General features: G+C 41.0%; 3 protein-coding genes across 3 annotated transcripts in view; 1 reads left to right on the forward strand and 2 right to left on the reverse strand.

The window, feature by feature from the left end:
* Nucleotides 1–2006, reverse strand: part of LOC132770622 (phospholipid scramblase 1-like) — a 23251-nt gene extending 21245 nt beyond the window's left edge. Inside the window, exon 1 of the mRNA XM_060767764.2 lies at nucleotides 1841–2006. The gene's annotated coding sequence lies outside the window, so the exon portion shown is untranslated. The remainder of the gene's footprint in view (nucleotides 1–1840) is intronic.
* A 13283-nt stretch (nucleotides 2007–15289) lies between these two features.
* LOC132770620 (phospholipid scramblase 2-like) lies at nucleotides 15290–44890 on the reverse strand. The gene is made up of 9 exons (XM_060767763.2): nucleotides 44704–44890; nucleotides 33807–33839; nucleotides 30928–31119; nucleotides 26011–26150; nucleotides 24941–24983; nucleotides 22908–23128; nucleotides 20680–20841; nucleotides 17537–17698; nucleotides 15290–15686 (listed from the first exon to the last, which is right to left on the reverse strand). The coding sequence occupies exons 2-9, from the start codon at nucleotides 33811–33813 to the stop codon at nucleotides 15630–15632; spliced, it is 984 nt and encodes a 327-aa protein (XP_060623746.2). The 5' UTR covers nucleotides 33814–33839; nucleotides 44704–44890; the 3' UTR covers nucleotides 15290–15629.
* LOC132769853 (large ribosomal subunit protein uL22-like) lies at nucleotides 38508–39113 on the forward strand. Its single transcript, XM_060766780.2, has one exon. The coding sequence runs from the start codon at nucleotides 38617–38619 to the stop codon at nucleotides 39067–39069; it is 453 nt and encodes a 150-aa protein (XP_060622763.2). The 5' UTR covers nucleotides 38508–38616; the 3' UTR covers nucleotides 39070–39113.
* Nucleotides 44891–72089: the final 27199 nt, after the last annotated feature.

The raw sequence follows: 72089 nt of genomic DNA on the forward strand, positions 1-72089 counted from the left end.
AGTTATGAAGCAGCAACAAAAATAATGTTATGGTTGCGGGGTCACCACAACATGATGAACTGTATTACAGGGTTGCGGTATCAGGAAGCCCTGAGTCACCTCAAGGCTAAGAGGGGCAGTAAATAAATATAGCAAATAAGGTTGAGAACCGCTGGTTTAGGGCTTTACTGTATAGGCTAAAGCCAGCACTTTGACTGTGCTTGGTAGCAGATTGGTAGAATGCCTTCTGGCGCCAGTTCAACTGCTCCATATTATGGAGTACCATAACATTTTCACTACCTTGGCAGCCACCTCTCCACAAGAGTCAAAATTGACACTGAAATACAACATCACCTGAGCTCCAGAAGTGCAGCATTTTTCTAAATGAAGCAAAGAGTGTTTGAGCACTGGGACATCCACAGGGATACCAAGGTGCTTGTTTATAAAGCCATTGTCCTCCAAACCCTGCTATACATCTATGAAACGTGAACTGTCTACACACATCAAACACAACTCCTGGAACAATTCTATCAGTGCTGCCTTTAAAAAATCCTGCAACTCTCTTGGGAAGACAGGCAGAAAATGTGCTGGAAGAAGCAAAGACCACCAGCACTGAAGCAATGCTCTTCTGCCATCAACTTCGTTGGACAGGCCACACTATCTGAATGCCTGATCACTGTCTCCCATAGCAGTTACTCTACTCTGAACTCAAGAACAGGAAACAGGATGTTGGTGGATAGGGAAAGAGATTTAAAGATGGGTTTAAAGCCAACCTCAAAAACGGTGGCATTGACACCAAGATGTGGGAAACCCTGCCTCTTGAGCACTCTAACTGGAGGTCAGCTGTGACCAGCAGTGCTGCAGAACTCGAAGAGGCACAAATGGAGGGCAAAAGGATGAAACGTGCCAAGAGAAAGGCACATCAAGCCAATATTGACCAGGAGCGCCTTCCATCTGGAAACTGATGTCCTCACTGTGGGAGAACATGCAGATCAAGAATAGTGCTCCACAGCGACCTACGGACCCGCTGCCAGAACACCATATCTGGAAGACAATCATCCTTGAGCTATGAGGGATTGCCTAAGTAAGTAAAGTACTATGGAATCATAGGTCATGTAGTTTTACAAGGCCTTTCCTCTACTCTGACATAGGGAGCGCCTGCATCAACAAACTACAGTTACCAGGACCCTGCTGCATCAAGCCAAGGCATGGACAGTGGTGTCAAATTGCATACATTCTCCAGGGTCTCTCCTTCCCACCAGGCGGGGTCTACAACCCTTTTAATCCAGGAAAGAAACACAAGTGGAGGTGGAGGGGCAGGGGAGTGATGTTAACCCTATATTGGCAGCTTTTCTTCCTTGTCCTGTCTGGAGCGACTTGAGAAACTGTAAGTCGCTTCTGGTCTGAGAGAACTGGCCGTCTACAAGGAGGTTACCCAGGAGATGCTCGGATGTTTTGATGTTTTTACCATCCTTGTAGGAGGCTTCTCTCATCTCCCCGCATGAGGAGCTGGAGCTGATAGAGGGAGCTCATCCGCGCTCTCCCCGAATTCGAACCTGCGACCTGTTGGTCTTCAGTCCTGCTGGCACAGGAGTCTAACCCACTGCGCCACCGGGGGCTCCACGGTGGCAGTAATGCCCCGATTGAGTAGCTTCCCTCGGGGAAACTAGCTAGAAAGAAATTTAGGAACAAACCCACTGGAGAGGTTTCCTGAGGAGTCATAGTAGGATCCGAGAGTGGGAGAAGGCCCAAAGGGGCAGCCAGCCAGCCCAGCCCCTGGCCAGGAAAGAACACACCGCCATCCCAATGTTGCTTTAAAACCTCCAGAGGAGGGCCCGCCCCCCTGCCAAACAACTCTCACCGTCAAGAAGCTCTTCCTAATGTCCAATTCTCCCAGTTGTAGTTTGCCCGTTCCCTCCCCGGAGTCGGAAAGAAGCACCTTCGCAGCCCCCAAGGCTCGCCTTGCATGCTCAGCCTCCCTTCGGGCGGGGGATAAGGAGCCTCCCTGGCGAAGGGCGGGGAATGCAGAGCCTCCCAGGCGAAGGGCGGCGGGCGAGGGCAAGAGGCGGGGTGCGAAGGCAGCACGAAAGAGGCCTGGAGGGAGAGAGAGAAGCCGGAGGCGCCCCTCCACGACCTGGGAGCCTCGCACAAGGCTTTCCCCGGATCCCTTCCCCGCTTTCCTTCATGCTTTCCCTTTTCCCAAACAACCACGGAAAAAACCCACAACGTGAAACAGAAACAGAGGGCTGGAGATTTCCAAGCTTTGGAAACACCACCGTCGCAGTTGAAGTCTCGCCTCGGAGTTTTTGTTCGATGGAACCCAGCGGTTGTTTTGCAAGGCTGCATCGCAGAATGAACGCAGACAGTGCTGTAGTTTTGCAAGCCCTTTGGCCTTCTCTGCCCAAGGGGGCATTACTGGTGTGCCATTAAAGCACAACACCCACCATTCTGGTGGCGCCAAACTGCAGTGTTCTGTAGCGTCGAATTTCGCACAGGGGTGAAATCCCACCCAGAAAATAACTTTGGAGGAAACAGGCTGGGTTCCCAAGTTATAATGAAGAAGAAAGGGGTCACCAAAGACACATATTTCTGATGGCCTTAGGAATACCTTAGACTGTAGTTTGGGTTCACAGTGCTCTCTGGATGTAGGTGAACTACAACTCTCCTAAATCATAGTCAATTCCCCCAAATCCCTCCCGTATTAGCCCCCCCCCCCGAAATTCTCATGGTGGTCTGCGAAAAGGCCTTACTGGTGCATTATTTAAAGTTATGTTTATTCATATCATGATCTGATCACCCTACTCAATATATCCCATATGCATGGGGGTATTGGGGTAATGATACAAAAGGTTTGCTAGGCTAGACCCTCTTTCACTCAGACTCAGCCCCCCCCCCAAAAAAAACTCAGCCCCCCCCGAACCCCCCCCTGAAAATTTTTTAGCCCCCCCCCCCCCCCCGAAACGAAATCCTGGCTACGGGCCTGCTCATGGGGTCTCTGTGTGGGAAGTTTGACCCGATTCAGCATGTAGCCGGGGGGGGGGGGGGCTTGAGGGACTTCACCCCCCCCCCCCCGAAATTCTCATGGTGGTTCGCGAAAAAGCCTTACTGGTGCATTATTTAAACTGTTATGTTTATTCATATCATGATCTGATCACCATACCCAATATATCCCATATGCATGGGGGTATTGGGGTAATGATACAAAAGGTTTGCTAGGGTAGACCCTCTTTCACTCAGACTCAGCCCCCCCTGAAACTCAGCCCCCCCCGATACCCCCCCTGAATTTTTTTAGCCCCCCCCCCCCCCCGAAATGAAATCCTGGCTACGGGCCTGACCCAATTCTACCTTTGGTGGGGTATAGAATGCTCTTTGATTGTAGGTGAACTATAAATCCCAGCAACTACGACTCCCAAATGTCAAGGTCTATTTTTCCCAAACTCCACCAGTGTCTACATTTGGACATATTGAGTATTTGTGTCTAGTTTGGTCCAGATCTATCATTGTTTGACTCCACAGTGCTCTCTGGATATAGGTGAACCACAACTCCCAAACTCAAGGTCAATGCTCACCAAACCCTTCCAGTATTTTCTGTTGGTCATGGGAGTTCTGTGTGTCAAGTTTGGTTCAATTCCATCATTGGTGGAGTTCAGAATGCTCTTTGATTGTAGGTGAACTAGAAGTCCCAGCAACAACAACTCCCAAATGATAAAATCAATCCCTCCCAAGCCCACCAGTATTCAAATTTGGGCGTATTGAAGATTTGTGCTAAATTTGGCCCAGTGAATGAAACTACATCCTGCATATCAGATATTTACATTACGATTCATAACAATAGCAAAATTATAGTTATGAAGTAGCAATGAAAATAATTTTATGTTTGGGGGTCACCACAACATAAGGGGTCGTGGCATTAGGAAGGTTGAGAACCACTGCAATATGTGAATAGAGTTCCTGTCTAGAGACTTCCAATGGGACACAATTGTTTCCTGTAGCAACTTTGAAATTTGTCAACTTTAGTTTCTGTAGACTGGTGGTTCCCAACCTTATTATTATTATTATTATTGTTTGGCCAGGGACCACTTGACCAGGGAACACTCTCCAACATTAGTACCAAAAGGGTTGGGCTACTTTAGATTCAATATGGTTATTTGGAGTGTTGATTCAGAAAATTGCATTGGATAGACCACATCAGAACACATGCCATCCAGTAGTCGCCATCTGCTCAGCCACAGAAAACCATACTTAATAATACAGAGCTGATGTGGTAGTAGCAATCTTTCGTGGGTAGTCAGCCTCCCCCCTCCTGACATTCCCGTTGTCTTGGCAGACCATATTTTTGTTCTTGCTGACCACTGGTGGTACATGGACCACAGGTTGGGAACCACTCCTGTAGATTGAAGTCTACTTCATCAGATGCATAGTATGATGCATTTGATGAAGTAGACCTAAGACATTGAAAGCTTTTACTACCAACATCTTTCAGTGAGACTTTTCCATACAGATCCAGACTACACTGCTACTTTGTTTTAGTACTCATGTATCTTTAGACTATATTTTTCTTTGTATTTTGTTGTTGCTTCACTGTGTTTCTGATCGATACATTATTATTGGTAATATTGACTCCTTGAGTAACATTTGTTGTTGAGACAAGATAAGACAGGCTTGCTTTTGCACACGTGCATTTCTAGTGATGTCGGATCTTGACATTTGGGTAACAGCAACATGTTGTATGCAAAGCTGCCTTTGAAAGTATTTGGAAATTTCCATTCCTCCAAAGAGATGCAATCAGATTGTTCACTGAGGCTGATACAACTCCTTTGTTACAGCAGCTCCACTTTTAGTCATCTATTTCCAGGCACATTTCAAAGTTCTGGTAACCAATAAGTTCTTGGGCCCAATTCAAAATGCAGGTTGGCCCTAAACGGTTCGGGTCCTGTTTATCGTTGAAAGTGTATCTCCCTCTATGAACCAGCATGAGCGCTAAGATCTGCTTGGGAGGCCCTTCTCTCACTCCCACCTCCTTTGCAAGCATGGTTGGTGGGGATGAGTGAGAGGGCCTTCTCGGTGGTGGCTCCCTAGCTCTGGAACTCTCTCACCAGGAAGATTAGATTAGCCCCACTTTGTCCACCTTTCAGAAAAACCTGAAGACTTGGATGTCCCAACGTGCCTTCGAATAATGGTTCAGCTACTGATCAAGTCTGCCCAGCCCTCATCTTTTGATAGCATCTGCAGCACTTTATTCCCAGCCCTTGACCTTACAGTTTACATTGCATTAGCCCTGTCCTACCATATTAGTCTCATATCTGCACATGCCTACTTTTCTCATCTATTAGTTGTTTGTTGTTTGGTTGTGTTTTATGATGTCTTAGATGTTATTGATTTTATTGTTTTAATACAGTTGATTGTGATATGTTTTAATTGTATTATTTTGTAACCTTGTTTATGGAACCCCCAGTGGCGCAGTGGGTTAAACCACTGAGCTGCTAAATTTGTTGACCGAAAGGTCGCAGGTTTGAATCCGGGAAGTGATGTGAGCTTCCGCTGTCAGCCCCAGCTTCTACCAACCTTGCAGTTTGAAAACATGCAAATAGGTATTGCTCCGGGAGGAAGATAATGGCACCCATGTAGTCGTGCTGGCCACATGACCTTGGAGGTGTCTACGGACAATGCCGGCTCTGCGGCTTACAAATGGAGATGAGCACCAACCCCCAGAGTTGGACATGACTGGACTTAATGTCAGGGAAAAACCTTTACCTTTACATTTGCCTTGTTTATATTGGGCTTGGTCCTCATGTGAGTCGCTCCAAGTCTCTTTGGGGAGATGGAGGCAGGATATATGAATAAAGTTATTATATTATTATTATAATCACTTACAAAACCTGCTGTGTGTTAGACAGACCCAGGTTGTCTGAAGAACCATTTCATTGTTGGCCTCCTGTCCACACACTAAATAGAGTTCACCCTGTTTAGTTTTCAAAACCAGAATGGATCTGGTGCCTTAAGGCCACCACAAGATATACAAACCCTAATTTCTAACTCCAAGCAAAAGGACCTTCTTTGTTACTTAAAAGTAAAGTACAGAAAGCAACAGTCAAAATGAAAACTGATACAGTAGAGTTTCACTTATCCAACCTAAATGGGCTAGCTGAACATTGGATAAGTGGAAATGTTGGATAATAAAGAGGGATTAAGGAAAAGCCTATTAAATTCAAATTACATTATGATTTTACAAATTATGCACCAAAACATCATGTTTTTCAACAAATTGACAAAAAAAAGCAGTTCAATACATGGTAATGTTATGTAGTAATTACTGTATAAATTTAGCACCAAAACATCACAATGTATTGAAACTGGTGTGGATTTGGTCGGGAGCCAGACTGTGTTGGATAATACAGAATATTCTTTCCAAGGTGAAGAGGAAGCACAGGGTGCTCACCAAAGCTTCCTCTTCATCTTGGAAAGAAGTAATGAGCGGAGTGCCACAGGGTTCCGTCCTGGGCCCGGTCCTGTTCAACATCTTTATCAATGACGTAGATGAAGGGCTAGAAGGCAGGATCATCAAGTTTGCAGATGACACGATGACACGAAATTGGGCGGGGGGGGGGGGGGATAGCCAATACTCCAGAGGACAGGAGCAGGATTTAAAACGATCTTGACAGATTAAACAGATGGGCCAAAACTAACAAAATGAAATTCAACAATGACAAATGCAAGATACTCCACTTAGGCAGAAAAAACGAAATTCAAAGATACAGAATGGGGCACGCCTGGCTCAAAAGCCAACAATGTGAAGTGGCAGCAAAAAAAAGGCAATGGGATTTTGGCCCGCATCAATAGGAGCATAGTGTCTAGATCTAGGGAAGTCATGCTACCCCTCTATTCCGCTTTGGTTAGACCACACCTGGAATATTGTGTCCAATTCTAGGCACCACAATTCAAGAGAGATATTGACAAGCTGGAATGTGTCCAGAGGAGGGCGACTGAAATGATCAAAGGTCTGGAGAACAAGCCCTACGAGGAGCGGCTTAAGGAGCTGAGCATGTTTAGCCTGAAGAAGAGAAGGCTGAGAGGAGATATGATAGCCATGTATAAATATGTGAGAGGAAGCCACAGGGAGGAGGGAGCAATCTAGTTTTCTGCTTCCCTGGAGACTAGAACGAGGAACAATGGCTTCAAACTACAAGAAAGGAGATTCCATCTGAACATGAGGAAGAAAGAACTTCCTGACTGTGAGAGCCGTTCAGCAGTGGAACTCTCTGCCCTGGGGTGTGGTGGAAGCTCCATCTTTGGAGGCTGGATGGCCATCTGTCAGGGATGATTTGAATGCAATATTCCTGCTTCTTGGCAGGGGGTTGGACTGGATGGCCCATGAGGTCTCTTCCAACTCTATGATTCTATAATTCTACATTGAATGAACAAAGGTTGGATAAGTGAGACTCTACTGTATGTGAATTTTAACATTGCAGACAAAACTAGGAGGAATTCCACATACAATGTACTGAAGCATCTACATGAGATCCTGTCTGACATGACCGCACATAATTGCTTCATGTGGCCCCCCGCCTGTGGAACTCACTTCGCACCGAATTAAGATCGGCTTCGTCTCTCCTGTCATTTAGGAAAAAATTGAAGTCATGGTTCTGGGACCAGGCTTTTGAACAACAGGCATAGATAGCACTTTGGATATGGAATTGACTGGAATGGTGATAACAGCTGTTAATACTGTTTTTACTGTTTTAATGAATGTTTTACTTATTGTTTTAATTGTTATTATATTGCTCTGTTATATGCAGTGGCATTGAATTGCCGCCAAATGTAAGCTGTCCCAACTCCCCCTTCAGGGGTTGAGAAGGAATGGGATAGAAATAATGGAAATAAATAAATAAATATTGTAATGTTTTACTCATATTTTAGTTTATTATGTCCTACTGGATTTTTAAATTATCATTTTCATCTCATTGCTTAATTCTTTGTTGCAAGTTTACTGTTGTTTCTGTACATTATCTTGTATTATTTTGATGTGTTTTTATTCATTTGAGTCATTGAATATTTGCCATCTGTTTTGTGTCTGTAAACCACCCTGAGTCACTTCAGGGAGAGAGGACAGTCTAGAAATAAAGGTAATTATGATGATGATTATAAATATGGATAGCATCATGGGCTAATGGTTCTTCAGTAGGATCTCAGGGTCTGAATGAGAACAGAAGTACATAATGGTCATTGGGACATTAATCCTTTCCCTTACAACCCATAACAACAGGATGACATATTTACAGTGTATCTTCTACCAGCCCTGATTTTGTAAAACAAGTTAAGATATATTGGAAAGTAAATGTAAACCAGACAAGTTCTGTCTCCCATGGTTGACGCCATTAGCAGGCAATTAATCTGAGATGGCAAAAGTATTTTTCTGGCTGTCTGCCTATATCTTCACTGCATTTTGTTTGGCACTGCATTTTCCCAGTCCACATTGGTCCTGCAGTGGCCACACATTTCTCGCTGCCAGATTTGTCTTTCTGCTTGGGATGTGTGTGTGCTTTTCCAATCCTTCACATTATTTTTGGCCACAAGGCTGTAGGCTCTCAACCATTTGGGGAAGGGACATTCCTGTGAGTAAATGTATTTTCATAAATGCACCTTCTTCAAAAATCATCCCAGGAAAGAACCTCCCACCAACCACCAACTAACTCTTCTCAACTACCCAGCAAAGCAGTGCTGCCTGGAGGACCAGCTACATACCTAAAGGTTGAATTTTTCTATAAAACTATGGGATAAAAGTCAAGTTACAAAAACAAATTCAAATCCAGAGAAATACATCTATATAAATAAAAATGTAATGTTTGTTTGTGGGATTAACATAACTCAAATTATAGGATGAAATAACACTACAGGATGTAATTTAGCCAGAAGACACCTAACGGACCAAGAAGTGACCTTCACTCATAAAAACACTGAAAAACACAGTAGAAGGGGCTTAAAAAACCCCAAAACCTAAATGATGATATAGTGCATATGTGGAAACAACTCCTCTGACCCTGCCCCCTCCTGCACAAGGGAAAAATACCAGCTTTGAGAGGAAAGGAAGAGATAGAGAAGAAAGGAGAGAAAGATGAAGGGAAAGAAAAGTGGGGAAGGAAGGAAAAAGGGAGGGAAAGAAGGAAGGAGAAAAGGAAAGGAAAAAGAGGGAAGGAATGGAAGCGGGTGGGAAGGAAGGAAGGAAGGAAGGAGGGAGGGAGGGAGGGAAGGAAGGAAGGAAGGAAGGAAGGAAGGAAGGAAGGAAAGAAAGAGAAAGAATGAAGGAAGGAAGGAAGGAAAGAGATATAGGAAAGGATGAAGAGAAGGAGGGAGGGAAAGAGGGAAGGAAGGAGAGAAGAAATGAAGGAAAGAAAGAGGTAGAGAAGGAAGGAAGAAGAGAAAGGGGAAGGGACAGAAAAAGAGAGGGATAAGGAAGGAAAGAGGTAAGGAAGGAAAGAACCAGACTGAGGCCACAGCAAAGCATGACTAGAGACAGCTAGCTGCAAATAAATTATCCTTGATGTCATGTGGTGGGATCATACAATTTATTTTTAGTCTGTGTAGACTAGAACAGCTTCCCAAAATGTGTCATAAAACATTAGTGTGTCAACTGCAGTGTAGGTGTGTCATACAAATGTAATAAGAAAGAAGAATAATCTTGGAAATGTAGGTTATTATCATGCACATTGGAGCCCCCGGTGGCGCAGTGGGTTAAAGCCCTGTGCTGGCAGGACTGAAGACCGACAGGTCGCAGGTTCGAATCCCGGAAGAGGTGGATGAGCTCCCTCTATCGGCTCCAGCTCCTCATGCGGGGACAAGAGAGAAGCCTCCCAAAAAGATGACAAAAACATCAGAAATCATCCGGGCGTCCCCTGGGCAACGTCCTTGCAGACGACCAATTCTCTCACAACAGGAGCGGTTGCTCCTGACATGACAAAATAAAAAATAATCATACACATTATACATTTTTTAAAAGATAAGTGAATGGTTTCTATGAGATATGGTATGTCCCATACCATTCATTATTAGAATTTATGTATGCTTCTGTGTCTCTTATAAGGGGTTGGTTTAACCTCCAATTTGCTGGTAAAATTGAATTACCATGTTGCAAAATAATGCCTATTTAAAAAGTGTGTTGCCAAAATGTTTGAAAAGCCTGAATTATCCCTTCCCTAGAAGCCAAAATGACTAAGCTGGCACGCTAAAATTAACAATAATGCTTCATAAAATGCTGTATGAAGGCACAACAACTTTTACCAATCTGTTCAGGAAAGTAATTCCTTTCTTCTGTACTTTGCACAATTTTTAACTACAATTGCTGAAAAGACACACAAAAAGTCTGCCACAGACATTTTTTATCAACAAGATTCAAAAGAGTTACACATTTTTTTGTGTGTGCTTAAAACTTTCCCAAACAGAAATACACCCACAGCCACATATTCTAAGCAAACAGGAAACAGGTTTTGAAACAAGATATGTCAGGAGCATGCCAATATTGTTCAGAGACAAAGGATAAATTCTATGTTGTGTGTCCAATCCCTTGGCCCTGTCTGAATTGTACAGTGGCCAATGGTATCTGGTTGGTACAGGCTTATTTATTTAGCATGTCAGGAACGAACCAAAACAGTTGTATTGCATTAAAAACAAACAAACAAACAAAACACAAAGTTTGCAGATTTCGTATTCTATTAAATGTCCTTTGACCAGTAGCTGGCCACTTGGAGTGCCTCTGGTGTTGCTGCAAGAAGGTCCTCCATTGTGCATGTGACAGGGCTCAGACTGCATTGCAGTAAGTGGTCAGTGGTTTGCTCTTTTCCACACTCGAATGTCATGGACTCTGCTTTGTAGCCCCATTTCTTAAGATTGGCTCTGGATCTCATCATACCAGAGTGCAGTCTGTTCAGTGCCTTCCTAGTTGCCTAGTCTTCTCTGTGCCCAGGAAGAAGTTTCTCACCTGGTATCAGCCACTGACTGAGGTTCCAAGTTTTTGCCCACCACTGTGCGTCTGTAGATCTTAGGAAGCTGTTTCTTGATTTAAGTCATTGGCATGCTGGCTGATTGCTGAACAGAGGATGGGCCAGAAATGTCAGTACCTTGGTCCTTTCATTGCTAGCTGCTACTTCCCTGCAGATATCAGGTAGTGTTCCTGTGATAATGCGGCATGTCTCATTAAGAGCCACATCCACTGTTTTAACGTGGTGAGATTATTCCATACTGGGCATGTGTATTCAGGAGCGAAGTAGCAAAGCACAAGGGCAGATGTCTTCACTATATCTAGTTGTGATCACCAGGCTGTGCCAGTCAACTTTCGTATGATATTGTTTCTAGCACCCACTTTTTGCTTGATAGTCAATGATACACCAATCTCCAAATGAAATGTTCCTTCAGTTAAATCTGTTTTATTGTGTCTAATGGGCCTATTATTCCTCTATTCCCCATTTTTTGACAAATAAAAAATCTCTGGGCTGAAGGAACTGGTTCTATTGAGGCAGCACCCTTTAAAGATTTATTAAAAGACTAATACAGAGACTCTACCATATAACCTGATTTTACCTCTACGGTTAGTACCCAGTCAACTTGTTCTCACTGAATAAGATAATCATGGTTATTATCAGATTAGGGAACCAAAGGCTCTGTACTTTAGACAAAATCGATATCAATAAACAAGCATATGACATAGATAAAAGACAATAAACATGATCTGCCCAATGACCCCCAACTAAGGTCAGAATAGTACCTGAATATTGGAACCTCACCTGCTATCTTAATGTAATTACAGTAAAAACTATATAGAAGGTATGACTCCTTAGAAATATGAAGAATGAATTACTTAACCCGGACATGTCAGAACTGCTGACCAGCATAAAGTCATAGGGGATATTGGAATATGACCCAAAACACACCACCCATGTTGACTTCAGAAGTTCTAAATGATTATCAAGATGATTAAGATTTTTTTTTGTATTAATAATTGATCTTTGTCAACAAGTTATGTAAGCAATTGTATATAAATATGTGCTCTGTTTAAATCATGGTGTATGGAAACCCCTTGATTCAGCTCCTGGGTTGAGGTTTCTCACCCTTTCCCATTGGAACAGTAAAGTTTGAACTTGGAACTCTGCTCTAGCCTAGTGTCATTCTTCCGTTCCATTTGTGTCCCAACGGACAGGCTGCTGTCTGCTGCAACACTATGGTCCTGATCGGAAGCATATAGAGAGTGATGCATCTGAATAAACAAGTCTGGGAGCTTGTGTAGAAAATCTGCTTTGTTTATAGAAAAGAAGCATTAGAAAGGTTTCATTCCCAATGGTGGGTAAACTGAAAGAGGTCTTCCCAACTCACAATGGCAGCCACCATGAGCAATAGAGATGACTGTCATCCATGGTTGTTTCTGTTGTGTTGTGGAGTGGATGGGTGCATAAGTCCGCTATTAAAACAGGGATAATGATGTTGTTTCTGATGTGGCTCATTGGTCAAAATGGGTTTAGTGTTGGGGCTGCATCCTGAAATGTTCCCTTTTCTTCTTGGAAGCAGGTGGCAGTGCTTTTTTCCCCTTACCCCCAGTTTTCATAAAAATCTCATATACAGCTTCCCCAAACAATTTAGATCATTTTTTAAAAAATAGGTACTTAAATTAATACAGGACACACCAGTGACAATGGCCTGAGATGAAAACTGCAGAGTCAGTATTGGTATCCTCCATAAAATATGCTTTAACCAATTTACTAATGCCCTGTGAAATACGAACCTCCTTAGAAGAAATTTGCAGAATTTCTTGGCCCACTTAGCTGTCCTGGCAAAAAGTGATATCATAGAAGGTGTTCCAAGATGCATTCTACACTGGAAAGACTCTTTTTAACCTTCACATTTTTGGAGGGAGGGTCATAACTATCTCTGGGGAGTAACACAGTTGACATGAGAGCTGCAACAAAGGTATCAATAAGAGGGACTTTTCATTTTTCTATAACCTCAAGAGGAAAGGAACAGTCCTGAGGTACATGAGTGAATCCATTCTCCCACCATGGTACCTGCATAACTTCAAGAAAGGGGGATAAGACACACCTTGTTTATTTTTGGGTTGTGATTTCTGGAAATTTATCCAACACCTTCATCAGAGAGTGAGACCCACTCTCCAGGGGCCTATTCAAGTGTTTTCCACCTTCCTTAAGAACACAGCAAACTCTTCAGGAGAAAATAACTTGACTGGAGAATTAAGAGAAGGCTCCAGAGGGAACTGAGAGGAGCCTGCCCTCACCTCCCAGAGAAGCGGGAAGTGGGGGGCTGTGGATACCAGAATACTTTGCAATTTCTGTTATAGCAAAACATTACTGAGGTTTTTTCCTAGGCTTTGGGGGACAGGGCAGAGAAGGGGATGCAACCCTCTCAATTGCACAACTGAACCGATGGGTATCAGGTGATGCTGAAGACAAAGAGGAATGTATTATTTGTATTAATTGCAGCTCAGAAACTACAATTGGTACAAATATTGGCTGCCAGATTACTAACTGGAGCTGGCTATATGGAGAACACAATATCCCTATTAAAGCAGCTGCACTGGCTGCCGATAAGATGCTGGTCTCAATTTAAAGTGCAGGTTATTACCTATAAAACCCTAAATGGTTTGGGGCCCTGTCTACCTTTGTGACTGCATCCCTCTATGTACAATTTAATGCTCAAGCATTAAAATATGCCAGGGAGGCACTCTTCTCAGTCCCACCACTGTCAAAAGTGTGGTTGGTGGGGACGAGGAAGAGGGCCTTGTCGATGGTGGCTCCCCGGCTTCGGAACGCGTTCTTCAGGGAGACTAGGCAGGCCCCCACACTGTCTTCCTTCTGTAGGTATCTGAAGACTTGGATGTTTAAACAAGCCTTTGATAACGTCTAGCCCAATGGTTCGCAATCAACGATACAGCACTGCACTTTTATCCCATGCCCTATTCCTTAGCTACAATTTGCACTATCCCATTCACTTGTCTTATTTACAATTTGGCCATGTCAATTTGTCATCATAAGTCATTGGGCATTGTTATGAGTTTTAAACTGTTGATTTTATATGCTATCATTTTTACTTTATTGTATTGTACTGTGTTTATTTTTTGCTTTGTCTTGGCACATTGTGCCATACGTAAGCCACCCCGAATCCCTTCAGGGAGATAGAGGTGGGGTACAAAAATAAAGTTGTTATTGTTATTATTATTATTATTATTATTATTATTATTATTATTGACTACTTATGGCATGAACACACTTTATTATATTATATTATATTTATTTACCACTCTTCTCCCATAGGTGACATTCAGTAGTCTCCTTTAGTGTCCTCTTTGGAGCTTGCCACAGGTATGCATGCTTGGTCTAGTATTTAGCTGAGGAACTGCTCAAACCAATTCCTACTCACCTTTGCCCCCCTGGCTTGTCACAGCCTGTTGGACATAAATATAAACCCACCAGCAGCAGTCTGGATGGAGAACTTGCCCCCCAACAAAAATGAATTAGAAGTAATCAACATCAATTATCCATGTAACCAAAGCTCTGTGAAGTAAAACATTGACATGCAGCTCTGCTGCCTGAACTAGCACAGTGCCTGGTCTTCTTTTAACTATGATTTGCTATTTTACTGTGCTGTGTTTTTATATTTACATATTGCACTGAATATTTGCCTTTGTATTTGGAAGCTGCCCTGAGTCCCTCTGGGGAGAGATGGTTTAGAAATAAAATTTTATTATTACTATATTATTCTTGCAAGGGTAGATCAACCTTCCTTTAGAATAAAACATGTCAAAGATGCTATGCTCATCCACGGAGCACTCCTTGTCCAAAGAGACCTCGGTGATTAGAATGTTATCTGTTTCCCAACTCAGGGTAGAATTCCTGTCCAGAAAGAAGGGAACTAGCACAAAGTCCTAGAATTTTTTTTTATTCTCAAATGAATAAAATCACTCAATATGTGAAAGAGGATGGAAATAGTGTGGAGGAGCTACCTCTCTCATTTAAGTTGAAGGAAAAATAACTGAAAGCCTTCCCACCAGAGTTTGTGGGAAGAGCAAGACTTCAAGATGTCTTTCCCATACTGACAAAAATGCCAATGCCATATAATTATAAACAACAACTGCTATACATGTCTTCATAGAATTGTCACTGCAATTTCCCTCAGTTTAATATTTTTACTTGTGTGTGTGTGTGCATGCATGCATGAGGTAGAGAAAGAGATAAAGAGCCTTATAGATGTATGCACACCATATGCACTGTAGAGTAAGGTGCTATTTGATTCCAATAAACTGCTGGAGGCAATATCATAAAAGTTTACTTTATGTTATATGTACATATAAAACACAGACATAGCCTTTGGTTTTAAAGTCACAAGGCACAATATTTTTCAATATGTGGAATGGCTCCATGACGCTGCATATGGAAGAGGAAGGATCCATCTTATTATGAATACACTGGACATATAAAAATAGTTATATAAACAAGTATAGAGCAGCTTTCATAAATAAATGCTACAGGTGCAAAAGATGTAGCCACATTACCAATTTTTAAAATGAAAAAAAAAACTATCAGAATCTTCATTTACGATAAGCAAGGACAGAATTAACACAGTGTTTTCCTCTGAAGCAGTGTACAGGCCACATGTTACCAGACACCAGCTCTCTGGTTACGATCTTGTCCATGTTCAAAAAACATGAAGTCCTACAAAAGAAGAAACAACAACAAATAGTAACTGATGAAAATAAAAGTAAAATATAAGTTTTTTCTATTTTAATTTTGATGGCTTTAACACAGGGACATGGCTCTAAAAAGTAAATAAATAAATAAATTGGGACTCACAAATGCAACTTACTGCCATTACAGCAGAAAAACTTGAAAACATGTTTGAAGTAGGGAGTGTTCCTATTTTTGTTGCAAATCTCAAAGTAAAATTCTGACAAATATGGTCAAGAGCCAGCTGTACTGATACAATAGTAATTAAATCCAAATTCATATGCCTATCAACCTACTTTCAACATATCCAAATTTTGCACAAGAATTTAGAGTATTTCTGTACTCTGGAAAAAATATGGATTTGGCACAAATTTGTAGAAATGAAATATTATATAGTTAATCTCTCCTTCATAGTATCCCCCTTTTGGCTTTTTAAAATTTTGGCTGTTTTAGATCTTTGTAAGGAGTTTGGCTGGGAGATTGTTCCACTCACAAATAAGAAAACAGTTTTGACAGAAAACAAGCATTTCTACAGGAAAAAAAAACTCACACAGCTAATGAGTTAATAGTATTGTCCAAGCGCAACCTAGGAAATGGTCAACTCTGTCATCTGAAGAATTGCATTAACCCTATAAACTCATGTGTAAGTCTTGAAATTGTAGTAGAAAAAATCAACCCAAAAACCTAAGTCAACTTATTCACAGGTCAATGTGAATACTGTGCCTTAACTCTTATATATAAAAAGAAGAAACCCCCTTCATTGGATGATGGAAGACCTAAAAGGGAGAACCTAAAAGAAGCATCAACCCCCTCTACTCCCTCTGCTGTGGCACCACTTCTGACCTTTTTGAATGCTTATGGGGAAATAGTGGAAGACCAGGTATGGCTTGCACTGGTGCTTTCCCTCTCTCTATGGAATGACCTTCTACTTATTCATGGGTCATATCAAAATCAACAATTTTGGCCCCCAAATCTGCTCCTTGACTTATATATGAGGATGACTTATGCCTGAGTATATACACCAATTCCTCATATTTTCGCTATCCATTTATATGATTGGACAGTCAGAAATTGGATGGTTCCCTTCCATATCTGGCTGTTGGGTTGCTTAATTGTAAATATTATCTAGAGCAATGGTACCCAACCTTTTTTTGACCAGGGACCACTTTACCAAGGACCATTTTGACCAGGGACCACTCTCCAACATTAGCACCGAAAGGGCTACAAATCAGTTTTTGGTCAACTTTAGATTTGCTTTGGTTATTTGGGCACTGATTCAGAAAATTGCACTGGATAGACCACATCGGCTCTGGTTTCTGATAAAGAACATATGCCATCCAGTAGTTGCCATCTGCTCACCCACAGAAAACCATATTTAATAATCTAGAGCTGATGTGGTCTATCCAAGGGGCTGGTCATCAACCGGAAAAAAAATGGCAAGTGGTGCAAAAGAAGTGGAAATAAATAAAGAAACAAATAAATAAAAAGGAGGCTCATGAACCAGATTTTCGTCCTCGTGGCCCACTAGTGGTCCCTCATCCACAGGTTAAGAACCACTGACAGCTACAGCAATGCAACTAATGACTAATGTCAATATTAAGTTGCTTACTGTAATTTTAGCAAGTGTCAACAAACCCCATCTCTTTTAATTAATCACTTATGATATCTACATGGCATTCTCTCCAGATATAAGGAACCAGATAGACTCAAAGGGCTGAAAGTGTTGCTCTGTATAACGTTATGGGCCTGATCTATGCCTCAAATTATATGGGCATCTGTTTCATCTCGATAAATAATAAGATTATGAATAGCAAAGCCGAAAAGACCGTTACACTTACAATGAGGAAGCAAGCCCCAAGCATGACAGCTTTCATTTTGACATCGAGGTCCTGTGGGAACTGGATGCCAAAATTGTCAGCATCTGTAAATGCCTCCCTTACGAAACCGGTCCACTGCTTAGAGATTTTTCCGACTGTGTTCTTCTCATCCTTTGACATCACCTTAGAAGAAAGGAGGAAGGAGGATGTGAAAAGGTGTGAATGTGAGCAAGATAAAATGTACATATGTGAGAAAAGATATATCAGTGCAGGCATATATTTAACATCCATGAAGCGAGTGCCAAGTGTTTTTACAGGTAGGAAAGGGAAGTTGCAAGCAAATATCTTATGCAAGGATTAGATATATTATTGTATTCGCTCATTTTTAAATTACCCATCTTTTAACCATTGGCCTTCAGGGTATTTTAAAAGGACCCATTACAAACAAATCATTCCAGCATCTTAAGAGTGATCACATTCTAAACAGCTGTCATTCAAAGTTGAGAAATTACAATTCTAAGAATCAGATACATTTTCTAACTACAGTGCTATTCCTTCCCTGCAAAAAGTGGGGGAAATGCTGAAAGCAATTCACAAAGTTGATAAATAAAAAATGATAATAATTAAAAATTAATGAATTATAATGAAAAACAGAAATAATTGGAAATAATTATTTGAAATCAAGTAGTATGAGAAGTAATATTTCTAAGCTCTCATTAAAATGTTAGATAGAGGCAGAAAACCACATCCATTATCTAAAAGACTAACAGTTCTGGTACTTGGAGAAGGCTGTGTGTTACCCTGACATGCTTTCCACAATCCTAGGAGGAATGGTGAAAAATGTCTTGATTCCCAAAAGTGGTCCACTCTTCACAAATATTGAAATTAAAGTATTTACATAGTTTTCCCACAGGAACAAACATCAAAACAAACAAAACTATGGACTCCATAGAATCAAAGAGTTGGAAGAGACCTCATGGGCCATCCAGTCCAACCCCCTGCCAAGAAGCAGGAATATTGCATTCAAATCACCCCTGACAGATGGCCATCCAGCCTCTGCTTAAAAGCTTCCAAAGAAGGAGCCTCCACCACACTCCGGGGCAGAGAGTTCCACTGCTGAACGGCTCTCACAGTCAGGAAGTTCTTCCTAAAGTTCAGATGGAATCTCCTCTCTTGTAGTTTGAAGCCATTGTTCCGCGTCCTCGTCTCCAAGGAAGCAGAAAACAAGCTTGCTCCCTCCTCCCTGTGGCTTCCTCTCACATATTTATACATGGCTATCATATCTCCTCTCAGCCTTCTCTTCTTCAACATGCCCAGTTCCCTAAGACGCTCCTCATAGGGCTTGTTCTCCAGACCCTTGATCATTTTAGTCGCCCTCCTCTGGACACATTCCAGCTTGTCAATATCTCTCTTGAATTGTGGTGCCCAGAATTGGACACAATATTCCAGATGTGGTCTAACCAAAGCAGAATAGAGGGGTAGCATTACTTCCTTAGATCTAGACACTATGCTTCTATTGATGCAGGCCAAAATCCCATTGGCTTTTTTTGCCGCCACATCACATTGTTGGCTCATGTTTAACTTGTTGTCCACGAGGACTCCAAGATCTTTTTCACACGTACTGCTCTCTCCAAGTTCAAGTTCACTTCTAATTTAACCCTTAAGTATGTAGTTAACAGTTCTGGAATATTATTTGGGAACAGGTATTGCTACAATAGGTCTGGGCATGTACCAAGGGTGGAAGCACACAGATTAAAAGAAGTATTAAAAGAGGACTCAAAATGCATGAAACTTTGCCCCCTGCCCCCAGGTGGCACAGTGGGTTAAAAATAATGATCTGCTGAATTTGCTGACCAAAAGGTTGGTGGTTCAAATCTGGGGAGTGGGGTGAGCTCCTGCTGCTAGGTCCAGCTTCTGCCAACCTAGCAGTTTGCAAACATGAATAGATCAATAGGTACCACTTCTGTGGAAAGGTAACAGCGCTCCATGGTGTAATGCTGGCCACATGACCTTAGCGGTGTCTACAGACAACGCCAGCTCTTTGGCTTAGAAATGGAGATGAGCACCACCTGCCAGAGTTGGACATGACTAGACTTAATGTCAGGGGAAACCTTACAGCCACTGGACTTTTGACATTAAAATGAGCTGTGCCAGGACAGAGGAGAGTGCTTTATTTATCAAGGAATTAAATTGAAATAACTTCTGCTATTCTTACTTGTGAAAGATAGGCCTGCTCTGGGTTTATAGGACTCCAGAGATTGTTTAGAAGAGGGGGGAGAATGTTGAATTTTTTTTAAAAGGTCCTAGGCTACAATTCCCCACTTTTGCACTGATTTTGGGTGACTTCAAGCATTTCTGACTTATGGGCAACCCTAAGGAGAGCCTATCATGTGAGTTTCCTGGCAGGATTTGTTCAGAAAGGCTACTGAGAAAGTGTAACTTGCCAACAGCAGGCTCCCAGCAGCCTTCCATAGCTGAACAGGGATCTAGATGATGGTCTCCAGAGTTGTAATCCACCAGTTGCCACTATGACTCACTATGATATTTTCAAAGTATTTTTTAAAATCCTATTTATACTTCCCTTCTTAAAATGAAAGACATCTATTTGAATCTGCTAGTGCAGTGAATGCAGGGGGTCACTTAGAGAGCTTCATTTCTCCCACTCAGCACCTGTCACCTCTATTGGTCTTTCATTTTTATGATATTCTTTTAAAACTGAGCCCAATTTTTTTTGGAGGGGGGGTGTGTCCCCGCCATGGTTTTTTTTATTTCTTTTCCTGGTTATTTTATATCCAGCAGACATCATTCTTAACCAAAAAATAAAACCATTAAACAAGATCAACAAGTAAAAAAGGAACTGATGATGTTCTACAAATGCTAATAACAAGAAGCTACCCATAATGTTTTTTTTTTTCCATTACTGGAGAACAGAATAGGTGTGCGAGGCAAAAGGGAAAGCTGCATCATTCTACAGGCCTTGGCCAATGGTAAAGAAAGATTGAGGAGCAGGTAAGGCTCCAAATGTAAAATTGTAACTCCCATCAGTGCTCATACTTGTGACTAATGTGTAGGCTAATTACTGATCAGAGTTGCATTTCAACAACAAATAGACAATCACACATGTTCCATCCTTGTGATAGAATACAGGTTCTAGTGTTACTTACTTCAAAATCAATATCTGAACAACAGCTGCATACTATGCAGGGTCCAACAATTTTAAGTACATCTTCACGGGCTGCATTCTGGATAGTGAATTTAGGTAAACAGGGACTCCAGGTCTGTTTAATATATCCTACAGGTGTGCCAGGCGGGGCATGAACTTCAAGCTAGAGGAAAACAACAAGATATTGCTGAATCAGAAAAAAAAGAGTTTTTGCTTCAATTCATTTTCCTATGTGTACTGAAATTCTGTAAAAAAATCAAACAAAACAAATGAACTAGTTTTATAGGGAGTTGAGTTTTGAAGGAGCATTGAATCAGTTAATGGATGATTAGACAAAACACAGAAACATAACAGAGGATCTACAACAGAACCTGAGTTGTACAGAAATCAATAGAATACAGAAAGATCTAAAAATTGCAAGAAGATGTTTCTACTTTCAAATGATCCCTAAGACCTTTACTATGTTAGTAGACAGGCATCCCCTAATAACTGTTTAGTTCTGTTCTTGAAAACATTGCTCACTCCAGCTGACAGGGTGGGAGGAGGCAATCTGAACAAAATACAGGAAGATGGGGAAAGACTTGTCTCCTATTCATTGATTGTTGCCCAGTCCTGAGTAGACTCCACGGTTCAAAAATTTGGATTTAGGTAAGTGCACTTTGGTGCAGCTACACAGGCAGAAAATCCCAGACTGATGCTGGGTGCAGTAATTTGCACCAGTCTTACTGTCTGGCCACAGCAGCGAGATAAAGCTGTGACTGTTCAGCATGGCTGAATCTATTTCAGCCCTATTGGACAGCTCTCCCTATCTCATAGTCCTGTCACCATGAAACTCCAAAGAACTCCTGGCTGTCCTAAAGCACAATTGTTGAAGTTTGCAATGATGCCCATGAAACGAGGAAAAGGAAGAAAAAAGGGAGGTAAACCCACTCCCCTCTCTGATGTAGACACCATTGCAAACATCAGCAAAGGCAACTTTTTAGGTCCATGATGACTGGGATAATGGCGACAAAGCCACAAAGGTATGTATTTATTTATTTAGACCATTTCTACCCCGCCCTTCTCACCCCGAGGGGGGACTCAGGGCAGCTAACACAGGCAACAATTCAATGCCAACAGTATCAAAACAACAATATAAAACAGCAATATAAAATCCATTACATAACAATTAGACAGTGATATTAATTAAAATTACACAATCACATAGAACAGGTGCCACCCCCCTGCCCCCACAGTGCAGAGCACAGGGAAAGTGTGGAACCTTGGTAAGGCTGTGTGAACAATAGAATCAGTCCCAATTCAGAACTGTTTACATGCCCCTGAAAGTGAAAGGAAGCTCTGGAGCATTCCCCAACTTTGGTTAACGAGAGGGAAAAACAGTGTTTAGCTGCCTTGTACCACATTGGGGTGAGAAGGACCTGTGTGGAATGTGGACTCCTCAAGGTCAATTCTCACCCTTGCCCTGGGTAGTAATATGACCCATGTAGATATGTCCTCTGTGTTTTAACAGGACCTTAGAAATGGTAGGTGTGAAAGGCAAAATCTATATAAAGTCTGCAAGAAGGAACAAAACTGAACAAAACGCCCCTCCAGTTATGATGCCAATACAAATAGCTCTCTGCAACACATTGTAAATATATGGAGGAAGAACCCCATAGTTAAGTCAAAAGTATCAATTAGTTGTGTACAGGCTGGTGTCCTGTTATGCTGCCATAGGTAGAATAGGGTGAATAAGGGTGGTTTTTCTGCCCCTTGTCTTCTGACTTGCTATGATGGAACTGCAGTCTAGCAACATTTAAAAGGTCATAGTTATCAACCCTGGGGTGGAGTATAGGGTAGGGCATCACTGAATAAAGACATTTCAATATGGTAACATCACAGAGCCATTTTTCAACAGTCTGGGGAAGGAATAAAAGAACCATGTAAGGGAGACCTTTATTTTTCCTCAGCATATGAAAATCACAGTCAAGGCCTGCTACTACCATGGTGACCAACAGATGCTGGGGTTGTTGTCCAAAACAGTAAGCTTCTCAAGCTCTACTTAAGAGTATATGAATTGTGAGGAGGGAAAGGCAAAGACAGTTCTGAAGGGAATACTGAGGAGTAAGCGAAGGAATGAGAGGACGACAACTAGTGTGTGGAATGAATGTCAGATATCTCACAGTGTCACATCTTGATGATTACATGGTTTTTCTAAAAAAAGAACCAGAGGAGTAACAAGCAATTTACCTCTTGCAAGCAGCAAGGAAAGCAGCAACTGGAGCATCTGAGAGGTCTCAGGAGCTCTATGACTTCCTGGCCCATATTGTCCATGATTTTCATTGTGAAGGGCCGTGATGGTCCACAGCAATTGCGTGTACAGCAATCAGACTCCTCAGCAGCAAAGTACACCCTTTGCCCCAAAGAATTCTTTATTTCATATTTGTTGCAAGTTTCAAAGCCAGTGAGGACTAAAAAGAAGAAAAGAGAACTATAGCAATCGGGTTGAACCAAATGCTCTCTCCCTGACAGGACCTTTCTCAGTAGAATATCTTCCCAAGTCCATCAATGGGGAAGTGGAAAAACAACATCTGCAGAGCCATGTCTTCTACCAGATATCAGCCAAATTTGACAGCAGTCACTTGTTAACAACCTGCTAATTTATCATAACAACTGCCTTGTATTTTAGAGAACATTATTCATTTTAAAAGACACACTATCTCAACCTAGAAGGGACACAACATTAAATGAATCTATATATGGGGAAGCACTAGGTAAGAGTTTAACTGAACCATAGAGAGAGCCTGTGTGTCAAGGAACATAGTGGTGGACCCTAATTTATGGAGAGACTCCATTCAAGAGTCCCCTAAAAGTGAATGATATGATCATATACAGTGGCCTTAATACACTAGACAAAAGCTGGATGGAGCTTCTTCACCCAATGCTTTGCCCATAGTATTGCTTGAAAAGGTTACTTGTTTAGCCTCACTTCCTAGATTTCCCCAGGTAATATGCTTACTGGAAGTTTCAGAGATTTGTAGTCTAAAAAATAAACTTGCAAATTCTGATGAAAAAGATATGAAATATTTGTTTCTAGAGAAAATCGTTCTCTTTTCTTTTGTGCCACAAAGGACGTGTTACCCTTGATCACTCTTGCTGATTTCAAGACGCCTTTGCATTGTGCATAATAAATGTATTTATATGCATTGTGCATAATAAGCGTATTTATATGGCTTACAGGACACTTCCCAGAAAGACAAAGCAATTTAAGCTAAAAGGTGCATTAATGAAATGAATATATATAAACACACTTTAATAGGGAAAGTGATAAATGTCAGGAAGACTGAGCAAATGAAAAAGTGTAAGTGTGGGAAATATGTTAAAATTGTACATAATGTAGTGTGGGAATAAAACACAGTCTTGCAAACTTGTGAAATAAGAACATGAAGAAAATACATCCCTATCACCTGTATAGAGGTTTTAGTGCCAGATAAGGACTTGCTGTTGTTGTGTGCCTTAAAAGTATTTCCAACCTATGGTGAACCTATTGCAGAATTTTCTTGGACCAGGATTCAAATTCCTGCTCATTCATGGTAACCCATGCTTGACCATGAGAAAGTCACATTCTCAGAATTAAGGGGAGGCAATGTCAAAGATCATTTTTAAAAAATCTCTGAGAAAAGCCTACAATAGTGTTCCCACAAGGTAGAAATAAGTTGAGGGCATATAACACACATTCCATTCCTCCCCAACACCATAAAGAAAAAAGTATAACAGTTGGAGATGTCCTATAAGTTAGGGGTGGAAATCATGAGATCCTTCAGATGTTTTTGGACTGCAACTTCCAGCTGCCTTAGCCAGCATCATCAATGGCGAGGAATACTGAGAGCAGCCTTTCAAAAACATATAGGAGACCTCGTGATTTCCAGCCCTGCCCTCATTTTAGTGACAATATACCCCTAAACATGTCTACTCAGAAGTAAATTCCATTGAATTAAATTAGATTTATTCCAAGATAAGAATAAAATGATTTCAGAGTTAAAAATTCTCAACAAAACCTTATAAAGGAGTGATGAGAAACGCGTGACTCTTCATATATGACCAAATATAGCAATTTACATTAGGCCTAGATGGCATAGCAAGTACAGGAGTAACAGAAGATGGAAGTTGCCAGCCAATAACATATGGAGAGTCACACATTCCTCATTGCTGGTTTGAGGAACCACTATCTGAAGTATCTTTTAATACATTACTACTAATATCAAATAGTGTTAGATACATACTTTCCAGGAGTTCAATCTGCTGATGAATCAGTATCTGATCAATCTGTTATAAGATTAAAAATAGATACATAAATTGCAAAACTGTTAGAAAATCATTATACATTTAGTTAAAGAAAGGATTTCAGAGTTTTCGCTGCAGGTTCTTCACTCAATCCTAAACACACACACTTAGAAACAACATTAAAAAATTGAAAATTAATCCAACTAGCTTCCAGGTAAATGTGTCATAATTTACAATTAGGGGGTCCAGTTCAATATCACTTTAAATATGAAAGGATGTCTTCATAAATGTTACAAGAAGGCATGGAGTGAGAAATATTCTGGGCTAATTTGTATGAATGGTTCCCTTCATATGGCAGAAGCCTGTGTGCGATTGTAATCAGTTCTGACAGCTGCTACCTCTGTCCACAAAAATCCTGTTCTACCCATCTCTCAGTGTTGTCATTGCCCATATTTTCATCTTTTGCTAGTACCTGACATCATCCCAAATAAAAGAAGGTAGCTGGCAGTTGCAGATAAATAGTATCACTGACACACTGCCATGAACTCTTGGCAAGAAACATTATGTGAAGTGACATTCCTGCTTTAGTATCTAATTGTGGATTGAGCCTTGGCTTAGCTTTTTGAAGCTTAGGATTCACTTCTGTGAAGTATTGCGAATTTGGATGAAAATCAGATATATACTCTAGTAAATGAAATATATCTATAACTTTTAAACACACATTACAATATTGGAGGCCAACTTCATGGGTAATATGCCAGTTTTGAATATTTTCACAACACTCTACTGGTGGTTGGATCTATGAAGGTGAGGAATCTCAAGATCTTTATGATTCCCAACCCCTTAGGGCCCTTCCACACTGCCATATAACCCAGAATATGAATGCAGATAATCCACAATATCAGCTTTGAACGGGATTATTTTCGTCCACACTGTCATATAATCCAGTTCAATGAGGATTTTATACAGCTGTGTGGAAGGGACCTTAGAATAAGAATAATGGAAGTTATTAGTCATATACTTGATAGTTATCAGATGAGAATAAAAATGAACATGGGGGGAGAGATACCTGGCTCAAATATTCCAGTCCAGGTGGACAGTTGGCAGGGGGAGGTGGTGCTGGCATCCACATAGCACCATTTGGCTGACCCTGAACTGGGGGAGCTCCATATGCCCCTTGATAGCTCATGGGTTGGTAGGGTGGCTGTCCTGGAGCACACATGAATAGAGAAAGAGAGAAAGAGAAAAAAAATGTTATAGTTCATACTGTGTAATACTTTTCAGGGACATATTTGTGCATTCTTTCCTTCTACAACAGAGAAATAAGAAAATGCACAACTGAAGTGTAGTCCTCCCCACTCACTCCTAGCATCAGATGCTGGGAAGGAGCTTTGAGTTCCTAGACTGTTATAGCACAACCCTACAGGCAGTCCACAACTAACAAATAAGATAGATTCTGTAGGTTTGTTTGTATTTAAGTTGAATTAGTATGTAAGTCAGAACAGGTACTTCTTTAAATGTAACCCCAGAAATAAATAAATATAAATCTATCTATCTCCAACTATTACAGGAACAGGAAGTGAGATGAAATATATATTTGGACAGTACTGAAAGGGTTAAGACCCCTCTGGCATTTGTGTTGCTATCTGTGCCTCTATTCAGAAGATTTCACCTCACTTTCTGTCCCTGTGATAATTGGATTTTGAAATTTTTGGCTTATTGTGCAAACAAGGACTGGTAATAAAACCTTCAGTGGAGACATCTTTTCCCCATGATAATTCTTTCAGGAGTAAATTTACCGTGCTAGGGGCAGATTCTTGTTATTTCACTCCCGTTCTTAACCATGAGTCATATATAAGTCAGATGTCTGTAACTTGGGGACTGCCTGTATTTCTATACAAAAATAAGACCCAGTTAAGTTGAAAGTGTTGAAGTTTCATCTAAATCTGCTGGTGGGTTGCTGAGTGACTGACAGATTAGTAAGGATTTCCAATATCTAATTGTTCAACAGCTATGACAAAATGACTTCCACTCTAAATGAGACTATTCAAATTAAGAACATTTAGTGTAAGCGAAAGTGGATTGTGGAGAGACTCTGAGCTCCATTCACTTCTGGCTTACAATTCAGAATTATTTAATTCTAAATTAGTATCATTTGCACAAGGTGCTTTGAGCTGGATCTCAGGGTTGCAGTAAAACATCAAGCAAACCAAAACTAAGTAAAAACTCCACAAGCCTCTAGCCCAGGCATGGGCAAACACTGACCCTCAGGGTGTTTTGGACTTGAGCCCCCACAATTCCTAACAGCCTACCGGCTTTTCAGAATTATGGGAGTTGAACTCCAAAACACCTGGAGGGCCGAAGTTTGCCCATGCCTGCTCTAGTCTGCCTACCTCTGATTAATGGAATTGTAGTCTATAGTGGTAGCACAGGGGTTAAAACTGCTAGTTGCAGGAAAAGCTGCTGACCAGAGAGTTAGCTGTTCGAAGCCGCAAGTTTGGAGTTAGCTCCCAACTGTCAGTCCTAGCTTCTACCAACCTAGCAGTTCAAAAGCATGCAATGTGAATAGGTACCACCTCGGCAGAGAGGTAAAAGGGCACCCCTTGCAGGCATACCTGCAAAAGACAGGTGATGTCTACAAACAGCAGGCTCCTTGGCATGGAAAATGGAACAAGAGCACCTCCCCATGGCCGGAGTTGAACATTGCTTCCAGATGCCGGAGATGAAAAGGGGAAGGCCTTTACCTTATCTTTTTATTGTATGTTGTTTTGTTTTTGTAAAAAGGCATTGAATGTTTGCTTTATAGGTGTACCGGCATCTGGAGGCGATGCTCAACTCCGGCCATGGGGAGGTGCTCTTGTTCCATTTTCTCTCTGAGTCTCTCCAGGGAGGTAAAGTGGAATATTATAATCATCATCATCATCATCATCATCATCATCATCATCATCATCTGACAACTACATAAATCTGGTATACTTCAAAGGACATGATATATTTAACTCTTCAGTGGGTATATTATCAAAGTTTGTTAAAGGTTTAAGTATTGTAGAGAGAGATAAAACTGTTTCAACATTCTCCACAACTGGCTTTGGTTTTAAAATCCTAAACAATCAGAGATGAGAGAAGATCCACTCATGCGCTGTTGTGAGATTTGATAGTGTGTTCCTGCATGGCAGGACTTGGGACTGGCTAGCCTCTGTGGTCTCTTCCCAAATCTATAATTCTATGACTCCATCAATTAAGGTTTTCACCAGAGAACATCATTTGTAATTGAAATTTAGGGTAGAAGTCACAGGACTTGGGGCCATTTTATATCCTGGCACTGCAGCATTGAAATTCTGTCCAGATGAAGATGCACTTAGTACCATCATTTGTTGACTCTTTCAAGGGCCAGGATTTCAGGTGCTAGAAAATCTCTACTTCTCCCTTGCTTTTTCAGTTCTAATATTTACTATTTAAATGCATTTCCAGCATTATTATTACTATGGTGGTGAGGTATCTTTGTTATTGACTGTGTGGTTTTCATTCAGTTAACTGGAAATCTGGGATATTTTCAAAATAATTAAAGGAGTACAGCAGCACTTGAATGTCAAAGTCAGAGGAAAAAAACAACAAGTTTACTCTTCCATTTGAACTAACCAACAAAACAGCAAAAGCTGTCTGACTGACATTGAGTTAAACTCTCAGTTAGTTAGATAGACTGACTGACTTGATGGGAACTTGTGAAGTAACTTATGAAACTTCTATTGTTTCATAATACCTGAGTGAACAAGGTTGTTACAGTGAAAACTGACAAGTGCTCCTGTACCTTCAATGGTTGTGTAAAGTGGGAGTTTCAGGTGTTGCCACACATGATTGTGCGGCAATCTCTTCTATACAGCTGTTAAATTGACATGATCCCTTTTGGTTTCAATCTGGCAAATGTAGGGCCCTTTCAGACAGGCCCTATATCCCAGGATCTGATCCCAAGTTTTCTGTTTATCTCAGATTATCTGGCAGTGCAGACTCATATAATCCAATTTAAAGCAGAAAACCTGGGATCAGATCCCAGGATAAAGGGCCTGTCTGGAAAGGCCCTCAGAGTTCAATCAGTCCAAAGGTAAATACAAGATAACAGTCATGATCATAAATACCCTAAAGGCATGAACAAATACCAGGTGCTGTAGGCTGTGTCTTGGAGGGAGAAACTGGCAAAACCACTTCTTGGAAAGTGTATTGGCAAAGCAACTTCTGAGGATCCCTTGCTTAAGAAAGCTCTATGCAATTCATGATGTTTTCATAAGTCAACAGGAACTTGAAGGCACACAATCACGATAACTGAAAAATGATGTCATGTGGCAACTCAAGCTTACTAAGCTACTAAAATGCCTTAGATTAGAGGCCCTCAATCTTCTTCAGCCATGGAGCTCTTTTTGAAGCAATTTTTTTTCATAGAGCCCCAAGAAATGTTTATATATTATATAAACATTTATATAAATATATATATGTGTGTGTGTGTGTGTCTGTCTGTCTGTCTGTCTGTCTATCTATCTATTACAGACATGGGCAAACATTGTGACCAACATAAACTTAACAGTATTCTAGTGGAAGACCCCAGGGCCCATCCAGACCAACCCCTTTGGCCATGCAGTAAAAGCACCCATAGGAGATGGCTACCCAGCCTTTGTAATAATAATAATAATAATAATAATAATAATAATAATAGGATCAACCCCAGGGGGCATCCAGTTCAACTCCCTTCTGTCATGCAGGAAAAACACAATCAAAGCACCCCCAATAGATGGCCACCCAGCCTTTGTAATAACAACAACAGCAGCAACAACAACAGGAGCAACACCAGGAGTCATCCAGTTCAACTCCCTTCTGCCATGCAGGAAAAGCACAAAGTACTCCCTGAGTGGTGGGAGGGATGCTTCATGAAGCCGCCACAGAGAGCACATTTTGAGAACCACTGCTTTAGATAAACCCTTTATTTTACCTTTCTTTTGTTTTGGCTTCCAAGCCAAGCAATACTTTAACCCACACATGAATGCAGCCTGACCACATCATTTTAAGTGCCCCATGGGGCTTTCAATGCCAGGGCAACATTAGTTACATGCATTCAGTCTTACAATTGCAAGGCATCCAGATGGAAATTGGTGGCTCCTGCAAATGTTACAGGATCCAGAAGCAAGGGTTTATGGGCATTTCAATCCGACTTGCAAGCCACAATTTGCCTGTCTTTCATCCTGAGCAACCTCTCTTAAGCTAAGAGGAAAATCTCAGTGTCATTCAGCTTTCAATGCAAAATAATTATGGAATCAGAAAACCAAAAAAATCCAAAAAAAAGTCAGATTTTGGCAGATCCTTGGATATCAACAAGCACTGGATGTAAGATATAATCCAGATCTCCCATATCACCCCATTGTTACTTCCCTCTTTTCATTCTTCCATCTATCTGACAAGAGAGATGTGAAAGAAATGAACTGCATCTGACCTCTCCACAATAGTCATGTTACTAACTTCCCATTGACAACTGGGATTTTGTACTAAGTAGGTTATAGGTTTCTCTTTATAACTTGGATGAAAGCAAATCCTAGAAGAAATGAAATTCTTTTGAAATTAATAGCCTCTCTTCAAGTAATCCAAATAATGAAAGCATATACTTGATTCTTTCTCTAAAATAAAGAACAAACTCAGTTTTAGAGACTCTGAAAAATTAATGTTATCAGTAACTAATATTTGTGTTTTCTAACATTTATTATAGCTGTGTGTGCAAGTATATTTCTGTATGTATATGATTTAAATTGCAGATCAACAAAGAGGTGGTCAAGGTGTCATCTCATGGCAGCATACTACCCTCCAAAGCTGGTTTCTGAGTTAGGGATAATACTAGGATTGACTTGGATCATCCCTAACTACAGAAATTCAAAACATGATATAGCCATTATCACAATAGGATTTAATTTCTTTAGATATACGTACAGTGTGTTCAATAATAATTTACCTGCAAAACCCTGTCCTTGTCCAGGAGGATATTGACCTGGCCCTGGTGGATATTGACCTGGCCCAGGTGGATATTGACCTGGCCCAGGTGGATATTGGCCTGGCCCAGGTGGATATTGGCCTGGTCCAGGAGCATACTGAGGATATCCATATTGCGTTGGGGGTCCAGGGTATCCGGGTGCTGCGTTCTTTGCTGGAAAAAATAAAAGGCTATTTCAAGCACTTGAAAAACATCAGCCCATTATCTATGTCTAGATAGTTCTTAGAACATTTGTGTGATATTATATTTATGAAGGTAAATGCCTGCTAATGCCAATATAAGTTTGCATTGTTTCCATTTCCATATTTCTTCCATTTGTGCAGACCACAGAAAACAATAGGTAAATCAATCTCTGTGTGTGCACTCACAGGTAAAATCGAAGGGATTATAGAGGGATAAGAGGGAAGGCAGGTAAAAAACCCTTGCATTTGCAGATATGTTACTTAGTAGTGATTGTGTTAAAGTGAAATAATGTTTGGGAATAACTGAAGGCAGCCTAGCTCAACACAGAGAATCCTGTGATAGGAGAAAGGGGGTTTTTGTGGGAGAAAGGAAGACAGAAAAGCAGGGTGCCCCTCTGGCCAAAGAGTCAGTTGATGGCAGTTGGAAAAATCTGTAAAGGGAGTCAGGTGGGAATGGGGTGCCTAGATGATGGTGAGTGAATAAGAGAAAGGTGGTTTGCTTTTGCAGCTACTTACTGGAACTTGTCAAACCATCAATTACTCTGCCTAATACACTAACTACTAAATGGAATTGAACTACTTTATCAATCGTTTAATACTGACTGTAACAAGCTTTCTTCATCTTTAAACAAGGGGCAGTCATGCTTACCACTGAAGAGGTACCATATATACTCGAATATAAGCTGGGGTTTTCACCCTTTTGGGGGGCTGAAAAAGCCTCCCTTGACTTATATTCGAGTCAAGCCATGCAGCGGAACCTGGAGGCAAAGCTCCGAATCCAGCTAGCCTTCACTTCCATGACGTGGCCTAGAAGAGGAGGACAAGCAGCAGTGGAGCCCGCAGGCGAGGTTACAATGCTGCGGCTGCTGCTACTGCCTTCTTGGATGGCTGGCCATGGAAGAAGAGGAGGGGGAGGAGGAGTGGTGGCTGTGGCACTGGAGCCCCCAAGTGAGCCTTGGGCTTCTGTCTTTAGCCTCAGGCCGGTGAAATGGCTGGTGAGCATGCTCGCTGCCATTTTCGGTGAGGCCACCTCAGGCCTCCATCTTCAGCCTCTGATTCAGTGGCTGGCGAGTGCACCTGCTGCCGCTTCCGGCAAGGCTGCCTCTTGCCTCAGTCTCCAGCCTCTGGGAAGCTCCAGGAGCAGCATGGCATGGGCCAGACACCCTGTTGGGCCTCAGCTGGGCCCAGGAAAGAAGGCAGCAATATAAGGAAGGAGGCCTGAGGTGGCCTCACCGGAAGTGGCAGTGGGTGTGCTTGCCAGCTGGTTGACTCAGCTGGAGGCAGAAGACAGAGGCTGGAGGTGGCCTCGCCAGCAGAAAGGCTGAGTGAAGCTAACTGCAGAGGCCTGCGCTGGCTGCAGAGGTCGACACAATGAGCAGAGGACACAGCCAATGCAGTGGAAGAGGTTCTCTGCTCACAGCAGCTTGCCTGCCTGCCTGCCTGACTTCCAGGCCAGGAGGTGCTGTGATTGTACTTGCTGCATGAAGAAAGAAGGGGATTGGACTAGATGGTCCAAGGGTCTCTTCCAACTTCTTCTCTTTATTATTATTATTATTATTATTGAGGCCAGGTGGCCATCTGCCAGGGGTGCTTTGATTGTGCTTTTGATGCATGAAGACAGAAGGGCGTAGGACTAGATGGCCCATGCAGTCTCTTTCAACTCTATTGTGGTTGTTGTTCTTGAGGCTGGATGGCCATCTGTCGAAGGTGCTTTTGCTGCATGAAGGTAGAAAGTCCTTGGACCAGACAGTCCTTTCCAACTGGCTGTATGGCCATGTTCCAGAACCATTCCTTCATCACATGTCTAGTTTCCATCAAACCTCACAACCTCTGAGGATGTCTGCCATAGATGCAGGTGAAACATCAGGAGAGAATGTTTCTGGTACATGGCCATACAGCCTGGAAACTCACAGCAACCCATTACTGTGTTTATTTATACACAAAACACTTATTTTCTCTGCTAAAGTCAATGTACCTTTAACAAATATTGGAAACATTCTCTTTTTTTAAACTTTAAGTCCCATAATCTCCTTCTAAGCAAGGCCATCCGCCATGGATTTGAGAAGTTATAATGACTGAACTAGTGACTGGGAGTTGTGTGGTTCTGCTAATGCTGTTGATCTGCAACCCCCACCCAAACTTGTCAGTAAAGCTGTTGGTAAGGAATGCTGGGTCTACAACACTATGTAACACAATGTTTGTTCCTGGGTTATAAAGGCCATTTCCTAATTGGTTCTGTCATAAAAACATCGGATAAGTTTATTACACTGCAAAAACTTTGTTTTTGTCTGCACACTAAAATGTTAAAAAAATGCATATTTTCATTAAGGAAAATTACAAACGACTTGCCTAGCCTAAAGAAAATAACAGTACTACCCCCAGCCACAAAAAAATGAAGTTTCTGGAGTATACCAACTACTTTTAAAGTAAGTACAACACAATTAAACAGGAAAGAACACTTTCAAACCAGGAACAGATTTTGTTTTCAAATTTTGTTACATAGTCCAATCAGACCCAGCCAAAGTAAGCCAGGAAAAAGAAACAAATAGTTGGTAGATGACATGGATCACAGTTCAACATATTCCACAAATGTCCAATTGCAGAAGGCTGTTCTAAAGCATGTTCCAAGGTATCAACACAGAAAAAATATATACTTACAATCCATTTCTATGAATCTGTGTCAAATCGTTTCTGGAAGGAAAAATAGAAAATTATATCTATTTGTACTTTGCCCTCAGCTTAGTATTTGCAAATTGAGAAAAAATGTCAACAAAACTCTGTCCATTCTTTTACATGACTGGGGGAAAGTACTCTTTCCCACAACTGCAATGTTCAGAGACTTCCTTCCTTCGAATAATGGCTGAGAGATTCTAGAAGTTATAGTTCAAAGAAGAAACTTTTCAAATCTCTGTTCATATCTTCTCCTTAGTTTTCTTAGGCCTGTTTTAATCTGATCTTGGGGAGAAGCTGCTCTAAACTTCTCACATTTTTTGTCATCCTGTTCTGCTTTGTAATATACATTTTTGAGATGGTAAGGTCCGAAATTAAATATCACCATAAAAGAAACATTGAAAGCAGAGCAGAACAAATAACTAAAAGTAAACAACTTCACTAAGAATCAAGGAAATATAAAATTGTATTGTAATGAACTATTATATATAGATGTAACAAAAATAATTAACTGAGAATTACCAAAATCCATACAATCAACAGCAAGTACATAAACCCAGAATAAGGGTTTATGTACTTCAGGAAACTAATTCAAATACTGAAAATAACAGAATAGAACTGGAATGCCAATGATAACATAAAAGTTGGCAACAACTGAAACAATAATAATAAATGGTGGCCAGTTATTGAGTTCTAATTTTTTAAAAATCTGGAGAAAAATATTTTTCAGGAGTCATTTAAAGCAGGATAAGCTCCATTATATAGCTGTTTAGTACACTTCACACATGAGACCAAATTCCTGATGATAACACTTGAGTATATCCTACACATTACGTTACTACATTTTCTTCCCTGGTGGAAACAAATACATCAATAAAAGATAAAAGTACAAAGAAAAAAGAGACTCAATAGCATGGAGAAAAACTACAAACTACTTATTAAAAGTGGTGAAAAGGTAATATATCAATAATAATAATAATAATAATAATAATCATCATCATCATCATTATCATACTTTAGTTATATTCTGCTCTATCTCCAGTTTCCAATCTCCCCTACTTGAGCAAAGTCCTGGAACGTGTGGTGACCTTGCAGCTCCAGGAATTCCTGGTGGACACGGACTATCTAGATCCGTCACAGTCTGGCTTTAGGCCGGGGCATGGTACTGAGACAGCCTTGGTCGCCTTAGTGGATGATCTTCGCCGGGAATTAGACAGGGGGAGTGTGTCCCTGCTGGTTCTGCTGGACCTCTCTTCGGCCTTCGATACCGTTGACCACGGTATCCTTCTGAGATGCCTCACGGGAATGGGCCTTGGGGGTACTGCATTGCACTGGCTCCAGTCGTTCCTCGAGGGTCGATCTCAGAAGGTGTCTTTAGGGGACACCTGCTCGACTCCACGGCCATTGGACTGTGGAGTCCCACAGGGTTCAGTTTTGTCCCCTATGCTGTTTAACATATACATGAAGCCGTTGGGAGAGATCATCCGGAGTTTTGGGGTGCGATGTCATCTGTATGCAGATGATGTCCAACTCTATCACTCCTTTCCACCTGCCACTAAGGAGGCTGTTCAGGTCATAAACCGGTGCTTGGCCACTGTCACGGACTGGATGAGGGACAACAGATTGAAACTAAATCCAGACAAGACAGAGGTACTCCTGGTCAGTCATAAGACCGAACAGGGTACAGGGTTACAGCCTGTGCTGGACGGGGTCACACTCCTCCTAAAAGCACAGGTACGCAGTCTGGGAGTTCTCCTGAATTTATTGCTGAGCCTGGAACCCCAGGTTTCAGCGGTGGTCAGGGGAGCATTCGCACAATTAAAACTTGTGCACCAGCTGCGTCTGTACCTTGGGAAGGCTGACTTGGCCACAGTAGTACACGCTTTGGTTACATCCTGCTTAGATTACTGCAACGCTCTCTACGTGGGGTTGCCTCTGAAGACTGCCCGAAAGCTGCAGCAAGTACAACGCACGGCAGCCAGATTACTAATGGGGGCTGGGTACAGGGAGCACACCACTCCACTGTTACTCGAACTCCACTGGCTGCCGATTAGCTTCCGAGCACAATTCAAAGTGTTGGTGTTAACCTATAAAGCCCTAAACGACTCCGGCCCTGTTTATCTCTCCGAACATATTCTCCTCTGCGAACCATCAAGACCACTAAGATCGTCTGGAGGGGCCCTGCTCTCGGTCCCACCGCCTGCACAAGCACGGTTGGTGGGGACGAGGGACAGGGCCTTCTCGATGGTGACCCCTCGACTTTGGAACTCCCTGCCATTAGAGATCAGAACTGCCCCCTCGCTCATGACGTTCAGGAAACTAACAAAGACCTGGTTGTGGAACACGGCATTTGACAACTGATTTAATTCTTTGCCCACATGAAAGGAGGATGATGAATGGGATTGTGATGGTGTCGGACGATCTGGCTCTTTTAACTGTGATGATAATGTTTTAATGTGTATAGTGCTGATATTTTAATCGTGTTATGAAGTGGCATTGTGTTGTTATTGTATATTCTTTGTATGTTAACACATGTTGTGAACCGGTCCGAATCCCTCTTTGAAGGTGAGAGGGTCGGTATATAAAACCTCGAAATAAAAAATATAAATAAATCTCCTCGAAGGGACTCAGAGCAGATTACAATATACAAAGAGAGGCAAACATTCAACGCCTTTAATACAGTGAAATAACAATGACACAAAAATACACAGAACATAGGTAAAGGCTTCCCCTTTTATTTCTGGCTTCTGGAGATGGTACTCAACTCCGGCTATGGGGAAGTGCTCTTTCTCTATTTCTAAGTTGTGGAGCCTGTTGTCCATAGACACCTCCTGGTCATGTTGTCGGCATGGTTGCATGGGTACCTTTTATTACCTTCCTGCCAAAGTGGTACCTATTGATCAACTTAAATTTGCACGTTTTCTACCTGGAAGGTGGGTAAGAGCTAGGGCTAACAGCAGGATTTGTAGTGGGGAAAACTCCGCCATTGGTGTCAAGCGGGGTCTTCCCACATTGCAAATAGCAAGTTTGAGGGCTCTAGTTTAATGTAGGATCTTGATGACTAACCTCCTTATTACATGGTCCAGATCCAGTTTGCTCCTCTTCCTACTCAATGATTTATTTATTTATTTATATAGCACCATCACTGTACATGGTGCTATAAAAACTAAAATTAAAATAAAATCTAAAAAAAGTTGGATGACACAACATTCAAATAAGCAACCAGGAATTTTGAGCATGCCAAACCACCAATTAATTCCTTTTTACTTCAGTAGAGTTTAAATAAGAAAAAAGATTAGGACTGAAATTTTACAGCACAGTCCTATATAGCTATCAAGTAAGAAGGATAGTTATTTGATTTAACTCAAATAAATGTATTTATAACACTTATCTGAAGGACTAAATTTTTTAAAGATTCTATTTCATTATAATTTTTGTGGAGTTACATTATTATTTGATATAACCTTAATACATAGTTTGAGATGTAACTTTCAATCATTAAATTGCCATTCTGAACCATTTTCAGATTAGTTTTCAAAGAATGGGATCACTTGGCTGCATTCAGATTCCTCTTCCTCATCCAAATTTGCCATTCATTGGTCTTTTCTATTTTTCGCACTTAGAGAGAGGCAAGTCCAACACAGAGAGAAAAAATGAGAGAGCGAAACTACATTTACACTATAGAATTAATGTAAACGTACTTCACTTTAACTGCCACAGCAAAATGCTATGGAATCATGAGAGTTGTAGTTTAGAAAGCTCCAGCACTATTTGGCAGAGACAGTTAAAAACCTTGTAAAACTACAACTCTCATGAGTCCACAGCAGTGATTTATGCCAGTTAACGTAGTCCCAAAATGCATTAATTCAACAGTGTAGATCCACCCAGACAGGGAAAGAGATGCACCTTCTGAACAGAATCAGAGGCCCCCACACCACTTCAACTGCCACTACCTTGACCTCGTAAGGAAAGAAGAAGATGCAGGCACAGCTCCATAATGCACAGATCCAGGCCCAGAAATGGATGAAAAGTACTGTTCTTTCTCCATTCCCAACGGTCATTTCCCTGGTCTCAGAGGAAGAGCAGAGGATAGCCTTGTATACAGTGCATGTGTGTTTGTGCTTTCAAGCTGCTTGGTGGCTTATGTTGATCCTGTGAATTTCATAGTGGTGGTTTTGTATTCACCAGAAAGATAACCCTAGCCAACACACATTTTGGTGCTTCAAATGTTCACCACGTTTCTGGGTATATCTGATCTGCTGATTTCAAAAATGGCATCAGTTTTCCCCTATCAGCTATAGTTTATGAGATAAAGAAAATATGTCAGACACCAGTTTCCATCTGCTCACCCACAGACAATCATGATGACCATATCTTAGAAACTAGAGCTGATACAAACTATCCAATGCAATTTTCTGAATCACTGCCCCAAATAACCCCAGTAACAGGCCTAAAACCCAATATATGGGGGGGGGGGCAGGGCTGTGTAACTATAGCACCTGGCATTCACTAGCAGTCTCCCATTCAAAGATTAACCAGAGATTATCATATTTTGCTTCCATTATCAAGGGAAACTATGACCCTGCAGATATGGTAGAACTCCTACTCTTATCAGCCCTAGCCTACATATCCTGCAGTAAAGGATGATGGGAGTTGTCATTCAATAAGACAGTGTTCTTATAATAATAATAAGTATTCGCTGGAACCAGAGAATCCCACGAAATCATGCAAATCAAGGGGTTCCAACCTTTGTGTTTACTTCAAGAACACACGTGAGACTGCTCTGGCTATCAAGGGTATGCACATCTGCAAAGCTACCAAGTATTTGAAGGATATGACTCTGAAGAAGCAGGGTGTCCCCTTCCGTCATTACAATGGTGGCGTTGGCAGATGTGCCCAGGCCAAGCAGTGGGGCTGGACTCAGGGGCACTGGCCTAAGAAGAGTGCAGAGTTCCTCCTGCACATGCTCAAAAATGCAGAGAGCAATGCTGAGCTCAAGGGTCTGGATGTCGATTCTCTGGTTATTGAACACATTCAGGTTAACAAAGCTCTCAAAATGTGCAGGCGGACGTACAGGGCTCATGGCCGCATCAATCCCTACATGAATTCTCCCTGCCACATTGAGATGATCTTGACAGAGAAGGAACAGATTGTCCTGAAGCCAGAAGAGGAAGTTGCTCAGAATAAGAAGGTATCTCAAAAGAAACTGAAAAAGCAGAAATTGATGGCTAGGGAACAAATATTCAGTTAACAAACACAAATAAAATGTGTGAACTTCCAAAAAAAAAAAAAAAAGGACAGTGTTTCTCAATCTGTGAGTCCCCAGGTGTTTTGGCCTTCAACTCCCAGAAATCCTAACAGCTGGTAAACTGGCTGGCTGGGATTTTGGGGATTTGTAGGCCAAAACACCTGGGGACCCACAGGTTGAGAACCACTGGAATAAGATAATTAGAGCAATTGGACCCTGGTTCCTAAGTAATAAGAATTCTGACTGGCAAAACCTAGGGCCCTTCCACACAACCCTGAATATCAGGGCAGAAAATCCAACAATATCTGCTTTGAACTGGGTTATCTGAGCCCACATTCAAATGATGCAGGATCTTCTGCCTTGATATTCTGGGATATAGGGCTGTGTGGAAGGGCCCCTACATGATAAGTTGAAATCAGCTACACACTTCTTAAGCAATGTTGTCTGTTTGGGAAAGATTAGGCTAGGTCACGTGGCATGAAGGTCACAATTTCTCAATTTTCAGCAGTCTTGCTGAACATAGTTCCATGCAGGCTTTACAAGGGAAAATTCCTGTTTTGTGCAAATAGTAACAATTACTGTAAACCTGCACTGCACTGCCAGGAAATGTAGTTTTCACTTGGAACAAGACAGATCAATTTCACAGTGCTGAAATTTATTCAAGTCAAACTGCTTTTTAAGAAAGAGCCAACTCAACAGCAGAGAAAGTGATTGTAATCTCTATGTAAACAATTCACATTGTTTCACATCCTGCAGTCTTTGTAGAAGAATATGAAAAATTGCTTGATAGTTTTTTTTTGTATTCACTATAATGTAATCTACATGATGTAACAGTTTAAGCAACAGATCAGTACTGAAACAAGCATTACTTTAAATACTTGGGTCTTGAACCACTTAGGACTTTCTATATGATATTATCTTGTATTGAGAATGGTAGAATATTGTAAAATCTGGGATATTTCCAAGATCAGTGTTCTTATGGAATATTTTTAAATGACTAGATGGCATTGATTTCTCCCCGAAGTTTCAGGAAAATGTGTTGCTTTTGTATATATTATTTCTCAAATCAAATCATTTATTTCAGTCATAGACTAGCACAGGAAATAAAAGTCAGAATTCAATATGAACTTGGTATGTTTAGTACACTTAAAATGTAAATATAAATACTGAAGCACAATAGGGGGTGAGGGAGCAAAAGGGGAAACACGGTTAAAACATACAATGTGGAAGATGATTACTGGACACAGAGTTAACTTTTGGACCAGTCATCCTCTGACGGATTTTGTATACTGCTGCACAAACTTTGCAACATTGTAGGTTGTAGCTGAATGAGTATCTACAAGTAGCAGGGAGGTATAAAATTGCCCCATATTATTTTTGTTATTTTGTATATTTTGTACATCTAACTTCTAAAAAGAAAAGAAAAATGTGTCAAAATAGCCATGCTGGCTGGGTATTTTGGGGAGTGATAATCCAACAAGGTAACTCTTCCAGTCTATGATAAATAGCAACCAATAAGGAAGTAGAATTTATATTTCCTGTATTGTGCAACGAACCAAGGAACAATCAGAAGTACGTCAAAAGTTGATGCTGTCCCTTTCCTTATTGAACTTTACTCTTCTTGGGTGTGTATTGCCATTTAGTACATTATGTAACACAGTGTTTATTCCTGGGTTATAAATGACATTTCCTAATTGGTTCTATCATAAAACCATGGAAAAAGTTTATCAATTTGCAAAAAAGTTTGTTTTTGTGGGACATCCTGCAGCATATTTTGCTATGTTTTTTCAATTGCGATCTCATAGAGTCTCTGTCAATTCAACAGTTTGTGGCAGTCACAAAAACAACGTTTCCAGAGTATAACAACTACTTTCAAAGTGAGTTCCACACAATTAAACAGGAAATAAAACTTTCAAATGAGGAACTTTTTTTTCAAATTTGTTATATAGTTTTATTAACCCAACTTTGCATCCCTTTTCAAACCACCCTTACCCATGTGGATGATTTTGGAGCATTTCTGATTTCCAAATAAGGGTTACTCAATCTATATTTGAATTCATAAGGTGAGGGTGGGGGGACATGTAGAATAATCTTGTTCATTGTCCTTGCTCCTTAACACTTTCAAAAAGGAACACATAGAGATGTACCTGTGCAAGCTCTTCAACCACAAACTCTTTTGGGTAGAAGGACAGTCCTTGCTTTGGACAGATGAAGAATTGGCTGATAGAAGCCCAACCACCGATGGGTACATCTACCCTATTGAACTGAAGCAGCTAGACAACAGTTGAACTGTGGCTCAAGACTATGGAATCATGTGAGTTGTAATTTTACAAGGGCTGCATCTACACTGCATCATGCTACCCCTCTATTCTGCCTTCATCAGACCACACCTGGAATACTGTGTCCAATTCTGGGCAATGCAATTGAAGAAAGATGTTGACAAGCTGGAATGTGTCCAGAGAAGGGTGACTAAAATGATCAAGAGTCTGGAGAACAAGCCCCATGAGGAGTGGCTTAAAGAGCTGGCATGTTTAGCCTGCAGAAGAGAAGGCTAAGAGGGGACACGATGGCCATGTATAAATAGGGAGGAGGGAGCAAGCTTGTTTTTTGCTGCCCTGGAAACAAGGACATGGAAAAATGGCTTCAAACTACAGGAAAGGATATTCCACCTGAGCATTAGGAAGAACTTCCTAACTGTGAGAGCTGTTCAGCAGTGGAACTCTCTGCCCTGGAATGTGGTGGAGGCTCCTTCTTTGGAGGCTTTTAAACAGAGGCTGGATGGCCATCTGTCAGGGGTGCTTTGAATGCTATTTTTCTGCTTGTTGACAGGGGGTTGGACAGGATGGCTCATGAGGTCTCTTCCAACTCTATGATTCTACACTGCTGTATTAAAGCAATGACATCATTTTAGCTGCCAAGGCTCAATGCTATGACAGTCTGTAAGCTGTATTTGGGTGAGGCACCAACAAACACTCTCTGGCCAAAAAGTATTAAGACCTTGGGAGCTTCTACACTAGTATTTCACAAACTTTGGTCTTCTAGGTATTTTTGGACTTCAGCTTCCAGAATCCCTGATCACTGGCTCACAAGCGTCTTGGAGTTCTAAGTCCAAAAACACCTGGAGGTGTTTGGGAATTATTAATCTACATGAGTGGAGTCCAATCTTTGATCTTCCGGGTGTTTTGGACCTCTGCTCGCAGAATTTTTTACCATTAGGTGAGCCAGCCTGGGCCCATATAATGGTAAAAAAAATCATAGTTGGAAGAGACCTCATGGGCCATTCAGTCCAACCCCATTCTGCCAAGAAGCAGGAAAATCGCATTCAAAGCACCCCTGACAGCCATCCAGCCTCTGTTTAAAAGCCTCCAGAAAAGGAGCCTCCACCACACTTCAGGGCTGAGAGTTCCACTGCTGAACAGCTCTCACAGTCAGGAAGTTCTTAATGTTCAGGTGGAATCTCCTTTCTTGTACTTTGGAGCCATTGTTCGGTGCCTTAGTCTCCAGAGCAGCAGAAAACAAGCTTGTTTCCTTCTCCCTATGACTTCCTTCACATATTTATACATGGCCATAATGTCTCCTCTCTGCCTTATGTTCTGACGGCTAAACATGCCCAGCTCTTTAAGCCGTTCCTCATAGGGCTTGTTCTCCAGACCCTTGATTATTTTAGTTGCCCTCATCTGGACACCTTTCAGCTTGTCAACAACACCTGGAGGGCCAAAAGTTGGATGGCACTGATTGATATTGTAGTTTGACACTTTAGCTGCTCTGGTTCAACGATATGACACCCAGGGATTGGTAGTTTCACAAGCTCTGTAATTTTCTCGAGGGCTGGTGCCTCACCAAACTACAACTCTCAAGATTCCCTCACATCGTGACAGTTAAAGTGGTGCATTCATCCTACAGTGCATGCCTTGCAAAGTTACAATGCCCATACATAGCCTTGAGCTAGAGCAATTGAGCCATTCAACAAGATAGGTTCCTTCTAAGTAAATGGAGAAGTGAAAAGACTCTTGAATCATTTTAGTCACGCTCCTCTGGACACCTTTCAGCATGTCAACAACAGCTGGAGGGTCAAAGGTTGCATGGCACTGATCTATACTGTAGAATCAATGCAGTTTGACACCACTTTAGGTGACCTGGCTCGATGGTGATATCTGGGGAGTCTCAGTTTTACAAGTTCTGTAAGTTTCTCTGTTAAAGAGGGCTGGTGCTTCACCAAACTACAACTCCCAAGACTCCCTCACATTATGGCACTTAAAGTGGTGCATTCATCTTACAGTGCAGTGCATGCCTTGCAAAGCGACAACGCCCATAGATTGCCTTGAGCCAGAGCAATTGAGCCGCTTCCATTCAACAAGGTAGATGCATTCTAACTAAATGGAGAGGTGGAAAGCCCAGGTTAGGAAGTAGCCCACCGGATGGACAGAGGGAAAATGGGAAAGGGTCTCACCTGGTCGTGAATGAAGGCGGAAGCTCCTCTTGTTTTTAAAATCTAGACTAAAGCAGGGAGGGGGAAACAGGGGGGGGGGGGTTGAGAAATCGAAAGCACTCAGAGAGTTCGGTTTCTGTTTACTTTCCACACAAACACCTTTCTCCCTCTGAGAATATTGTGCTACGTAGGCATCTATGACCACAAGGTGCAACAATTACACTGTAGATTGAATACAGTTCGATACCCTGGCCCAATGCTATGGAATCCTGTGATTTGCAGTTTGGTGAGGCACTACAATTGAAGAGAGCTATTGACAAGCTGAAATGTGTCCAGAGGAGGGTGTCTAAAACGATCAAGGGTCTGGAGAACAAGCCCTATGAGGAGCGGCTTAAAGAGCTGGGCATGTTTAGCCTGCAGAAGAGAAGGCTTAGAGGAGGGTCAACAACATCTGGAGGGTCAAAGGTTGCATGGCACTGATGATGTGAGGAAGTCGTAGGGAGGATGGAGCAAGCATGTTTTCTGCTTCCCTGGAGACTAGGATGCGGAACAATGGCTTCAAACTACAGGAAAGGAGATTCCACTTAGACATTAGGAAGAACTTCCTGACTGTGAGAGCTGTTCAGCAGTGGAACTCTCTGCCCTGGAGTGTGGTGGAGGCTCCTGCTTTGGAAGCTTTTAAACAGAGGCTGGATGGGCCATGTGTCGGGAGTGCTTTGAATGAAATTTCCCTGCTTCTTGGCAGAATGGGGTTGGACTGGATGGCCCAGGAGGTCTCTTCCAACTCTATGATTCTACTAGAGGAGGCCAAAAGACTTTGCAAAACAAGTCCCAGGAGCACAGCATTCGATAAAGATCAGACATATCTGATGTATCTCCTGAATGACCACATCATGTAAACCCCAAGATTCTATAGCACTCAGCCATGGCAATTCAGGTGGTGTCAAACTGCATTAATTCAGAAGTGTAGATGCATCCATTAGCTGGCTGAACTCGTAAGGGAGGAGTGGGGGAAAAGCGTGTTTTTGGCTCTAGAGACACCTCGGCCATCAAACCCTCCGAGTGACCTTCGACAATTCTTTCAGCATTCCCCCTGTAGACAAACATTGCCAAGAAACCCCCGTTGTAGGGTCTCAGCCTTATTTTGGAAACAACAACTATGGAAAGCCTTCCCCAGAGTGGGCACCCCATCAGTTTGTAGTTATTACCTTGTTCGAATTGCTGCTCCGCTTCGTTGCTTTCCACTTCCCTCTGTTTGGCTCAAGAGGAAAGCAAAAGGAAGAGAGGGGTGGTTTACGGGAAGGGCGGATCTGGGGGTGGAGATTAGGTGAAAAAAGCCAGCCAGGAGGGACGGGGGAAGGAAGGCCAGCGAGGAAATAGGCGTCAACAGGCGACCCAAAGGAGAGAGAGAGAAGAGAGAGAGAGAGCGCCTGGGAGGCAGACAAAGCAGAGCCAGAAATGCGATTAGTCCGGCAGCGCGGAAGGAGGCATTCCGGCGTCAAGGAGATGATGTCAGGGATGGAGCCCGGCTGGAAGCACAACGCGGCCCCTAGACGTGCTGTTCCTGTTCGGATCCAAGGGCGGATGCCAACTCCAGGGTGGGAGTCTGAGGAGGCTACGCTTCCCCTACTCAGGGTTTGCAGACCTTGGGGATTATCACCCCCCCCCCTTTATTATTTTTTCACACAAACATAAAATAAACGTAGACACCAAAGTAAACAAACAAACAAACATAATAAACTAATCCAATACAAAAATGACTTTATAATATTCCCACCTTCATTCCTAGCAACTGGGACTTTGGCGCAGCTGGCTGGGCGTCAGCTTCATTAAAATCACTACTGACCAAAAGCCAGCCCAGGTCAGAGTGAGCTTCCGACCAATTTGTGTAGCTTGCTGTCGACCTTTGCAGCCCAAAAGACAGTTGTATCTGTCAAGTAGGATATTTAGGTACCGCTTATGCGGGGGAGGCTAATTTAGGACACCATAAAAATCTCTAGCAAGCATGCAAAGAATGAGGAAGTATTGGGTTGTTGTAGGTTTTTTCGGGCTATATGGCCATGGTCTAGAGCAGGGGTCCTCAAACTAAGGCCCGGGGGCCGGGTGCAGCCCTCCAAGGTCATTTACTCAGCCCTCGCACAGGGTCAACCTAAGTCTGAAATGACTTGAAAGCACACAACAACCCTAGCTCATCAGCAAAAGCAGGTCCACACTTCCCATTGAAGTACTAATAACTTCATATTTGTTAAAATTGTTATTCATGTTAATTATTGTATTGTTTAAAGTGTTTTTTACACAACCAATAAGATATGTGCAGTGTTTAAAAATAAATGAATTCATTCATGTGTGTGTGTGTGTGTGTTTGTTTGTTTTTTTTCAAATTATGATCCGGCCCTCCAACAGTTTGAAAGACTGTGACCTGGCCCTTTGTTTAAAAAGTTTGAGGACCCCTGGTCTAGAGGCATTCTCTCCTGTTGTTTCGCCTGCATCTTTGGCACGCATCCTCAGAGATAGTGAGGTCTGTTGGAACTAGGAAAAAGGGTTTCTATATTTGTGGAATGACCAGGGTGGGACAAAGGACTCTTTGAAACATTCACACCTAGCTCCAGCAGACAAGAGTCCTTTGCCCCACCCTGGTCATTCCACAAATATAGAAACCCTTTTTCCTAGTTCCAACAGACCTCACTACCACTGAGGATGCTTGCCATAGATTCAGGCGAAACGTCAGGAGAGAATGCCTCTAGACCATGGCCATATAGCCCGAAACACCTACAACAACCCAGTGATTCCAGCCATGAAAGCCTTGGACAATACAACAAGGAAGTACTTCATCAGTGTTACAAAAGGACAGTGAAGTGACAGCTTCCCTGGTGGCCAGAATACCCTCATAAAAGAGCTGGAATGTTAAATAGCCCCTGTGTGTCTGTCTATATATGTTGTGTTTCTATGACCTTGAATGTTTGCCATGTATATGTACATTGTAATCTGCTCTGTGTCCCCTGCAGGGTGAGAAGGGCGGGATATAAATACTGTAAATAAATAAATAAACTTAGGCCCCTTCCACACAGCTGCATAAAATCCACATTGAACTGGCAGTGTGGACTCAGGTAATCCAGTTCAAATCAGTGTGGATTATCTGCCTTGATATTCTGTGTTATAGGGCTGTGTGGAAGGGCACTAAAACAACTAAACTCCATCCCCCAGAGAGAGAAGGGGGGAGGGGGGAGTTTAGTTATTCTAGGGCCCATCCTCACCAGATAGATAAATAGATGGAGGTTGGTTGTTTTAGGGTCCTTCCATGCAGCCATATAAACCAGAATATCAAGGAAGATAATTCACAATATGTGCTTTGAACTGGATTATCTGAGTTCACACTGTCAAATATATATACATACACACACAGGGCTGTGTGTGTGTGTGTGTGTTAAGGGTTTTAACTACAACCCCCCCCCCCCCGCCAAACCTGGTTTACTCAAGAATTTTAACTGGTTAACCAAGTTATGAACAAACCAGGTTTCTTTTTTAACCTGACACATTTCAAGGCAGGGTTGAACTCCCTCCCTCCCCCCCCCCCCCCCTCCCCGAGCTATGGCCCTACCACTGACTTAGTAAGCATTGATTGTTGTGCGCTCCCAAGTAACAGAGATTATGGGATTTCATGGGAAAATTTGCCCAGATGAGGTTTCTGCCGAAGCTGGGGCCCCTTCCTCACAGCTGAAAAATATCCCACATTATCTGCTTTGAACTGGAATATATGGCAGTGTGGATTCAGATAACCCAGTTCAAAGCAGATATTTTGGGATTTTCAGCCTTGATATTCTGGGATATAGGGCTGTGTGGAAGGGCTCTGAGAGAGTTTGACTTGCCCAAGGTCACTGAGGGGCCCCCTAGGGCCCTTCCACACAGCCCTGTATCCCAGAGTATCATGGCAGAAAATCCCACCTTTTCTGAGTATGGACTCAGATAACCCAGTTCAAAGCAGAGAATGTGGGGGCCCTTCCACACAGATGAATAAAATCCCATATTTTCTGTTTTAAATTGGAATATGTGGCAGTGTGGACTCAGATAACACAGTTCAAAGCAGATATTGTGGGATTTTCTGCCTTGATATTCTGGGATATAGGGCTGTGTGGAAGGGACCTGAGGCTGAGAATGTGACCTGCCTAAGGTGACATGCTGGGTTTGCAAAGATGAGTGGACATTTGAACCCTGGTGTTCAGAATCCTGTAGTTCACTTTACTATGCCAGACCGGCTCCAAACATAGGTAATGTTAGGGCTAACCATTAAGCAAATGAAGCAAGGCATCAAGGTAAGGGGATACCATACAAACTTTGCATTGCCAGGTTTACCATGGGTCACCATACAGTGCAAAACTGCAAATGATGCAGCTGAACAAGATTCCACCAAAAGGGGCCTCGACAATAAAAAGACTGCAATTATAACAAGTAGGAGAAAAGCTTTTAAATATAAAGTGAAAGGATACAAAATGTATAATTATTTTACTGTAAGTTTTGTTTCATTTAATTTCATTTAAATTTAAAATTTTAGTTTACAGTTTATCATTGTTTACATTTTGAATTAGATTTATGTAGGGACATCAAAATCTTTTAAGTGCTTATGCTTCGGTCACTAAAGGTCAAATCAGTCTATTTAGTCCAGGATTCCAATCACATAGCACCCAATCAGCTGAAGTGCCCCAGAAACTCATATGCAGAGGCATGCTATCTGGTAGTGTTGGCTAAATAAGAATCCTCTTATTAGATTTTCCTTTTCCCAAAGAGTGGTATTCTCCTGACACCAGAGTGCTTTGTCTTAATGGAAACTGGCTGGACAGGAAGGCTGTGTTGCCTTGGGAAATTATAGAAATAATTTCATATATGTATGTGAAAAATATTGTGATTGATATTATGAAAGAGATGCAAATAAAAGAAGAGAGAAGCAGCACATTTTTCATATACAAATGCATATGCATGATTTATCATTAGCATGTCTTGTAGAAAGAAGTGTGTTTTGCATGTTGCTTGCTATCCAAAAACTATGTGTAAAAATGTAAAAGAATAGTCAGATGACAAAGTAGATGAGAACATCTGATTTATGCAGAGCTCATTGTGTTTGATCATATATCACTAGACTGCTGTCCTTCACATATCCTTTATCCTCTCACACACAACTTCTTCAGATCTGGCTAGGCATTCAGATAACTGGACCAGGGAACATTATTGTATAACTTCAAGTGGTTTCCAAAGCAGCTTGAATTGGTTGGATGGAGGTAATGTTTAACTACAGGTTAGGATTAGGGCATATATACTGATTTCCTCACCATGGCACTATTTGTCTTTGGTTGTGGGAGGATTGCATGCTCCTGTAAAGCAAGAAGCTATGCCGATGACAGCAGTGCTGCTAGTAGGGTCTCCTGTGTCAGATAGGCTTTTGCTAAGCAGTCAGGCTAAATGTGCGAGAGAGTTAATTGTTATCAGAAGGAGTGGGGTATGGCATTGGTGGAGGATGTCTCAGAGACAATGGAAGTGGTATCATTGCTCATACGAGGTAGTAATGCACAGAAGGAGGCACAGTAAACCCATTTTGAATGTCGTTTACCATGACAATCTTGTAATGGGACAATCCAAAATGAAACAAAAAGCCATTGACTTTACCTTGGAGGATGCAAAAAGACATTTTCTGCAGGCAAAAAGAGGCCTCACTGGATAACAGGTGAAATTCTTTTAGAGGTTATGGACACAGAAGAAGAAGCAAAAAAATGAACTGTGGTAGAAATAGTGCTAGAGTCAGCTATCTAACAACTTGTCCATCAGATTGTAATAACCAAGAACTACTATAGTAACCAATGCAGAGAAATAAAAGGTAACAAAAAATGAAGAGAAGAAACATCATCAGTATTAAAAGTGACCTTAAGTAATTAGCTTGCTGGGCCCAAATTAATTAATGTATTATTTACAGTATTTATATTCTGCTCACCCCGCAGGGCAGATTACAATGTACATATACATGGCAAACATACAATGCCATAGACACAGAACATATATAGACAGACACACAGGGGCTATTTAACATTCCAGCTTTCATGAGGGTATTCTAGCCACCAGGGGAGCTGTCACTTTTTGTGACACTGTTGAAGTACTTCCTCATTCTTTACATGCTTGCTGGAGATTTTTATGGCATCGTAAATTAACAAAATGAGTTTCAACAAGGAGAAATGTAGATACTACACTTAGGTGGTGATGAAGCAAGCGAGGTGGAGACTAGAGTGACGTTGGAGGAAAGCTCGAATTGAATCTGACTGAGCATGGGCTAGAGCAGGCATGAGCAAACTTCAGCCCTCCAAGTGTTTTGGACTTCAACTCCCACAATTCCTAACCGGCCGTTAGGAATTGTGAGAGTTGAAGTCTAAAACACCATTAAGAAGAGTGCACAGGCTTGTTTTCCGGTGCCCTGGAAACTAGGACTTAGAGCACTGGATTCAAATTCCAGAAAAGGAGATTCCACCTGAACATTAGGAATAACTTCCAAAACATAGGTAGAGGTGATTTTGTCAATTCCTTCTTCTGAATCTGGGTCAATGTTTTAACAAAATTTTCTAAATTTATACACAGTATGTACATTGCTCCTTTCTGCTATGTTAATCGACAAAATAGAAGATACCTGTTATTTTATCTTCAATTCTAATTGTGGAAAGTCTAAAAGACATCTTTGAATATTCCTGAAATCCGCCCCCCCTTTGTGCCCCATCTTTCAGAGTGCCCCCTTATGGTTTGATTTGAGCAGGCAACTATTAATAATTTTGGTTGCCTATTGCCCTGTTTATGTCTCCTACCTTTAATTATGTTTTCTCTATTAGGCCATTTAACACCTTTATTTCTAAGATACCTAATAGGCTATTCCTTTACCTTTCAGCATGTTTTTTTTATAACTTCTCTAGCAAGCCGATGCTTGTTCTGCGCTTTAACGTTTCTGACTTTCTCCCAACATCTGCTGCTTATTCACCTGAATTCCTCCTTAGTTATTTCCCCCTTTTCCCATTTCTTGTACATACTGTATCCCTTAATTCTCTCACACCAGAAGTGACTTGCAGTTTCTCAAGTTGCTCCTGACACGACAAAAAACAAACCTCAGTTGAAAATTATTTAAAAATCCATTCTGGTTCCTTTAAGTACTTCTCATTTTTCCTCCTCATAGCAACTGTTTGAAATTCCACATTCAGCACCTCACTTTTAGGAAACTCCCATCTATTATGCATCTTTTTCTCTTTTAGTATTCCAATCCTTACCATAGAATCACACATAGTATTTCCCTTGTTTACTGCAGTTAGCTTCCTTAAAGCCTACAATGCATGTTTCATTATGCTTGGCTTCCTCTTTCAGCTATATAACAAACTCTGGGTATGTAGATTACATAAGTTATAATCAAAACACACTTGATATATGAAGGAATGGGAATGCAAATGAAGCAAAGAATTCTTTTCACTTTGATTTTGGAATTTCAAGATCTTAGCAGGCACTGCTGTGCTATACCTTTTAGGAATAGAGAAAAGCTAGATATAGCTTTTTGAAGTTTAAATCAGAAAATGGGAATCACATTGAATTCTAAATATATTTTGAATTACAAATCCATCAGCTCTAGGTAGCATAACCAATGGTGAAGAGGGTTGGAGGTTGCAACACGGAAGGCTTTATTATTAGTTTTCCCAACAAGAATAGACACACTGAATCAGTTACTGATTGACAAACCAACACTTCTGAAAAATCCCTTAACTAAACAGATGTGGTGTAGGTGGGAACACCAGTTGGATTTAAGGGCCCTTCCACACACCCATATATCCAAGAATATCAAGGAAGATAATCCACATTATCTGCTTTGAACTGAATTATTTGAATCGGCACTGCCATATAATCTACTTCAATGTGGATTTTATATAGCTGTGTGGAAGGGGCCAAAGACTACATGGTTAAGATCTTCAGTGCTGGTCAGAGACTACCATAGTTAAAGCATTGCTTACTGGCCATGGTTGGGCCTTTCCACACAACATATAACCCAGATTGCTTCCAGACAGCACAAAATCCCGGGATTTCAGAAGAGGTCCACATACAGATCTGTTGGTCCCAGGATTTCTGCCTCCGTTGTTCATACTTAATGCTTTGTTGCAAGATTTAGAGGCTCCCTAGATGGCTGCCACAAGACTTCTGCCAGAAACTTCTGTGGTTTTCCCCCCAAAAAACCCTCAAGATGTGGAAATGCAGATATGTGGGGAATCACTGCAACGAATGACTGCAAAACTTCTGTTCTTTGTCCTGGCCAGAGAAACTGTGCCCTCCAGATGTTTTATCTGCCACACAAACAAAATTGATGGGGTAGGACAACTTCTGCCCAAGTCAGCACTGCACAATCAAACAGGAACACACACTTTCAAGCCAGGAACAGAACTTTGGCATTATTGACACTTTTTAGAGTCTGGCTGCCTGACCATCTGTCCAGACAGATTTTGTTGTGTACTTGTGGCATCAAACAGCAGGGTGCTGTTCCTGGGTTATACATGGCTGTTCCTGATAGCACTTCTTGTGAAAAGATGTACAATATTGAGTAGGGGGACACAACTTTGTCCTGGCCTGGGAAACTGCCCAGCACAGGTTTCATGAAATCCCTGGCACAGAAACAAAGTTTTTGCCATCTACTCAAGTGTCTTTTTAGGAACCAAACAACTAGGAACAAACATTTAAAACCAGAGAACAAACCCTGATAAAATAATAATGTGCTTTCTGATTGCAGGGAAATACAGACATGTGAAGATCTGTGTATTCGGCTCAAAACAGCAATATTCCCACACTGGGAAATCTCGTGGTTTTTTTTTTTTTTTTTTTTTTTTTTGCCTTTTGTAGCCATTGCTTCAGTGTTTATAGGGAATGGCATCTGGCCACCCTCCTGTTTGCTGCAGAAGCTCCTGGTAAAAAGGTACTGTCTGGACGGGCCCCTAGAATATCAAGGCAGAATAGCCCACAATATCTGCTTTGAACTGGGTTATCTGAGTCCACACTGCTATGTATCCTATTTCAAAGCATGTGGGATTTTATTTAGCTGCGTGGAAGGGGCCATAGTATCCATTAGCTGTGCTGCTGGAGTGCTCTGGAAGTTGTAGTTAAAAATAGCTTTGCTGCACGTTGCTGCTAGTGCATCTGTTAGTGTTTAAAAGAATTGAATTATCCAACTGGCAGATGTTGACAGAAGTGCTTGGAAACAATTACGTACTGGGAACATTCAGCAATACCCTATTCCTGACTTTGTCAATATTTTTTCAACTTGCCTCATTAGCCACTGACATACAGAGAGGATCTTGGTGTCTTACCTTTCTCCATCAGTGACTGGTAGAGATGGAGGGAAGAACAGCGTCGTAAGGATGTTCGGTGTGGGATAAATTGAATGAGATGTAAGAAACAAAGAATCTGACACAACACTGGCCTTTGGAATAGCCAGAACTGGAGGTTTTAATATTGTCTCCTGCCATTTTATGATTGGCATACATAAGGGGATAGGGGAAGACAGACTGTAAAGCAAAATGGTGAAGCAAACTTAGTTTGATGCAAAGTTTGGTGAAATTACTTTTTGGATTAGAATTCCCTAAAAAATGTTTTCCAGTGTTTGGTATCTACTATGTGGCAATGTCTCTCTATGTTTCTGCTTTGCACTACCCATGCTTTTCCCAATAGAATGAATGCCCATAGTTGTAACCTGCTTTTGTGTTCTCTCAAATGTAGACTGGGCATTGATTCTTTGTCCCATAACGCATTACCAAGTGCATCTACCAGTTAAGCATCCACATTTGACTGGCTTTTTCCTTTTCCTTATTGGTTGGTCCTAATAATATTTCCAGACTGGATTTTACAATGTAGGATGCCACTTTCGACTGAGCCTGACCATTAAACCATCTAGGCTGGCATGATCAATGCTGAAAGCTCTGTAAGATTTCAGGCACAATTATTTTGCTAGCCTAACTGGAAATCTCCAGTATTCTTTGATGGTCTTTCATCCAAGTAGTAACCAAGCCTGATGCTACCCAATTTCCCAAAATACAGCTGAGGTGGTGTGAATTACAGGTGGCATGATGATTTTTTGAAGGCTCTGTCTAGCTCTGTTATATAATCCTTCTCAAAAAAGAAATATGTTTCCTGCTTTTTCCTTGGCTCATAGCCAACAAAAATAACATGCTGAGTGGTATGACTGGGTCAGCATGTGGTCATTGGCATAGTAATTCTAAGTAAGGCCATCCAAGGTACATAAATGACATACAAGTCTCTGTTGTTATGGACTCTGTCCATGTCCAAGTTTTCCATATATGGCTGCCTCACTTCACATTATATGCTTTGCAAATGTTTAAAACAAATACTAAATTTATACAGTAGGAATTAACAGACTAATTCCTTATACCTGTATTCACTGTTGACAACTAGTTTTTCATTATGTACCACATAGCTTATTCAGTAAAGCTGTGCAAAAAGTCATTTGTGCATCGTATGCCAGAGCAATTTTATAAGATCCATACATACAAAGCAGGGGTTTTTGAACTGCAAGTAGCACCACTGCAAAAAACTTAAGATTCAAAACACTGATCTATAACTTTTTGGAAGAGTTATGTAAGTCTAGAAAATGTCTCCAGGTCTCTGTTGAGGGTGTCACTTCTCCTGCAAAAGGGCTGGGTTTAATTTCCCAAAGGGCCCCGAGGAGTATGAGGAAGTTGAGGGGAAAGTCCTGCTCTTTCTCCAAACGGGGCAGCAAGTGGCTGAGGGGGAAAAGGAAGGGGCCCGAGGCTGTTTGGAATCATAGGGGTAGAAGTCCAAAACACCTGGCGGTTCCAAGTTTGCCCATGCCTGGTCTCAACTGACCATTTAACACAGTGGCCAAACAACAAACTCTCAGAAATGTTTGTGAAAGAAAGTACTTAATATGCTTCAGTGCTCTGTGGTTTGTGTAATCACCATCTGGGCGTCAAATGGGTTCCAGGATTTCTTTTGTAATCATTTGCACAGAAAAAAAAAAACTTTCTTCAATACTGATTTGAGACTGCATTAAAGGATCAGTATAGATGTTCAATTACTTCAACAGTCAAATCACTACACCAGACAAGCTGCCATACGGATACTTATTAGAGATTAAGTCCTACTGTGCTCTCATAAGTTTATTTCTAAGCAAACATACATAGGATGGTGCTATAAAAGTAGTTGAACGTGCTAAGGATTTCAAAAGTCTTTAGAAGGAGGAAGCTTGCTTTCTTTTTCCTTTTGTAAAAATGCATCATTGTGACTGGTAGTCAAAGATTTCAAAAAGAACAGGAAATTGTAAAACTGAACAATAAAACACTTGAAGACCAACACATTGCTGTCTGCAACTTTATCCCAGACTTGGGCTTTCTGTAATGCTTTACTTCTGCCTCTCTCCTGCAAGAAAACAAACATTACACAAAGCTAGAGGAAGTGCTGTGGAAAAAGCTAGAAGGAGAAAGTGGGAGAAAAAAATGCCACTTGTGGAGCCGAAACTTAGCTGGAAGAATGCATGAGCTTCAGCAAAATTAATGAAGTTTAACTAGTAGTTAAAATCAGCATCCAATTCACAAACATTGGGATAAAACCCACCTCCAAACTCCATGTTTTCACATGAGGAAATTCTGACCTTTCTTGCTTCAGGATGTGGAGATTAAACAAATTTATGGAGCACTGGGCTCTCAATGAGTTTTGTAAGTCATGATGGCTACAGCTTAGCTTCACTAGCAGAGGAACTTTTCCTCTAAATTCAAGCTTTTCTGGAAAAGGAATGATTTCTTGATAAGGTCAGCTCAAGTTTCACGAGAGAAGGGATTTTCATGATATCTCAGGACTCTCTAGGGAGTTCAAATCTCATAGGAACTGAAAACCCCATACATTTCTCACGATGGCAAGATTACTGAAGGACATAAACTACCCTTCTGCTTAGCATCAGCCAAACCTAATAGAAAAAGAGGACAGACAGAACAGTGCCATATGCAATCTCAGCAAATAGACATCCAGCATTGGAATGTAAGGCCTGGATTGCTACATATGCATAGTCACTTCCTGCCCTTCTCACCCCCAAGGAGGGACTCAGGGCGGCCTCACAGCAAACATTATTCAGTGCCATCATAATGATAAGAACAATCAACAAATTCATTAAAACAAAACATTAAATAAACCGTTGTTAAAACACGCCAATTAAAATCCAAGTCCGGGTCAATTCATTGTCACTTAGAAATTGCTTATATCTTCTTCATACATGCCACTATTCAATGGTCAAATGCAAGGTCCCACAGCCAAGTCTTGAGTTTCTTTTGAAAGGACAGGAGGGAGGTGGCCAATCTGATGTCTTTGGGGAGGGAATTCCACAGATGGGCAGCCACTGTTGAGAAGGCCCTGTCTCCACCAATCGTGTTTGTGATGGTGCTGGGATCAAGAGCAGGGCCTCTCCAGATATAACATTCATATATGTGAAGCTAAATCTTCCTATGGACATGACAATTCAATGCCAAGCCCATGCTCAGCTAAAGTATATTTGCAGTTAGTCAACAGTAGGGACAGAATCTAACTTCAAATTGTAGCAGCCAAAACCAAACTCCTACAAAAGTGCAAAAAACAAAGCCTTTAATGTGCACCAGTGATTTGTGCAATCAACATCTGGGCCTCAAACTGATTTCAGGATTTCCCATGTAATCATATGCACATTGAAACAACTTTCTTCAATTCCTGTTTGAAATTGCATTAAATGGTCAGTGTAGATGGGGCTCCAGTCTCCGCATGGGACAGTTGGAAGAATAAAACCATTTTTTTTCCAAACACACTGAGACTTTGTCTCTTCTTTATATCCTTTCTATTGAGTGTTACCAGCTGCTTTCCTTCTAAAAGAAGTCCTGACCTGATTAGCAGTGCTTGGTTTGGTTTAGGCAAGTTATTTATTGCAATGTTGTTATCAGATGTGATGTAAACCTTTTCTTAGGCTTTTTTTTGTGATAAATGGGAATATCTTAAACCAAAAAAGACAATCCAAGTAGAAAGGGCTGCTTCGTTCAAATCAGTACATGAAATTCCATTCTTGAACCCTTCCCCACCCTCCTCCTCCTCCTCCTCCTCCTCCTCCTCCTCCTCCTCCTCCTCCTCCTCCTCCTCCTCTGCCTCCTTTATCGTCAACCAAAATGTCAAATGACAGAGCCACTGCAATCTTGAAACTGCCCGTCTGCAGAGCCTGAAATAGTTAAGCATGACAGCTTCCAGACACTTTGATCCCGATGTAATGGCAAAATAAGGTGCATTTCTAAAGTCAACAGTTTAGCCAGCCAATCAGAAAAGCATTCTCAGAAAGCTCCCACCTTCTTGACAATTCTGCACATATATAGTAAAAGAGACAGACAGCTTCTGACCATTTGCTTTTTTTGTGAAAAGAAGTTTAGCTTCAAGCTGTATATTCAGAGAAAGAATGCAAAACATGCCTACAGAGGATAGCCATATTAGTCTATCACAGTAAACACAACAGTGAAATATTCAGTGGCCTCTTGAAGGCTAACCAAGACCTAAGTCCTATATTTAGTCCTAAGTAGAGTACATTTCTTTAAGCAGAAAGTTTTGCATGTGTGTGATCTCACCACTTTAAAATTGATTCTATGGGTCTACTTTAGCTGGGACTGTCGATAATACGATTGAGTCCAAGTTTTGTTGGCACAATCTTTTGTGAACTGACTGCAGTCTTTCATGTTTGCTAATCTGGTTTGCTTCCCCAATGGCAAATGGGTGAGGTGGAATCCACCAAAACAGTTCTCAAAAAGGTGATTTCTGTGAAATGTAAGAATATATGAAAAGCTCTGATAGATCAGACTGGACAATCTTGCCTATGGAAAGATCCTTGTCCCCTTGAAGATTGCAAGCAGGACCCAAGTGTAACTGAACCACCCATCTCTCACTGCGCTGCTATGGATAGGCAGAAGCATACTCTCCCTGATCGTGGTTTTCATTTTTGCGGATTCATAAATTTGATTAAATATGTGTCTCAATGATTAATTTCCTCCAGCCTTTCTGGAGGAACTAAAGATTTCTAGAGTAAGCACCTCTTGAGGAATCTTAAGATCCCGCAATGCAATTCTATGGTCATCTTCTAGTGGAGAGTGACCATGGAGTCATGATGGAAGACCCAGAAATTCCTAGAGAAGTATTTTCTCAGAGGGAAACAAACAGCAATTTCATAACATGTTTTTTCACTTCCAGTGGGGACCTGTGCCCCTAACTTCAGCAAATGTGGAGGGCTGACTATATATCCATGTAGACTAGTAGTCACTAACAGCTATATTCTCCTTAAGGTTTAGCTTAGCTCTAGTTTAAAAATAAGGAATCTAGTTTAGAAACAAGACAGATCTCTGGAACTAAGAAGCCTCTCAGTTGTCCTTGAAGAGATATCATTCAACTCTTATCTCATAAGGGCAATAAAATGGAGTCAATGAATCAGTACAAAGAAGGGATATGGAATCCTTATCATTTTGAGTGTTTTATTGTGGTCACAAGAATAAGCAGCAGTGCAGTGACCTTTCGTTAAGCAGTCAGATATATTGAGCAATAGTTTGAGTCACAGTGTACATATTTCACATTGCTAAATATGTATGTTTCACATGACAAATATGGTTGTGGTTAAATTTCCTCAGGAAGGTGTGTCAAGACATGTGCATAGAATGTGACACTGTGTGTGTACAGTGTGGGCTAACTAAAGAATCCGAGAACTAAAATATGTATTCTTCCTCCTCTTACCTTTAGTCACCTCAGAATTCTTGGTTCCTCGCTTAAGAATCAAGACAAATAACTTTTCTAGAATGATCTAAGAAGCATGAGTTCTCAGAATATAACACCTGGGTTTTTGTGGTTGTTTTCATACTTATATCCTCTTATCTTTTTTTTTTTTGGGGGGGGGGGAGTATTTGTAGTGAGTTCTTGATTCCTCACTAGGATTCTGTACTAGAAGACTCACTGAGTCAAAGCTAATACATTCCTATTGATTTTAGAGGGTCTATACTAGGTAAGAAAAACATTGGATCTAGATTCCAAATGTATATAAAAGAACAACCATTGAAAGCAATAGGATGTAAATTATATTAGACTTACTCTGGTTTCAGTGATTTCTGAAGATGACAAAGTCTTCATCTGAGTCCATGTAAACATCAGGCAAAGAGCACTGATCTGGATTTCAAATAAAGTGGATTCCAATGTGTCCCTTCTCTCCATACTAAGATCTTAATGCAGATGGTGCCTACCACTTACTTTTTTGATATATCTATTAATTACCAATTTAAATAAAGTATGGTATGATCCTAAAGTGCTATTGACTATGATATAGTGGAGCTGAGAGCGTACTAGCAGGGATAGCAGAATCCTTCACATTCAGCTAATAAACTGCATCTGGGTTTCATTTTATTTTTTCTTTGATTGCTCCATTTTTATCTTGTGCCCATCATCAAAGTAAAGAAGATACATGTTGGACCCTTTACCACTCACATCCAGACTTCTTTCATTTCAGGAGGGTGGATGCTACATATTCCTTCAGACCATGTTCCAGCATATGCTTTATTAGAATGGCAGCAGAGTAAATTTTGAAATGTAGGTGCTCAGGAGAATAGTCCCAAAGATGGAAAAATGTGGCCAGTGGCAACATATGTCCCTCAAAGATGATAAAATAAAGATCAAACAGTCAGAAAGGACAATTTCACCATGTCCAACACCCAAGCTGGTTTAGGCATAGAAGAGGACTTTTCACAAGAGGAAGTATCCTGAAAATTGACTTCTGGAAGCTTTTTCAACCTCATATTGAAGAGAACCAGACTTTCTTGATTCAGAAGGACACTGCCAAAGCCCCAAATGATCTACAAGGACGTCACTTTTGAGCTGTCTCACCTTATCTTCCAAAATCAGATGAAATTGGTTATTTATAGGATGTCTGTAGTGGTGGCCATGTGATTTTTGGAGGCTAGTTCTGATGCAATTCGTTTTCCCCGCACACGGACTAAATGTGTGTCATTAGTTTGAACTTTCCCATCATTTCCAAGATTGCATCAGTCTGCAGTCACACAGAGGACAAGAACCATAAAATTATATTTGTCCTTACTTCCAAAGCAGTATGAAAGCTCTTATTCGACTACAAAACAGAAAGGAAAGGAACTAATCCTCTATTTGTGAGACGTGTGTGTGTTTGTGGGTATTAGAGATAACAGAATGCTCATAATCACATATATACAAGTTGTTATTGTTGTTATGTGCCTTCAAGTACTTTTCAACTTATATTGATTCAAAAGGTTTTTTGGGGCTGAGGATGTGCGACTTGCCCAGAGTTACCTAGTGGGTTTTCATGGTCAAGTAGAAATTATAACCCTAATCTCCATAGTAATAATTGCAACTCAATTCATTATGGCATACTGGCTATTTACATGCATACAGATATACACTTGTTTTGGATGGCACACTATTCACTAGCCCCTTATGCTTAGTTCTACGCTGAACAACTGTGACAAGGGAAACTGAACCTGAAGCAGAGACTGCCTCCAGGTTCAACATGCAGTTCTCTAGACAGAGGAAGAGAATAGGGCTGTCCAAACAAGGAAAAATTTGTTTCTAAACTCGATTCGTTTTTAGGGGGGTTTTGCGTTTCGTTATTTAAAAGAATTCCAAAATTTTCCTTTAAAAAAGTTCGATATTTACTAAATTTCGGAAATCATAAAACAATTACGAATCGATTACGAATCGATTCATTAATGGCGGCCGCGATCGCCCAATACACTAAAAAAAACTTCCCTCTCCCTCTGTTGTAGACTGTTGGTGTGATAATTATATTTTTTTTCACTGAGAAAACAAACAGCAACCCTAAAACTTGCACCAGACATGCGGAAATAATAACGAAACATTTACGAATCAATAACGAATCAATAACGAAACAATTACGAAACGAATTGGAAAAATTCGTTTCGTTTTTTAGTTGCTCCTGAATGGTTCAATATAGCTTCGTTATCAAAAAAAATTACGAATTTTTAACGAATTATGAAATTACGAAACGAAACCGCCCAGCCCTAGAAGAGAAATGAGGTCCTAGTTCCTCTTCTCTATCTTGGGAGGTCTCCCCATAGCTCAGTCACTCTCCTCCTTCTCTGCTCCCAATTTCTCCCATTATTGTTGTTTTGTGCCTTCAAGTTATTTTTGACTTATACTAGCCCTAGCTTTGAGGTTATCTTAGCAGAATTTGATCAGAGGATGGTTTGCTTTTAACCTTTTCTGAAGCTGAGAGATTATGACTTACCAAAGGTCACCCAGTGGGTTTTCATGGCTGCTTGGGGGTTTGAACCCTGATCTCCAAGAGCCCCAGACCAGCTCTCAAAACACTTCACTATGCTAGCTTTCAGTGCATAGTAGCAATATATACTCCATGCATGTAGCCACAGCAGCTTTTCGCCAGGGCTTGGCAATCTAGGGATAAAATGGTGCAGAGATAGGCCTGTGTTATCTTCTGTGTATGTGATAAAGGATTTATCTCTCTCCCCCCCCCCCCCCCACCACCATCCAGACTTCTCTGGTTATAACACAGATGCTGTTGTATATCCAGACACAGTAGGAAACAACAGTGGAAGGCTACATTTCTCTATTCAAAACAACACCCCAGTGAGTTCACAAGCTGTAGGGTTTCAGCTTTCAGAAATCCATGTTAGCCTAATGATTTCTCCACAGTTTCCTTGTCATAGTAAATGGCACTCTTGTTTCTTCTTACATGACATCATTGCCTGGATAAGGAAATGAAAAGGAGAAAAAAGCCCTCCTATGACTGGCCATGACATTTTCTTCTGAAAATGCCTTGAGTAATCAGAATAATGAGAATAATGAGAAGTTAGAGGGCAGTAAAAGGATTCAAATGGCAAAGAAACCCACTGTGGCCACAGATAAACACATATAATGCATTCTGTTTCAAGGTCAGCATGTAGTTATTTTAAGCTATGTTCTTTCTCAGATTACTCGGGATCTACAAATGCAGCCAGCATATTTAATAGTGTAGTTGTGCTATATTTTGAAGGGCAGGTGTTTGTCATGATGCACTCCCCCCCCCCCCAAAAAAAGAAACAAACAAACAAAGAAAGAAAGAAAATAAAAGCAGGAAACTGTGTTCATTCTTATCAGAAAAATACATTTCTGGTAGTTTTCATCTGTGACAGTTATAAGTTTTTGATTGCAGATCCAAGTGAAATCCAACTCTAAACATTTTGCAATTAAACAAAGAGAGTCATAACAATCCATTTTTTCAGCTCTTATGAAGGTTCATTCAGAGGGAAGAGGGAAACCTTTGGAGAGTGAATAGTGATGATATCATCCCTGATATTCAAACCAGTCTTGGCTGTTCAAGATGTTCCAACTACTATGTTGAAAGCAATGCTTGGGGAAAAAAATCTTTTTTGTACTGCATCTCTCGGAATCCCCAATATGGGAAATTCAAGGAATTTTATTCAAAAAAATGAACTTTCAGAATTCAGATCTTCAGTCAATATTCATTTGGAGTCTTGGTGACATCTAATTGAATTTGAATCAACCCATTTTGCTACTTGACATCCCCATTCCATATTGTTGGGGATTTTTCCCACCATCTAGAAAGTGTTTATGGGATATACTGTGACTTAACAGGAAAAAACAGCATGAAAAATGTTTATGGGATTGAATATCCCTTGAATTCACTGAACTGAAGATCCAAACTAATGATCTATATTGTGTTATGTCTTTCTCCATGCTTATTGAAGCTTGTACACATAGAGATTTCATCACAGCTTGTCCTCTCCATTTTTAAAGATTACTTGGATAGTTCACCTCCAATCTATAACTTGTGGCAGTCTGGCAACACCTAATATTCTATATTCTCATAGTGCCACCCAGTGGTGCCTCAAAAAATTACTTTTTCACATTTAATATTCAGGTCCATTTAAAATACTTAATGTGTTGTATTGTTTGAATATTGAAAGAAGGTTTAAATCAAACAGCCATGAAACTCACTGGGTGATCTGTTGCCAGTCAACCTCAGAGGAAGACAATGGCAAACCTCTTCTGAACAATTTTTTCTCAGAGGCCACCGGCAGTAGTAGTTGGACAACGAGGAATAGGTTCCAGTATATTCCAGTATATACAGGATGCCCCCACAGTTCCAGCCCTTGTGCTACTAACATTCCCCCTTTTTTACTCTCAAACGTGTTGGGTTTCATCCCTGGACCGCACAAGTCTCTTATCTCATCAAGTTTCCAGACCTCAATGAGTAGCTAGACTAGAGATAGGACCAGGCTGAGGGATTCCTTCCCCCACATTTCTATGCATATTTTTCCAGAAAGGGATTTGTCTTTACTCTTCCTCCTTGCCACTGTCTCCTCCCCTTTGATGATGTAGCAATGGAATTCTGTGCGGGAAGTTCCTTGGGTTGACCATACAGTCTCCATTGTCTTTTCTACTTTTTCCATCCTTCTAGTAACCGCTGTGAGTCGCCCTTGGGCTTGAGATACAGCGGTATACAAGAATAGTAAATAAATAGTAGTAAATAATAGTAAGGACACATTTTGCCTCTCTCTAAGCAAAGTGTAGCTGTATGGATCTTTTTACCTCTTACCTCTTAGAAGATAAGATTTAGTAAGCTAGTTAGCTCCAGGACCTTTTCTATCAAGAATGCATTTCTTTTACTTCAATAAATACTTTTGAACCTAAAGTTCTGACTTTGCAATCCTGTGCCATCCTGTGGAGTTAAAGCTTACCACAGCTCACCACACATCAGACAAGCATCCCGAGCTCTGAGGATTACTTGGGAAGGAATCCCACTGGAGTATTGCAGCAGACCCAAATACCTGGGAATCACTCTGGACCGTGCCCTGACCTACAAGAAGCACTGCCTGAATATAAAGCAAAATGTGGGCGCTAGAAATAATATTATATGAAAGCTGACTGGCACAAACTGGGGATCACAACCAGACACAGTGAAGACATCTGCCCTTGGGCTATGCTACTCTGCTGCTGAGTATGCATGCCCAGTGTGGAACACATCTCATCACACTAAAACAGTGGATGTGGCTCTTAATGAAACATGCCGCATTATCACGGGGTGTCGGCTCCCTACACGACTGGAGAAATTACACTCTTTAGCCGGTATTACACCACCTGACATCCACCGGGAAGTAGCAGCCAATAGTGAAAGGACCAAGGCAGTTACATCTCCAGCTCATCCCCTGTTTGGATATCAGCCAGCACGTCAACGACTTAAATCAAGAAATGGTTTTCTAAGATCTACAAAGACACTTGCTGGAACACCTCAGCAAGCAAGAGTCCAAAAGCGGCAGGCTCAAACCCAGAACCTCAACCAATGGCTGATACCAAATGAGAGACTCCCTCCTGGGCACACAGAAAAATGGGCGACTTGGAAGGCGCTGAACAGACTGCACTCTGGCACCACGAGATGCAGAGCCAACCTTAAGAAATGGGGCTACAAAGTGGAATCCATGACATGCGAGTGTGAAGAAGAGCAAACTACAGACCACCTGCTGCAATGCAACCTGGGCACAATAGAGGACCTTCTTGCAGCAACACCAGAGGCACTCCAAGTGGCCATCTACTGGTCAAAGGACATTTAATCAACTCCCAAGCTTGCAAACTTTGTATTTTGTCTGTTTATTTATTTTTTTAAAATGCAACGCAACTGTTCGGTCTGCTCCTGACACGATAAATAAAACCACAGGTACGTTTCTGCTGGCTATGAAGTTTACCTCTGGCACTGTTATATTTATGGTGGAATCACCCCAACTGAGGGTTATTTTTTGAGCCTAACAGCTCAGATTGCCCAACGAAAAGCCTTCCCTGAAGGTGACCACTATTCTGAACAAGTAGCCACTAAATTGGTGGATTTCATGTGGAAGAAGTATAACACATTTTCTTTGAAAATTCTCAAATGAAAACAGTAAGACTCAGTTCTAGATAATAAAACCTTTAAAACGTTATCATAGAACAATTGCATACAGTCTCAAACTCTATTCATATTTCCAACTCCCTAAAACCTAGTTCAGATCTTCTCCATTCACCCTTCCTAAGCAGCTATCACTGGGGGCCCTTTCCACACAGCTGCAGAAAGCCCACATTGAACTGGATTATATGACAGTGTGGACTCAGATAATCCAGTGTCTCTGTAGACTCAGATAATCCAGTTCAAAGCAGATATTGTGGATCATCTGCCTTGATATGGCTGTGTGGAAGGGCCCTATTTCTGACTGCCCTGAATTTATTTCATCCAGTTTCTACTCTGCCATATAATCCACATTATCTGCTTTGAACTGGATTATATCAGTCTACACTGCCATTTAATGCAGTTCAAAGCAGACAAATCTAGATTTTATACAACAGTGTAGAAGTGGCCTCAGTGAACAAGTGTACTCAGTAGATATACCCCTTCTACTTATGTAATTACATGGTGGAAAGGAGGAGGGCACCTGTGTGGCTTTCCAAACTGATATCAGTTTTGATTAGGATAGAGACATGTGTCAGTAAAGGGGCTAAATTGGATCAAGATACATTCTTAATTTAGGGCCCTTCCACACAGCTCAATCATTTCCTTAGTTATAGTGATGATGATGCAGCATCTCAGACATGGCCTTTCTTTTCTAGAAAGCCCAGCAAATCCTCTTTATGTCTCCATCACTTCATATATCTATTGATATTTTAAAAGAGAAAAATTGTTTGTTTGTTTGTGAATGGGCATGCATGTGTTTGTGGGTGATTTCCAAGATGGCTCCCACTTCCAGAGAGCACTGTGACTCCCCTTGATGGTGGGTCTGGACCAGTCTTGGCACAGAGACTTCGAATTTTGGGAATTATAGTTCACCCACCTCCAAAGAACACTGTGAACCCAACTAACAAAAGATCTGGACCAAACCTGGCACATAGACCTTTTAATACTGGCAGTGTTTGGGGGAATTGACCCAGGATAATGGGAGTTATAGTTCACCCATGTCCTTATACATTTTCTAATGAGACCATTTTTAAAAACCCAAAATAAAAAATGACTACTTAAAATGAGAAAATACCTAATCCAGGCATCAACTGTTTGGAAACTTCAATTAGTCCAATGGGTGGCAGCCAGATTACTCACCGGAGCGTCATACAGGGAACATACCACCCCTCTGCTATGTCAGCTCCACTGGCTGCCGATCCAGTTCCGAGCACAATTCAAAGTGCTGGTTTTGACCTATAAAACCCTCTACGGCTCCGGCCCAGCGTACTTGTCCGAATGTATCTCCTTCTATGTCCCACCTCGGAGTTTAAGATCTTCTGGGGAGGCCCTGTTCTCGGCCCCACCTTTATCACAAGTGAGACTGGTGGGGACGAGGGACAGGGCCTTCTCAGTGGTGGCCCCTCGCCTGTGGAATTCACTCCCCGGGGAAATTAAGTCATCGACATCCCTCCTTTCCTTCAGAAGGAAGTTGAAAACATGGATATGGGACTGGGCCTTTGGGTAATCTGGCAGACTGACAAGGTAATGATGACCAGAGTTGGAAAGGGTTATAATAATGCTGAATGGACTTATGGATTTTTAGAACTCAGTGAATGTTAGCCACTAGATTGGCTTTCTTTTAGTTGTTATTGTATTAATGAATTGTTTTTAACTATTTGTGATTACTGCTGCTATGTATTTTACTTGTTGAATTGTTGGCATCGAATTGTGCCGGTTGTAAGCAGCCCTGAGTCCCCCCTAGGGGGTTGAGAAGGGCAGGGTAGAAGTACTCAAAATAAATAAATAATAAATAAATACCGTAGCTAGTTCTATAAAAACAAATTTCAAAAGGACAACAAATTAAAAAACTGACCACCATTTGCATAACAGTATTACGTATATATTCGTACATTGCTTATAACTCTTCGCTATATGAATGTTTTTATGTAAACAGATTACAGGTATTATATGTTATCCTTTTGAGATATTTTAATAGAGTTCTAAAAGAGGCCTAAACATTTACAAGTCACATCTCATTGGGCTTTTAAGAAAATAGACATAGTCTGTATTGCATTTATAATTTCAGAATGGTTATATGTCAAGTCACTTAACATATTCACAATAACTGGATTATCACAAATGTCATCTGAATCCCACTTTTAACTCCAGGATGCCATTACATGCAATGGAGATCTGTTCTTCTGCAATGCATAGTAGGGTATTTTCAGCATTTTTTCTCATACTGAGCAAGGTTGAGACAGTGAAAGGCAGGACCACTTTCACAATTCCTCATTGCATCCCAGCTTGCTAGTGAGAGGATAGCCTGCTCCAAGCTAATTGAATACAAAATAGATCTCCACTGCTTGGAGTGACTCATGACATTCATGGCAGGTTTGGGAATGGGATCTAAGCAAGGAGACAATACTTAGGTTCCTTCCATACATTATCTGCTTTGAACTGGGATATACGGCAGTGTGGATTCAGATGTTCCAGTCCAAAGAAGATATTGTGGGTTATTCTACCTTGATATTCTGGGTTATATGGCTGTTTGGGAGGGTCCTTAGTCTTGCATTTTTAAGATAACCTGCATCTATTTATACTGAAGTGTGAACACAATTCAACATCATTTTAATTGCCTGGGATTTGTAGTTTGATGAGACACCAGCCCTCTTTGGCAGGGAAAGCTAAAGATTTTGTAAAACAACTCTCATGATTACATAGCATTGAACCATGGTAGTTAAAGTAAAAACACCCTATGTCAGCAAAGTAGGCTCTTACAAACTTGCACAGTTCTAATTCCTGCATACACTTACATAACATAACTCCCATATAATATTCCAGCTCTAATCCAATTTTAATATAACCTTCTAAAATATGTTTAACTATGTTGCATTTTTAAAAAATAAATCAACAACACACAAATCTTCCTGAGTTCAGAATTTGGGCAAAATGAACAACATTAAAGAAGATGGAGGAGGCAGCAAACTTCAAACAAAGGTTAATCATATTCCCTTTACATCTGATGAGTAACATAGCATTTTTCCAAATACAAAAAAAACATCAGTATCCAAAACCAAAACAATGTCATTCAGGTTCATAGGGAGATTTGATTTCAAAAGAATAAAATTTAAGTTAATGTGGGTATTAAAAAAATAGTAAGAGAGCAAATCCTAGTGTGGCAATTATGAAGCAATGCTGCCATCTGGTGGCCTAACAGTATATAGCTTTGCAATGTTTTCAAAACTTTGACTAGTTTTTATTTGTGAGGGCAAAAATAAATCAAAATGAAAAAAAAACCTTTATACCCACTTTTTAAAGAAATGTAAACTGGTCATTGAGCAAAACTTGCTAATCTATTATGCCCAAGAGATATATTTGAACAAAACAGCTCCTTGTCATTGCTTTACTGTGTGAAACACCTCTCCAGATGGAAGAGAAGTTAGGAGAATGGGTTTGATATTGAATTAGTGAAGACATGAAATTCAGTCGGAGCCAGACTTCTCTTTCCAGAAATGGTGGTGCAGGAGGGCTAGCATCCTGTCATTGATGTATGCATGCATATATATTGTGCTATACAAGCAGAGTGAATTATTTACCATTGAACAACATATATCTGCTTCTAACTATAGTTGAAGCAGAGCTGCAAATACAGCCATATTGCACATTGCAATGATGCATTTTTCATTCCACTTGTGCATTGAACATTACAATCGTGCATTGCACACTATACATGGAACATTTCACAGAAGCAGCCAGCAGTCACTGACATGTATTGCACAATGTTGGTGTTTTTCATGGGGCTTGTGCAACACTGGCACTTGATATGTCTGCATGCAGAAATTTACACTACATTGTTGTGTTTGTCAGACTATAGTTGATTTAGATCAGGATAAATCAATACTGACTGGTAGCCCAAAGTTGGTTTTCATGCAAGTCTTTCCCAACCCTGCTGAGATAAGCCAAATAATTGAAAATTAGGGACTTCCATGTGCAAAGCAGGCACTCTACATATGGCTGTTACAGTCTTGGTGTCCAAAGGGACCTTCTATGGCCTTAAGAAGCAGTGATTGTTGGTTGCTTCTATGTCAGTAGGGTGTTGAATCCATTCTAGGTTTTATTTTGAACTTTCAAGAACATATGCAAGGTGCTGAACCGCAACCCCACAATAGTTTCAACACTATGAGTGACTCCTCAAAAATCTGTATTGGATTCACTTCCCCACTGACATGGGAAGACAATCTATCACAGTCAAAAAGGTATGAATTTGTGTGCCTTCAAGGAACAACATACTTAACAAAACAATGTGTCCCTTCTTGCATTTGTGGACTGGGTGTCTATTATATTAAATTATGGGAAGTTCTCATTTCTAGTATTTTCTGTGGTTTCTTATTCTTTATATTCTTTATATTCTCCATCATTGCTTCCATCTCCAAACAGGAGACAACAGTGACAGTTATGGTAGGTGAGTAATGTTCCTGTTTTCTCAAAGGGGTATTCCTGCAGATTCATTTGGATGTTTATAGGCTCATACAAATGTTTATAGGTGCTTACAGATTCTATCCATCAACCCTGAATCCACATCATGCCCCAATGAGATACTAATGGCTGTTTTGGAGAATCGTAGGTAGATTTTTAAAAACCATTTAATAGTACAGAATTGATTTCATGTTTCTAAACAGTAGCAATTGTTATTTTTAAAACAAACCTTTGGGTTTCATTTCTTTTCCTACCATTTTATTGTTGTCTGTTAAGGTTGTATAATGATTTGGTTTGCAAATTCTATCAATTTGAATAAGCATAACCAAAGATGAGGAATGCAGGGTAAGCCAAACATCTTGGAGCACAAATGATTCCTAGATGAGATTTAGGCCTTCTACTTACAGTCTGCATATGCTGTTTAGTAACATACAAAGATGTAAATTTCTGTTTCAGCCAGTGTGGTATAGTTTAAGCATTGTATTAGGGCCCCTGGACCAAAGTTAGTTTTTCACTCAGCCATGAAAATCCACTTTGGGTAAGCTACACTCTCTCGGTTGCAGAGAAAAGCGGAGGGGGGGGGGGGATTCCGTATGAACAAATCTATGTTAGGGTTGCCATAAGTTGGAGACAACGTTAAAGCACATAACAACCACTCTTATGTCAGCATATGTTCCCTTTAGGTCCTTATAGAAGGAGTTATCAAGTACCTCTTTTGTGCATTGGCTCCTGCATGGACAGGGGCACAGGGAACAGTTAAGCAAAAATGAAACTGGATACACAGAGGAAATTTCCCAGTTCTCCTCAGAGGACCAGGAGAAAAATGTTTTCATTCTGTGTCCTGCTACAGAAATACAACCCTGGAACCCCCCCCCCCCCCATCCCCAGTCAATAGTTATAGGGATATGGACCAGCAGCTGACAGGTAGGTTGCACCTGGACGAGGGTGAGAGGCAAGGGAACACATGATTTCATTTTTGCTGGTGTAAGACCTTGTCTAATGTAGTGTAATTGGTCCAGGGTTCACCATTCAACACCCCTTAACGTATTGTGGAGACACTGCAGTCCCATGCGACAAACGTGACTATGCAATAATCATGAATATGGTTTTGTTACAAAAGCATAGCACAAGGTTTTGCATTTGATTGTGAATTCCATCCTGTGTTTGTTTCCATATCTCACGTAATCTCCCAACCAGTGTGATCACCATAAGATCTTTGGAGCTGTAGTCAAAAAGTAATCTTCTCCAGCATGGGTTCAAATTCCATTAAGTAGCATACATATATGGTGTATACATGGCATCTCCAGTTTTCCATCCAAACACTTTCAGGATGTGCAGCTGCATAGTTGGAGCACAATTAGGGACATTTGAGCCTTGTGTTTCAGATCATTTTTTATTTTAAACATCCCCAGCATAAGATTCCTTCATGGGAAAGAAGGAAGGAACTTGAGTTTTATTTTTCATTTTATCTGCATATTGAGGGTACTTATCTAAATAGAACTTTCAATACTTTCAATATTTTTTGAAGTCTAGACCTGAATCCCTAGGCTCCTCCAGTCTGGCAATTTGTTCCACACCTATTCATATAATTCTGTGTCTCTTCTTGTCACTATATTATTGAACCCTTCTTTTTAAGAAGAATATTATAAAACTCTCTTTACTCCCTTAAAGTTTTTATCAGTAGGCTCCTCTGCTAAGAAAGATCATCTATCTTCTACATACACATTAGTCAACATGACAACTCAAAGGGAGGAAAGCTTTCAATGACATTATCTGCTCCTCCCTTTCACAGTTTGTTCTTTCAATTGAGAAGCTGAGGGAGCAACAAACTATCCAAATGCAGGAGCCAACTGGATTAGTATTCTCGACATTACTTTAAAATATTACAAGATGGCATTGGGGAAACTGACAGGGAGAAGTATCTATAGAAGAAGGGATGGGGGCAGTGCCTTCTTTATAAACAAGGGATGGGACACAGTCATTCTGATAATCACAATCTTCATGATGTCTATTTTTCTGAACTTACCTTTCAGATCGGAACAACATTTGGTGCAGGTCTGTCCAAACAGAGCCCATTGAAAAGGTCATGTTATGGTGTTGGTGGCAATGAAGAAGTCATAGTTATCTGCCACTTTTGTGTCTGCACAGTATCACCCAGCAGTGTGGTCTTGAGTAGGGCCTTGGGAGGGGGCTTGTTTCTGCTCTGCCCCACAAGCAGAGAATGCAGACCAGTAGACAGAACATTATAAAGAATTTGCAAGACACTACGCAAACAAAACTGTTAAGATTCACTCTGATTTGGATGCTTCTTCTTCTGTATGATTGCATATCTTCAGGATGTGCAGTCTAAGGGTATGGAGAGATAAAAGTCAGGATGGACTAATGCCTTTCATGGCTTATAAGATCAGCCAGGAGGGACTGGATGAAATGAATGTCTCATTGTGATAACTCAGGACTCTAGCCTTCTTAAAAGAAGCTGTAGGAAGGTTATTCTTGAAAAATAACCTGCCTGAACCCCACCATACAACAGAAATACCAGTCAGTCTCCAATATTCCTTTCTTGGATAAAGTTCTAGAGTGTGTATGATGGCCGTCTCTTTGGTGTCATCACTAAAATTGGCCAAATCACTTCCCACTCCTAACTTCTGAGCAAGGATGAACATGGTAACAAGGAGCAGTCCCAACACAGGACATATTTTTTATCATGGTGACTGTCTCCTTATTCCTGTGCTCTCTTTCTGCTTTTAATCCATTTCCAATCCACTACAGTGGCTCTCTTTTTATCCCATAATTGCTGAATTTATGTCAAAACTTTGATAAGGCACTTGAACAATTGCTTTTTGAAAGTCTAAAAACATAATGTCTATTAGATCATCTTTATGCATATACCTCTTGACTATCACAAATAATTCTAATGTTTTAATGAGATTGAATCTGATTTGGGAGAAGTCATATTGATTTTCCTACAACAAAATTAAGCTTTTTATAGATTTCCTTATTTTGACAGGAATTCAGTATGAGAGTTATGCCTTCATAAGTTGATTTGCATGTGTAAACAATAGACTGGAGTAGTTTTGCAGTGTATATATTCACTTA

The sequence above is a fragment of the Anolis sagrei genome, chromosome 3 (assembly GCF_037176765.1).
Source record: "Anolis sagrei isolate rAnoSag1 chromosome 3, rAnoSag1.mat, whole genome shotgun sequence".
Lineage (NCBI taxonomy): Eukaryota > Metazoa > Chordata > Lepidosauria > Squamata > Dactyloidae > Anolis > Anolis sagrei.

Coding starts and splice junctions, on each gene's coding strand:
- LOC132770620 (XM_060767763.2), bottom strand. Junction 20,842..22,907: donor TTCCTTGCTGCTTGCAAGAG/GTAAATTGCTTG, acceptor GTTTTCCTCTAG/CTTGAAGTTCATGCCCCGCC. Junction 17,699..20,679: donor GTTCAGATATTGATTTTGAA/GTAAGTAACACT, acceptor CTTTCTTCTAAG/GTGATGTCAAAGGATGAGAA.
- LOC132769853 (XM_060766780.2), top strand. CDS start 38,617: ATGCACATCTGCAAAGCTACCAAGTATTTGAAGGATATGACTCTGAAG.